This window comes from Anarhichas minor, unplaced genomic scaffold, assembly GCF_050575085.1.
Source record: "Anarhichas minor isolate MPS153535 unplaced genomic scaffold, ASM5057508v1 ptg000040l, whole genome shotgun sequence".
Classification (NCBI taxonomy): Eukaryota; Metazoa; Chordata; class Actinopteri; order Perciformes; family Anarhichadidae; genus Anarhichas; species Anarhichas minor.
This window is the reverse complement of record NW_027466486.1, coordinates 6,440,858-6,512,946: the sequence shown is the minus strand read 5'-3', so window position 1 is coordinate 6,512,946 and position 72,089 is coordinate 6,440,858. Positions and strand designations below refer to the sequence as shown.

The 72,089-nt window shown below is 43.7% G+C and overlaps 2 protein-coding genes across 2 annotated transcripts; both read right to left on the bottom strand.

Moving 5' to 3' along the window:
* Positions 1 to 13,567: 13,567 nt before the first annotated feature.
* msrab (methionine sulfoxide reductase Ab) lies at positions 13,568 to 40,982 on the bottom strand. The gene is given in 7 exon segments (XM_076108492.1): positions 13,568 to 14,795; positions 23,488 to 23,594; positions 34,144 to 34,248; positions 37,428 to 37,547; positions 37,713 to 37,781; positions 40,378 to 40,408; positions 40,410 to 40,982. Coding segments are annotated over 7 exon segments (645 nt in total). The 5' UTR covers positions 40,449 to 40,982; the 3' UTR covers positions 13,568 to 14,621.
* Positions 40,983 to 61,257: 20,275 nt separating this feature from the next.
* ythdf2 (YTH N6-methyladenosine RNA binding protein F2) lies at positions 61,258 to 68,728 on the bottom strand. The gene is made up of 6 exons (XM_076107655.1): positions 68,531 to 68,728; positions 68,280 to 68,304; positions 67,056 to 67,135; positions 64,327 to 66,012; positions 62,606 to 62,671; positions 61,258 to 62,316 (listed from the first exon to the last, which is right to left on the bottom strand). The coding sequence occupies exons 1-6, from the start codon at positions 68,555 to 68,557 to the stop codon at positions 62,293 to 62,295; spliced, it is 1,908 nt and encodes a 635-aa protein (XP_075963770.1). The 5' UTR covers positions 68,558 to 68,728; the 3' UTR covers positions 61,258 to 62,292.
* Between the last annotated feature and the right edge of the window lie 3,361 nt (positions 68,729 to 72,089).

Here is a 72,089-nt window from a genome sequence, read left to right as displayed (position 1 = left end):
CACCCCCACCTCCCAAACACGAGCATAAACCCTCTTCCTCTGAAGTGGCTTTGTAATCATGCCGGTGTGACGGTTCACGGCAACATGTGATGGTCATAAGGCCTCAGGGAAAACGGACACTCTGCCAGCTTGTCAGCTATGCTTTGCCATATACAGCTGGGCTTTATGGAGCGACTCTAAATCGGGTTTTGTGTGTGAAACCACATTTTTTTGTGTGTGAAAACACATCACGTTACTAATGTTGTAATGATCCAGTGTGGTTGTCTTTCGCAGTGGGAGTTTTTAAAACGTATTGCTCTTCTTGTTGTGTCCGTGAACCCTTTTAGGCCACGACCCAGAGTTTAAGAGACCATCAACCTTCTATGTGACCCATTGCACCTTAGTCATCGCTGTTGTTGCTGCTTATGAGGAGCTCTATGCAAAAAAATAATAAAAAATGCTTGAAAATGTATGTATTGTTGGTGAGAATAAAAGCTGAAGTAACATAATCATGAGTCACTCCTAAAGAGAGTAACACTACCAGGAAATGCCTATATCTGTTTATCCATGTCTGGTCTGTGTGTATTGTTTTTTGGACACTTCCTGCTAACATTCTCTGGCTACTCTGTAATTTGCTGAAAATATCCTCCCACCACTAAGTTAAGAGTCTGGCCAAAGTGGAGGGTCAAAGCCACTCAAGATTTCTAAAAATGTTTCTTCCTCTAATTCCCCAGAATGGCCAAAAGAGGGATATGGTCTGTAGAGGCCAGTTCTGACAAACTGAAAGCACTTAGGTTTACTGTTATTTGTATGGCAGGACAGAAAAAAAGAGTAAAGGAGTAAAAGCAATTCAAACAAAACTAATACATATATGAAAAGATATGTTAAAAGGTTGGTTCACCCAAATGATTAAAGAAAATAACCCATAAACAAAACTCTATCCTCTGGTGCATTGGGTTGGATGCAGTAATCATAGAGAGGGTGTCCTGGTAGTTGAGTTGGTCCAACCGACATTAGCACTGCGTTACAGAAATGAATGTGCCTAATTCAAAGTTCACAAGGTGAACCTGGTTCAACACTGTTGTTTCAACACTATGCAACCACATCCATCGAAGCGTTGCTTTAGTCAATCAAAGACCAAAGTGCACATTTCTGTTAGTATTTTTAACCTAAACACTGGGCAGTGTGTTGGCTTCTGATACGCTATTAAACTCGTAGATGTATTACTCAATCTAGCAGTCCTGGATCATATTTTACTTTCTCACTTCTTTTTCAATTTGTTTTTTTAATCGCAGTGCTTTTTTTGGTCGAAACACCCGCTTAGACACCTGCAACGTTCCTAGTTTGAGGCAGGAAACTTCGCCATATGTCATCACCCTCTCTCTTTGCTTACCGTTTCTGTACGTACACTGTCATACTATCAAATTAAAGTCAAGATAACTGTAATTAAACTTTAAAAAGTCTCGTAAAATCTCTCAAAACGTACTTCAAATGTTTCTGCAAGGCAGATAGATAGAGACCACTGGGTCAGGCTGATGACCTCAGCACAGTGAGCGCAGATAAAGACGAGCACTTCAAACACCGCTGATAAGCTTCACAGTGAAGGACGCAGAGCAGCTCCTTTGGCCAAAACAAGAGATATGTCCTGACAAAGCCCAGTTTATGAGAGGTGAGAATTTGTGTTAAACTGATAGAAATCACTGCGTCTCTGCATTGTATTCACAAAGGGCACAAGTGAAAAGATATTTCCACTTGTGGATTTTATGTTGAGTGTCAGCAGAGGATAAGAGTGTGGAGGATTCGGTCAAATGGGACACCCCCTTTATCTAATCAGTATAAATACAGTCAACAGTGGCATTTTGTAACTGAATAGGCTTCAGCCTAACGTGACAGACAAGCTATGACATTGTTAGTGGTCAATCAAATGTGTGTGTGTGTGTTCATTCACATCACAGCAGCCCTATAATGACTGTTTAACAACCCGAGTAGTGCTCACCTGTGTCAACGCGAAGAGTGACTGAGTTAATTATTGTCCTCCAGTCGTCTGTAAGGCCTCGGAGAGACAGAGAGATTACAGAGGACAAACGGAAGATCAGATAAACAGAGGAGCTACCTTACTTCTCAGCTGCAAAACTGATCGATCTCAAGATTTTAAGTTAAACTCTGCTGTTTAAATATCACAGATAAGCAAAAGCACCAGTGCTCACGCTCGTTTTTAGGTAATGCTCATAAATGACTTTTCTGTTTTGAGCCAGATGTGTGCCCCCCTCTTGTTAGGGAGGCAGATGATTCCACCCTCCCCGACCAACAACAACACTCCAATGTTAGGCTAACCTCCTGGTGACTTTATCGCAGCATCTGGCAAACGTTAGGCTTCACCTGAACCCACCGTTTATGCTGTAATCTGAGCGGCGTTCTTACAGATGCGGCTTCAGTAGGCAAAGCTGTGTGTGTGTGTGTGTGCGATCATGTATGTACTCTTGCATCTGTGTGCTCTCTGGGCTCAGCTCCCCTCGCACGGGTTTAAAAAGACAATTGCTCGGTTCAGGATGGGAACCAAATAAGCCGGTGCAGGCACAGCAGGGGAGCCCTTTTCACAGGCCGCACAATAACCACCCAGCCCCAGAGAACACATTGCCTGGCTTGCCTTATGAACGCACAGCAGTGACAGTGTGCCGCGCACGTGGTCGAGACGGGTCTATGTGTCCTTTTGTTAACAGCGACTGATAAGTGAAAAAAAAAAAAAACAGACAAGACCTATAAGACAATAATACCACACTCCCTGCACAGCTGGCATATTTTCTGAGAAGCTATTTCCTGTAAAAATTCTGACACGGGAATAATGATGGCTTTGATTGGGCCCCAGTTAACGGGAGGCACTTCCTGTTCCTTTGTATTGGTTTCATTGTGAGGCGATGGGGTGGGAGGGGGAGGAGGGGGCGAGGCAGGGTTTGAGGGAAACAGCTGCTGGAGATGACACAGTCAAGAACATCCCTGTGACCCCCACCCCTACACACACATAGGCACTCACGCACACACACTATCACACTATCACCTCTTGCATTGTTTGGTTTCAACCTGATTTCCTAACTGTTGACCCAGTTAAATCTTCTCTTAACTATCAGTGTGAGTAGAGCCAGTTGAGACATCGTTTTCACAAAGGCAGGAAGTGACCGTAAAACATTTGCTCTAAATTGTCAAGACAAATGTGACTCAGAGAGCATCTTTACGGGCAACCATGGCATCTTAAAGTTCAAAAACACGAGACTTAAATCAGTCACTGATTACTGAGCTAATCATCTCTGGTCTAGAGTCCTGACCAACGAGAATATCTGGATTAGTGTGGCTCTGTTCAGACAACATAGGGGTAATACCTAGTGCACCCAATTACAAGAAACCAGGGTAAGACTGAATTTCCATATAAGATCAGAGAATTCTTTTACCTGCAATGAAGACCAGATGAATGGGGGAGAATTAGTCAAACACCAATTTGCCACCAAATGCGCAAATATTTGAGAGCACAAAATAACCCAGGGTTGAATTAATTACTGCCACAACAAAACTGAGAACAAGTGAGCTGTGAATGAGGATTCAACAGCAATGATGATAAAAATCTTATATAAAAATCAGCAGTTAAACCAAATATAGCTTTCTGGTTTATACAATCTGTTACGAAATGCCATGAAAAGGTTAGGGGGTTGTCTCGTCTGTTTTGTTTGCACATTTCTAAAGGGAAGTCTCACTTGTTATCTCGAAAGGAAAGTCTGTGGTTCTCGAGTTAATTGCTGCAAAATGCAGGTGTACGTTGCATTTGCTCATCTGTAAGAAAACCTAGCACATACCGTAGTTATTTGATTGCACGCACATTAACACACTCTTGTGCCTTTATGCATACACACGCCCACATTTACTATCTGAGTGAGATTTTCCATTAGTGTTTTTGCAGAGATCACAAGTTGTTCTGTTTCCTGCCACACAGTGTTTCGCCACAGAAGCTAACCAGTGTTCATGCTCTCTCTGCTCTGCATTAAAGATGATCACTGGCAAATCATCAGCACATCACACCGCCTACCACAAACACAGATGCATGAACACAAACACAGTTACTGTTCAGCTCTATTTTGCAATGATTATTGTCCTCTTTTTTTTCCTCTCCTCAATTTATTTGTTTATCTTATCTTTTTACTTTTCTAGTCTCATGTATTAGCTTTTCCTCTATACCATTCTTCTCAGTATAGCAGTGCCAGTCTCTGAGGAGGGCTGATGTGAGCTCCAGATGTTGAAGTAGACTGGCTGGAGACAGAGAGGGCAGAGGGCTCCCCCATAAACCCTTCTTCTCTCCTCTACTCAAGCTTATAAAGCTGATATTTGTTGTGTTTTGCTGGATCTCTTAGGCGTCTGTGCTTTCACACACTCACACGCTTGCTTTTGCCTAAAAATAAGAATTTAAGTCCACCTCTGTTTTTTGAGGATACATATGTGTTTAAATACCAATCAACTAGCAAAACTACGTCTTTATTTGTGTTCATATTAAATGCATAATCTAGTTGTCCCAGAGCGACCTTACTACAGAATGCCAATTATCATTTTCTATTGAAAGATATGTGCTCCATGTAGTATTTGTTTATCTATTTGGATCCCCATTAGCCATCACCAGCACAACAGCTCCTCTTCCTGTGGTTCATAGAAAAACATTACTACAACCACATCACATGATTGTGTAAATTAAAGTTTGGTAAAGTCTACAAATACAACACACTTCACCACTATATGCTTGTCAAAACTGTCAGTCAGACAATAAATATACTGGATACAGCAATATAAATTCACATATTAAGAATGTCTTTCTTTAGTTGTTGTTGTCTACACATCTCTGCCTCATGGCCTCTCTCTCTCTCTCTCTGTGTCCATTTCAAAACAAATGTAGACGTTGTTGTCTTCTCATAAGGCCTCATGGGTTAGGTCAGGGGTCGTCTAGCCTCTAAAGACACTATCTCTCTGTATGTGAACATCCATCCATCATTGTGGATACAATGTCACCTTCCTCACCTCTTGTCCCACACTGCATCTCTCCCCCTCCTCACCCCCACTCACTGTCATTCGTTTGTGTCCTGCGTTCACTCACCCGGTTCCCTCCCTCGACGGCCTCACTGCTTCTTCCCTTCAAAGCAAGCGTTGATCACCGGCGGACACAGATCGACATTTAAGAGAGTTGTAATCTGTGTCTGTGCAGCAGCAGGGGTCACACTGTGAAATTAGGCTGCATGCCGGGGCTAATTGAACTCAGGGGCTACTAGCGCGCATCGTTGACCAGGCACGTTACTTAGCATATCTTAATGTGCTGATAAGATCCAGTGTGTGTGTGTGTGTGTGTGTTACAGGTAATTTGAAGTAAAAAATAATAAACAAGGTAGCCTTTAGATAAGTGGAGGAAAGTGTGAGTTTAGTGGTTTCAAGTGTTATTGCTTTACGTTACGGGAAAAGAGTCCAGCTTTCAGTTTGCTGCCATAAAAAAACAACTGAAACATGTTGATTCTATTTAATTAGGCCAAAGCGTGATTGCCTGGCTGTTGTTTGTGAGAGAACAGGAGGTTTGGAAATGGATCCAGTTTTCCATTAAACAAACCCTGGCTTACACAAGTACAGTACACGCACCCACATACAAATATATAAAAAGGAGCTGGCAAGTGTTAGTAAGTCCTTGTCACATAGGAATAAACATAGAAGCTATAGGAAACCCACATTAAAATGCACACAGATCTCTCAGGCAACTGTTTTCCTCATATAAGAGACCACAACTCCTCTGTAACTCAATTTCATACTTGTCACTCTCAAAGTAGACGGTCCACAAGAACACAAATACAATCCACACAAATTCTAGTGTATTCAAAGGTCCCATTAGGAAGCAAATGGGTATTTTGAAATGGCTGCTTGTTCCACTTTGCTGTAAATTAGAGCACTTACCAGCAGACCGATGCGTAATGCATTAGTCCGGTCACTTCTAGGAAATTAAGACTTTCATTTCACCTGCTGTGACCCGACGTCTCCTGAATATTATTAAGAAGAAGCTATTCTGGATTTCCTGTGAGAATTAGGAAACACAGAATCGGGCCACAGTTAGAAGTTCACATAACTCTTCACAACTTACACACTTGAAGTTAAAATGAGACTATGGAGCTTTTTAACGGTACGTGTGTCCAGCTTATTACTTCAGACCGAATTGCCTCTACATGCAGACAGACAGGCATTCTCAGCCTCCTTTGCCCATCTGGGGCAAAGGCTCAGGAGTTGCAACAGTGTAGATGATGACTTTAATAAATGTGTGTGCATGGCGTGCTTGATGCCCCCGTGCTCCCCCTTTTCCTCTATTGCAGTTCTCTGTGGCTTGACTTTTGACCTGGTCATCTGACCTTTCCCGGCGCTTACTGCTCCTTGGTCGTCCAGCTGTGAAATAGACTCTGTTTGTATGAGCACATCTGTGCTGTCCCTACATACTGAAGGAGCTCTGTGCCCTTTGAATGAAAAATGCCTGATAGACACATTTGTCCGTCTCCTGATAGACTGGGTTCCTACGTCGAATCCTCTTGGCCTATTTACTCGCACTTAAATCGGCACTGTAAAAAGTATTTTTATCACTGCTCTTCCATTCTTTATTTCCCCCAGATTCCTTGCCCCCTCTGCAGAAGGACAGAGGAACTGCATACTCGTATGGACTAACACAATTTCCAGTTAGGTATTTGATACTCAGGATTGGTGGGAGGAGACAGGCCAGACAAACCAAAATAGTCCGAAATATGTAAATCAGTTGCAATCAAACCACAATAGAACGACTTTGGTTATCCTTAAAGCTTACCGTTTTCCGTGCACTTCATTTCCTTCCTCGTAAGAGATGAATATCAACGTTTGACACGGTCTTGTATAAGAATATTATATACACAGGGTTGATTTATTAGACTGACAGGGATGTTTAAGATTATTGTCAAACCTTTACCAGAGAAAGGAAACAGAGCACACTGATTTCCGTCACATGTGACTGATGCAGGAACTTTACCTCACAAATCTGTCTTTAACAGAATAACAGCTTTTTAAAGGGCAGTTCCTGCAACTTTGTGGATACGGTGTAAGCGCGTGGATGCTAAACTACTGTGCCTAGAAATCCTGTCCCTCTATTTCTCCCCACATCCTTCTTTCTATTTGAACTCGTCGGGTCCCCAGTACAGCACACAGGGCCCCCTTTTCGTCTCCTCCCATCCCTTGCTCTCCTTCCTCTATCTTTCTCTCTCTCTCTCTCCCCCCTGCTAGGATCCCCACAGCTGCGCGGACCAGGTGCGTTCCGCCCCAACACACGCACACTGAGACACACATACACATATATATGGAGCGACACACACACACACACACACACAAACACACACGCCAACGGACGCAGCAGGAAATGCCTAATACCAGTTTTAGAATGATGCCACTATGCCAGCTTGACAGGGAGGCAGGATCTGTCACCAGAGAAGGCAACAGAGAGAAAGAGTAGTATCTTGCAGCTGATTGGAGATAAAAAAAAGTAGAAACTGATGGAATGAAACAGTTACTTTATATCTGAACATTATGTTCTAGTTTTAACTCCAGACAGTTGACAAAACTCATAGTTTCTTAGCCCATAAACAGCATCTACACATGGCCTACTTCACTCTCCATGGAGGTCCATTTCCAGCACTGGATATCAACAAACTCAATCTCTCCTACAGTCGAAATATATCCAACTACACCTCTCTCCAGGGATCCTTAAGTAAAAGGGAACTCTGTCTGTGCAAGTGTGTATGAGTGACTTTGCACACATGTGTGAGTTTATGTGTGGGTGGCACATGTGTTCTTACAAAAAAAAAAAAAAAAAAAGTACCGGTTATTTTGGTCTGTGGCTCACCACAGCTCACACTCTCCCCTGTCTTGTACTCATCTCACACGGCCCCCAGAGAAGAGGGGGCAGAACAGTGTGACAGACGGAGAAGCAGGTGAGCAAGACAAAGACAGATAAGTAAAAGTAGAGGAGAAGAGGAGGAGGCTGACGAGGAAGAAGAGGTATTTGTCATCAAGAGTTATGGCAATATATGAGTTTCATTTGGTGAGTCAGTCAGTCATGAGGCCCTGGTCGCCAATGTTTCCTGTCAAACATAGATACACAAAATATACTGTACATCTCTTAAGCATCTCTCAAAATGAACTTTTATTCTCACATTTGAATATTGGGGAAGTTCAGAAGTACTTAATTCTATCTACCAACAGCAATAACACAGTGACAAAATAAAAAAATGAGTATTTAACTAGGGCTAATTATTATTATATTTATTAATCTGCCGATTAACTTCTTGTTTACTTAAAATGTAACTTGAAATGTATTTTACATTTATTTTTCAAACATAAAAGTACCTCTGGAACAGGGTTACCTTCAGACCCAAGAATTGCTAACAAAATGTGTGATTTGAGTCAAAAATCACCCAAAACATTTTGGAGCAAATCCTGTTCTGTATATCTGCCAGAAACTCTAATTCCCCTCAATAATAGCAATCCACTTTGAACAGTCTATCACGCAGTTTTGGGCTGAACATGTGCTGTTCCCCCCATCATTATGGAGCCTGAGGCAGATGTACTGTATCCTCCTTAGTACTCAGCACCAGCAGCACTCACATATGAAGGACAATACGAAGAACAATACAAAGAACAATAGACATCACAGTATCCCGATCCAATTTCATATCTCAAAAGTTGGGCAACATTTGATCAGTTGACATGCTGGCTATGGTCAACATATTTGGAAACGCTGTCACAGCTGAGCTGATGATGTAATCCTAATGGCAAATGTGTGTTTAGTTTAGTTCAATTCAATTTGTTGACTTTATGTTGATTTGACAGTGAAGCAAAGTCTCAGTTTGCCGTTGGCCTGTTAGCAGAAACTACATCACTGATAAAACAAATCCATTTTAAACTGGCTTTAATTTGTTATTTGTAAATATTATTACACTACATGAGCAAAATGTAATATCATTATCAATCCACAACTTTTTATTCTAAATGCATTTGCTCAACAATAGTCATGTTGTCGATATAAATCCATTATGCTACTGCTCATTTTTTAAATGGAAAGTATTTACTCTCAAGCATTTGAAATAGACGTTTTGAAACTGAAAGCTTGTACGTGACACTAATGGAAGTCAAGCTAAAGATGTAGTGGTGCTATCTGTGGAGGAGTTCATGTCAGAGGTCAACCTGACCAGATACAAAGGTGCACCAGAAGAAAAAGGCCTTTGCGTTTCATTGTAATGGAAACTCAAGATAGGCCGCAACATACGAACACAAAAATGCACACACACACACACACACACACACACACACACGCTTCAATGTAGACACGATGTCACCACAAACATTTCCATTCACTGACTGTCAGGCCAGTGTTTCCACCAGCGGATGTTTTTTGAGGCCAGTGTTTCTTTGAAAAGACACAGAGGGCCTAAGACAGGCAGGAGTAAGCTACATCAGCTATTTAAGAATGCGTCTCCTGTAGGATACTTGAAGTTCTACCTTTCTAGAACTCTTTTTGATCTAAGCCAGTTTTCTGTTTGATCGTAGATGCACGATTTAAAATGCGTTTTATGTTTCTTCAGAAATTACTTCAGAGAGAGAGAGAGAGAGAGAGAGAGAGGGAGAGAGAGAGCGAGAGAGAGAGAGAGACCACTTGCATAGTGGCCCAAACTTAAATATACATTCATTAAAATGAGTAGATCAGTGAAACGTAAATACAAAGGCACTAAATCTCTACACAAAAAGTAAACACACACCCCACACTCCAACAGGAAGTGTGGGTGTTTGGGAGCAGCTGCATGGAGAAGCATCAGACACAGCTTCCTCCTGGTGCAGCCAGCATCTCATCTCTGTTCTCCCCCTCTATTTACTCATTTCCTTCACATCGCTAACACAGACCGAAACCTATATCCAGACAGAAACAGACAACGCCACCATCACGTTCAAACTCGTGCCAAAAGAACTGAACACAACAAGATTCAATCTGTCCTGTTTCTGTCCTCCTTCTTCAGAAAAGTGACACACCATCACATCACCACCTGAAAGTCCAAATGTTGCGCAACACTTTCCCGCGTTGAGCTCTAATCTGGGGCTTGTTGATTCGCGTTAAAAACTTGACTCCACTCTCACACCTGTGCGAAGTGAGGCTCGGATGACTCAAGGTGCAGATGGACAGCAGATAAAGCCAGAAAATTGACATATGAAAGTGATGCTTTGGAAATGTAACTGTTACATCAGAGCCTCAGCTGTAGATTGTCTATCTTTCATGTTGCGCAATCATCTTGGTTGGGGCTTGATTATAAAAACGAGATGATAAACAGGATATGCTGCATCTGTCAGTGAATGTGAAAATGCACCATCTAGTTGAATATAGTGTCTGAATCAAGGGCAGTGGAGCCTTCCTCTAACAGGAGACTGCACAGGTGCAAGTGCCTTCACATCTTGTTGTTTCCCTTTCCAGTTTTCTATTCTTGCTTTCTATTCCACACCAGTGTGCTATCCCCGTGTCCCATTCCAACCAGTATTCCTCCGTCTTCCACTTTCCTTTAACTCCTCTCCTCAGCCCCGTTCTGTCAGCAGCACACCCCCAGTTAAGTGGTTACTGTGCTGCAGACACTAAGCAGTTATTTCTGTGTTTCCTGTGTGTCATGTGGTGGTAGCTCGAACTAGCTAGCATGGCTGACAACACACAGGCTCCCAGGTGCAGAGTGTCACAGTGTGGGCCATCAGCCAGAAAGCCAGTGGGCCAGTTAGCAAGCCAACTGGGCCCTGCAGCACATGCTGCCCTCCACCCCCACCCCCACCCTTAAGCCATTGCTATTCCCAGCGGAGAGGAGGAAACAGGCTTGTGACATTTTCTCTATGGGAAAGAACCCATGCCTGTGTTTGTTTGAGCTTGCCTTTTTAGTTTTTATTTATGTGGGCATTGGAAACAGTTGGTTTTTTACGTGTCATCAACCTGTCAAACTGATGACACTCTGGTTATGTGCAGTTCTACTGTATTTGGAATAAGCTTTCTCCCCCAGAGTTCAGGGGTCAGACTGCGCCAACGGAGAACACCTCGAGCGAAACCAGCATGCAGGGGCACCAGGGTTCGCCCTCTTCCCCCAGCTCGCCCCCAGGCTGCAGATGCATCGACCCAGACAAGGCTGCACTTCTCTGGGCAGCACAGAGGGACTGCTGTGCTCCGGTTTCTGGAGCCCCGATGCTCCGATTGAGACCCTGCGCCCATGCAGGAACCAGAGGGAGGGGAAAGGGAGAGCAAGGGAGGGGATGCAAACACATCTGGCATCCGCAAAAACCCTGCACACAACTTTCATATCATCATGAGAGAAATGTAAAGGCCGTATAGAAAAGCAAGCTCAGTTTTGCCTGCTGCTATCACACATGCAACAGAAGATGCACACACCCACACACAAATCCAATTGCGTGCCAACTACCTCTGCAATCTAGAAAAGTAATTATGTGAGGAACAGGACAAGAAGTCACAACAATTCTCCAGCTGGTAGGGCAGCACCAGAATACACCACTCTCTGCTATTGTTCTATTTATACAACTCACCAAATAATGCCGCGTTGGTGTCAAAAGAAACAAGTTATTTAGCGACATAGCAGCTATAGAGGAAAGGGTATTTAACAATGCTATTTCCAATGATGTTTACATACACGGTACTTTATATACATATGGCAAGATCTATTAAAGACGTCAAGGGGAAGATAAATGAAAAGCTGTGAAAGGAGGACACAATAGAGAGCGTATCAGAGTGCAAGAAATTTGTGTGGGTGCACGTCTCTGCAAGGTGTCTTTTTGCGTGGGCGATGCCTTTTGCATTAGGCGGCAGTACAGGACGGAGTTAGAGGTAGTGGTTGGGACGTGTGTGTGTGTATGTGGGGGGGGGGGGGGGGGGGGGGGGGTAAGAGTGCACAGTTCTTCTGATAAACAACCAACACCTCTTTCTCCATTTCAGCCGACTATTCCACAGTTCCAAGCGTTCTTCTCGCAAACCTATTCTCACATAGTTAGGCGAGAAAGGAAAACGCATGCTTGTAAGGGTATATGAGGTATCAAATGCATACACACAGTGGTGTTGGTGTGCCTGTGAGCTGCCTCCTCTCTTCAGGGTGACCGAGTATAGGCCAGTGAGAGGCATAGCAGCGAGCTGGAGCGGTATGCTCTTTGTGGCCAGCTGTGGGGCCATTAAAGGCCCATCTGCAGACAATAGGCTCTGTCTGAAGGGCACACACAGCCTGGTTCCTGTCCTGCCCTGCCTCACTGTGTTTGTGTATGGATGCGTATATGAGAGTACCATGCATTTCCATGCCCCATTTTAATCTATTACAAAGGAATACACAGAAAACATACACTTACTAGCCCATCTACTTAGTAGCTACTGCCAAATGTAAGTCTAATGGGTCTGCATTAAACATTGTAAAATGTCCACAGCAACTACATATAACAGACTCATAACCTTATAATTCTCTGCAATGTGTCAAAAACAAACAGAATCGTGCTGTGGTTCACTGAGGCTGGCGTCTCTTGCTGAAGTCAAGACATAAACATATTTCACCGTGCGAGTCAAGCTTTCATACCATCCTCTTTTCAAAGCAGAGGAAATGAAGATCACTTTATTAAAAGGTTATCTCCTGTCACACACTCGCCAAAACACAACAGCATGCAAAAATATAGGCGGGCGCTGGAAAACAGCTAGCTGGCCCAACCACATACCACTCAGAGCGGTTCGATCAAGTAAGCCACAGCTTCACATGCCCTGACACATACACGCACGCACACACACACACACACACACGAGGCTGCTGCATGCAGACACATGCAAAAAATATCCGTCCCAATACTAAAATAGGCCTCGAGAGGTTGCACCTGCACCTGTGCCCTGGTCCACACCTACACACAGGTGTCAGGATGTGACACATACACACAGACAGAGAAAGAAAGATAGCAGAGAGGGAGGGGGAAAAACAAGAGCTGGGTGAATCACACGGCTGCGGTCGACCAAAAAGCTTTTTCTAGATACCATCTCCGTATTTTGGAGTCTAATGATGAGTGTGATTTTCATTTTTAAATAGACGTTCAGGCGTTTGATAATTAAAAAAAAAAAGTACAGCACACAATACGGTAATTCCTCAGTTCTCTCTGATATGTAATTATATAATGTATGACAGGACTTCTATACATAATTATGGGTTTGCGGGGAGTGGAGTGAGGGTTTAAGCAAAGTGTGTATCATATTGAATACTTGAGTGCCTCAAGTGTCTCATTCTGCAATCTAGAATGAGTGGAGTCTCGAATGGATGCAACTGTGTGTCACACTGAGTCATACCCATTTGTCCCTCAGTGGTATGGTCCATTCTCAAATCGGTCAGAAAAGGGGCGAGAAATAATCTAAACAGTGGCTTATCTTTAAAATATATATAAAGCTGCATTGGGCAGAAACATGCATGTTGGAACACACCGTCACACACAAGCACATGCACGGTACATAAAGAAAAGGTTGAGATTGAATTTATTATTTCCAAAGTCAGACATTAACAAAATAAAGGCAGTATAAATTATTTTACATGGGCCAATCACTGTAAAATCTAAATAATAAGACTGCATTATTGTGCTTCACTTTTACTAAGCTACTGATTATAATAAGTAAGTAATAAGAAGTACTTTCACTCCGACAGTAAGTCTGGGCTCTGGCATAGTGTTCTGGTTTTAAACGGATGTGAAAAGGTTGCTGAATAGTAAAACCATTGGGGTTGGTTGATTTTCTGCCAGTCAACCAACTTTGGAAGACAAAAGTTTTTACATGATGAAAGAACACAATATACTACATGGAAGTGGATGCAACAAAAACATTCTACTGATGCTCTATGTTCTTTGAGAAACATTGCCACCTTGTGGCATCTGACTTTTGCTGCAGTCCAACAAGACACTGCAGCTCCAGCTGCACTACAACCTCAACTTTAATTTTCCTTCCTGTCTTTTACAAATGGTTTTAATGCATTTTATGTCTTATGCAAAGCACTTTGTATTGCCTTTGTGTTTCACAGGTTCTATACAGAGAAAGTTGTTTTATAGTCCAGATTATTGTCTTACGGTTTACAAATATTGTTTTTATAGATGTGTATTTTTTGAATATATGTACATATGTACATAGTAGTTATGTTCAGTCTTTGTCCAGGGGGTTGTCCTTGTTTTTAGCTGTATGTCTATTTGTATACACTGTTTATTTTCTATTTCATATGTACATACAGAGCAACGGCCGGAGTAAAATCCCTTTTATATGCACACACATACTTGGCCAATAAAGCTAATTCTGACACTATATTCATTCTCCATAGCTCACAGACAAATACACAGATTGAAGCTTTGATTATAAAAGTTTGCTGAAGCTTTGTAATGTATTTGCAATCTGACTAATATGTTATTGTGTCAGAAAATACTAATACACACCCCGAGTAATATAATTAACCAGTGTATCAAAAGGAAAAGATTAGGATTAATCAAGGCCCAAATAACAGCCTTCAAAAATCCTCATCCTTTTCTTTCTCACCCCACATCCCTCACAGTTCCTCCTTCCTGGCTCCAATGGGACAAGAGACTCCGGTTCCTTTGAGGTTACAATAGCCATTAGGGACCTTCTTCAGATACTGCTGGTGATCGTCCTCAGCGTAGTAAAACAGCTGCCCCTCCCGGATCTCTGTGGTGATGCTACCGTAGCCTTTCTTATCCAGCTCCTAGAGACAAAATACAAAACACATCGTTTTTAAACCCATTTTTCAATGCATTTCATACACAGTGAAATGACAAAAGGTTATGAGGTTAGATTTAAGGTGTGTTCACTTAAACTTGGAGATACAGAACTACTGGCCTCCTTAATCAACAGCAAAGCTGTTAAAGGTTGAAATCACTAAAACAGACCTATCTACGAGGAAAACATTCCACGTATGCAGCGTCTTCATATGCTCGGATGATTCTGCAGCCTGTCTCCGACCCCTCAGTCATGACACACATTCAGTACTACTTTCTCCGTTTTCTAAAACTTCCTAAAAAAGATACACGCCTCTTTAAACGGCTGTTTTATTCTGTAGTGTATTGGATGTGAACTTTCAACTCACTAATACAGTAAAGAGTTTTTTCGCTCCACAGCTAGAAAGCAGGGTGATTGAGTGACAGAAGAAAGGAACATATTTTTCTTTCAGTAGTGCAGCTTGCCTCTGTGGCTCTCTCTGTGGGACAAAGCATCAAAGAGTATCCGCTCTCTTTGAGAACTCTTTAAGACACTTTCATACTTACACTTTTCTGAAATTCTTTGAGAAAAGGCTTCAAACACACAAAAAAAAAGCACACTTGTACACATAGACACACACACACACACGCACGCACATACACACACATTAATACCTCTGACAGATATATCGAATACCTGCTGAGCCGAGTGGTTTTCTCTATCTAATAATACAAGCACTCCTCTAGATCAGTGCTCCTGAGAGCTGACAAAACAACAAGTCTGAGGTGCACTGGGAGTATCTGAGGGCAACAAGTAACTTGCATGCAGCACTACATCTCAGAACTGTGTGCAGCACTGAGGAGCTGTGCTTTATGCGGGCGTCAATTGACAGGGTTCAGCAAGCACCATGAAATGTATCCAACCTTGGCTCAACCCGTTCTTATCAGCTTCTGCATACGCACCCCGTCTCTCCGCGTGATACTGTCATGGATGCTGCTGTGGATTCTTCATTCTTCTTGGGGTGATAAAACCTCAAAATGTATGGAGGTTAGCTTGTATTCCTGGAGGTGATGATGGAGGTGATTCAACGTTTTCAAGGCAGCAAAAAAGTATCAGAACGTCTTATCAAAGCTACTCAAAAGACTGCAGCATCGTCTGCATTTGCATTGCTGAAGGGTAATGTTCTTCATGTTCAAAATAAGTCTCATTCTTGTAAAATGTAGTGAAAGACACAGTTTTTATTTAAATCCTCGGGCATGGCAATGTAGCACTTGTTCATGTTCCAATATGGAGTCACTTTAAAGCTACATTAATCAATATTTAATATATTAAATGACTCAACTGGTGTGTAATGTAAAATGTGTTGCGTGTAGTGACGGAGCCACAGAATTATAACCCAACTTTGCAATTCTTCCGAGCAGGTTTTAGCTCATAGTTTTGGTTTTATGGAATCTCAATGTCACCGCTTTGGTCTACTCTCACTGCTGCTCTCATTAACCCCGGTTCCAGCAGCAGCAGGCAGCTAATTTCATTGAATAAGCTCTGATAAACCCACGGTATGCTACCTGCCCAGCACCAGATGGAAGACAGACACATTTGGTGAACATAGTAGAACATTTAGCCATATACAGGATTGGATCAAGACCAGCCTCCAGGAAATCCCATTGGTGTTCACCTGGTAACTGGAAATACCAGAGTATATTATTCACACCATGTTCCTACTTAAACTATTCAGTGACGCCTTGTGACCTGTACGGATCGCATCTGTATCAGTTGTTATGATTTTCCACTTATTTAATCAAGTTTTAAAGTTTAATTTGTCGCCTACGTGTAACTATTAAATGTGAACCTTCCCATTCTTTAAATTTCAACTGTTGGTCAACCAGTCTCTAGCTGCAACCTACTTGATTACTTTTTTTAAATGTATTAATCTACCAGTCATTTTGAATGGATTAGAGTTGATTATTGTCATCCTATAAAAATGTCAGAAAATAGAGAGAACTGCTCATCATAACTTCGTCATATTTGAGATGCTGCAAGCTATTTTTGTATTATTTTTGTAAAGGCAGTGTATAATTCTGTCCACATGGAGGCAGTGTGGTACAAGCAGTGTGTGTTTGTGCGAGTGTGTTGGAGGTGATGCAGTGGAGTCAGTAAATCAAAGCTCCGCGCCCCACAGAGAGGCTGAGGCAGCGGCTGACCTCCAAGTCCTCAGTGGCTGCCCGCTACAATGCGAGGGCTCTCATCTCCCTGCAGGAAGGACTCAACGACCACTAACCAAACTACAGCCAGAACACCACCCTCACAAGCACGGACATATTTACCCCTTTCAAATGCACACTGTGTGCAGTCTGATACAGAAGAACCCATTTGTCCTGCCCACATCCAACAGCATTGTAGTGAACCAAGCGACACAAGCGTGGAATCTTTGTACATCGTGGCCTAATTAATCAGTCATCATCACAGAACCACTGTAGTAGCAAACCCTCCAGGGCAGAGGACGCTTCATGTGAGGAGAACACGACGTCCAAGAAAAGGTCTGCTATACCGAGCAAACGTACACCCCCGCCCTGACATCCCCGCACGGCTCCCTCGCTCTCCATCCAGCCCCTCTACAGCAGTCACAACACGGCGGCCATTTTAGATCTATAAATCAGAATGCATGGCGTCACACCACTGTGTATAACCTTATGTGGCTTCGCTCTCTCTCTCTCTCTCTCTCTCACACTGCAGCAGCAGCAGAGGAATGGAGGTAAGGATGTGGACTGTAAAAAATTCCAAAGATGGAGGAAAGAAAATTCTCGAGAGGAAGAGCAAACAGGATGTCCTCAAGTTGGGCATTTTGATGCTGGTGATGATGACGTTTAAATGACGGCTACATAGAGGGAGAGAAATGTGTTCCTCTGTGTTTGTGTATGCGTTTGTATGTATGAGTGAGTGTGTGTGAGGATTGAAATGAAGGGTCATGAATACAGAACACATAAGGTATAGTTCAGGGTGTGTGTGTGTGTGTGAATATTTGTGTAACTGTGGGGACACAAATCACGTCACGGAGTCACATTTTGGGGAGTCGCCTCCCATTTAGTGACAAAAAGTGGGACCGTAATACTTGGTTTTTGGTTACGGTTGGGATCAGTCATGAACTGCTTATGGTTAAATCGCCAGGGAATGAATGTAAGTCAATGCAATGTCCTCCTAAGTGACAAAAACGTGTTTGTGTGTGTGTGTGTGTGTGTGTGTGTGTTGTAAGGGCTGAGCTCACTCAGTCCAGTCAGCCCTTCCTTTCTTCACGCCTGTCGGAAAGACTCCCCTGTCAAAGGCATGGCTGAACGGGTGCATCTCTCTCTCTCTCTCCATCTCCCTCCATTGTTGACTCTCTTTCTTTCTTTCTCTCTCCCTCTCTCTCTCTGCCCCCCCATCTGAGCACAGACCAAGGCTTCGTGCTACAAAGTCCTCCCTGCTCTCCAGCCAAGCGAGAGAGACCCCTCTCGCCATCACCATCGCCAGAGAGACGGCCTCGGGACACAAATAGGACGTGACACCCCGAGAGAGGGTGGAGGTGGAGGAGCAAGAGGAGGAGGAGGAAGAAAATGTACTCTCTCCTCCTACCCCACTGTCTTGTCTCTCTGTTTTTTCCCCTCGGAAGGCCTACGGCTGCAGAGTGGTGGGGAAGAGGCGCACATTGACATCGAGTTTGTGACACCCAATGACTCATGGTGAAGACATTTGAAGAGGAATATGACCTCAATTCAGTGATTTATGTAATCATCCCATCGTCCATTCCTGTTACTGGTGTGTGTGTGTGTGGCTACCGCCTCATCTTCTATCTTTTTATTCATTTTTTTCTTGGATTGAGATTGTTTATTGCAAGCAAAATTGCAATGCGTCGATATAAAAATATTACATCACATGCATTAAAATCCTACATTTGTAATTTTACTAGACTAGAAGAACAAAATGACCCATGAGGGAATTGAATGCCTATAAAAGGTGTTATGTTACAGAATTATTGGTAAATACCATTGCTGATGTATTAGTGTGTAAACAGCATTTCATATTGTAGTTTGTGTAAATTAAGCTAATTGTAGCCACATTATATACCATTCTAATCTAGAATACTGCATAATATTTCATAAACTGATCACATGTATTGTATGTAAAATATTGATCCGACTACATCTGCCAAAGAAAGTAAAATTATGCAAAATATTCCCTGTGAAATGTATGAGAGTGTAAAGTAGAAATTAAATTAAATGCATTAAGATCAAGTACCTCAAACTTGTACTTAAATAAAGCACTCAGAACTTAAATGTACTTCATTTTCAGAATACAAAGACAACAAATGTGTGTAAATTACTACAAACTCTCAGTTGCACAGACCTAGAAACAATGTAACCTTCACTGCAGCTGCACACCTGAACGCTGGAGCACATGAAGCCCTTCAACATCTTAACAATTTAAATAGACTTTGAGTACTGCCAAAAGCAAAAGTTGCTCCGCGGAACAATGCCGGTAACAGATAAGACTGTGGCTCTGCCCGAACGCACGTGAAGTAGGCTGACATGATACTTATCGACGAGTCACCACGCTTGCCCTCGATGACCTCACAGAGAGAGACGGAGCGATAGTGATGGAGAGAAGACGAAGGAGCGGGACAGACGAGGAGAGAGGAAGAGACACAGAGATGGCGCAGAGACACGCAGGAAGAGATGAGGGAAGTAGAGGAGGGCAAGATAGATTATCCAGAGGCTGACGGAATGAAAACGGACCGTCGTGAGGCGATGAAAAAAAAAATAGTCTGAAATAGAGAGAAGATAACGCAGAGAAGTACATTGTGCTTCATGTTCCTGCAATGTTCTGTGAAATGCCATATATGTAAAACATCCACGTACAGCACTGCGTGTGTGTGTGAGCCAAAGGATGCGTATTCCCTCTGTGTGTGTTCCGTCTGCACAGAGGATGAAGAGTTTATTTTTTTTTTCCCGCCCTGCTCTGTTCATCTTTCTCTTTTTCAGTGCGGGTCAGGCATCCATTTTAGCTGGGCTCTAATCTTTAGTGAGCGCTCCTACATTTTGTGAGCGAGGAAGCCAACACTCCTACATTTTGAGAGGGTGAGCGTACGCGCGCACTTCGGTCTCCGAGCGATGCGGCGCGTGCTCCTACATCGTTATTTTTTTGTTTGTTTTATTTCAAGGGCAGACAACTAGTAGCTCAACATCTGAAGACTGTAAAAAATTAAATAAAATGCAGACTACATTCTCGTGAAAAGCGATCGCCTTCAAACATTTCAGCTGCACTGTACTCGATATCTCAATACCAGCATCTCACTCAGGGATGGGCATTTACTTTCTGGCAATTAAAAAGTCATTTGTGAACAATATACATTTTACAATCTTCTATTAACGGTTAAATCTTAGCCAATACTACCGTGTAGTTTCGTGAGAAAGATGTCGCATTGCGATCGATCGAAAAAGATTTCCGTGAAAAACACAGACAGACTTTAAAATGTGGGAGCTGGGGAAAAGCTGGACGGGTAAATCTGACGTTTGAAGACTTTTCAAAATGAAAGGACGTGAGCTTGTGTGACTTGAAGCCCGATTACAAAACCTGCTGATGCTGTGCCCCGTTTTAACAACCCCTGGGCTTCTCCTCAAGATTTGTAGCCCCAAACGACCCCCCCCTTCTTTTTTTTTCCAGCCATCACCCCTGTGCACCCCCCTGCTTCCCCCTTTCAAGCTCATTAAGTTAGGATGCCTTATCAGAGGGCACACTCACCCCTCCAAGGCCCTACACATATGCATCTGCACTCACACACACGCGATATTCAAGCTGGCTGGATAAAAACTATTGTTCATACATGCACACACACTCATCTCTCTCTCACACACACCCGTATATATATATATATATTTAAAAAAAAATATATATATATATATACAGTATATATAGAGCGAGAGAACCCCCGTTCCTCCATTTTTCTCTCCAAACCCTAACCCATCTCTAACCGACCCCCACCGCCTCCCTGCACTCTCCTCCTAATCAACTCTTCACATCCCTTCTCTCTCACCCTCCACTCACCGCCCCCCCCCCCCTTCCTCATCCAGCTCTGGGGAGACACATTTTAGCAGAGAAGGAAGGATGGAGAGAAAGAGAGAAGGGGAAAAAGAGGAAGAGAGAGACGGGGGAGACAGAGGGAGAGAAAGAGATGCACTCCTCCTCTCTGCTCTGCTGCCACAGCGGCTTGGCTACAGAAGCCTTTGATGTTCTGCAAATTTCAAATTTCATTATAGAGAACCCCCTTCTCCTCTCCCCCCCCTCCCTTTCCCCTCTCTCGCTCCTCCCCCTCTCTGCTCTCGCGCTTAAACAAGCTTTTCTGCCTGACTCTCCCACACCCCCACCCCCAATGCTGAAGTTAAGAAACTGAAAGCCCTGCAGAAGAGACTCTTCATATGGGTTAATTATTCATTGGGCTCTGCTTGTATGTGCCAAATGTATGTCTCCGTGTGTGTCTCTACGTACATGTGAGTGTGTGTGTGAGTCATGGGCTGGCAGGGGGGTGGAATCTGGATTTTGTGATGCCTGTCTTATCTGCGATCGTCTTGGATCGCCTCCACCCACGCTCTCTTGTCACTCTACCGAACATGCACTCACTTCTCCCGATAAGAGAGAACTGGCCTCTTAGGATAAAAACACACACAACCTCACGCGCACAGACGGACACACAGCAAGACCGTCCTCTGTAGAGATGCCATTTTCAAGCCCGGGCGTTCTTGAGACTCAGCATCAATGCGGCAAGGCAACCATTTCAGGGCAGGAAGCTGCCATTTTGGTTCAGAGCGTGTCAGCTGCTTTGAGAAGATATGTGTCCCAGTGGCCCTCAGATGAAACTGGGGTGCTACTGAAGTCCTTGACAGATCGGTGGTGTCAGCAGCGTTGGTGGGGAGAGCGAACGGGAGAACGAGGGAGAAGTCTGAGTGCTGTTTCGGCTTCGGATGTTCGTAAATGGGTGTGTTTTTTGAGTGTCTGCTGGAAACTGGGTTAAGATTCTCATTCTTTCTCTGGCATGGAGGTGAGAAGAAAATAATGCTTGATGAAAGACTTTTTTGGTGACATGAAGCCATTGAACCCGTGGCAGTTTATTCCGTATTCAGAGTTCAGCTATAGGGACGACGTGCATTGTTATTTTCAGAAAAGATTAGGCTACTAAATGAATACATGACATCAATTGTCAGTGAAACCATAAATATGAGAGGACAGTATTGTGATTCAAATGTTTTCAACACATGTATATGTATATCGATAGATATGTTTACCAGGGATTTAAGGGCATTGCACACTGTATTTCAGTTAAATATTCTAAGCTAATTAAATGATAATTGTAACATTCAATAATTAACAAATATTACATATCATATTATAATGGGTGTGTGTGTGTGTATGTGTCTGTGGTCAGTTGATAACCTGTCAATCTCTCTGATCTGATTGCCTCCCTCTTTTTTCCTTTTCTTTCCTCCATTCACCACCTTCCTGGTCTCAGCTGCCACTCCTCTTTCACCTCTGACCCCGGCCCAAGGCCAAGGTTGGGAGGTTGTCGCCATGGTAACACGAACAGCCCCGTGGCCCATGACTGCTGACCCCGGGATCCCCAAGTAACCGTGACGATCACAATTTGCTCCCCCTCTGCCCCCCCGCCAGCTCGTCCATGGATTCCATTCAGAGAGGGGAGAGATGAACAAACGAAAGTGATGCAGGGATCAACGGATAGATGGACTAATGGACGGACGGCCGGACAGATGGACGGACGAACAAAAGGGAGACGCGTGTGCCGCTGAAAGGACGAGCTTTGGAAATGAGTTTGGACGACCTATCGACCCTCTTCGTCTCATGCAGTTTAAGAAAGAGGGTGTCACCGATTGGATGGAGATGGAGATCAACTTAACAGAGGTGGCTTTGCTTCACTAAACAGCATCAAACTCTAAGAGGTCACCACTCCAGAGACTGCTCTTTTATCCTTATTCAAATAAACTGGGACAACTTCAAACTACAGCTTAGCCCTGCTTAACGGCAAAGAAAAAACTTTGGTTTTTGGCCGTCACAAACTTGTTTTTTTGGGGATTTTTTAGCAACCAAAAGTGACATGAGAGGGTGGAGAGGAGTACAACTGAATGCCGAAAAACATTTTCAAGCAACAAAACGGTTACAATTTACTTCCATGAACTGAAAACACACTGTGAAAGGGTTAAAGTAGTATAAACAAGGACGGACTGGACAACGTTGAGGCAGCGACCTGTCAATCATAAAGTAGCCACGCCCTAAAGGATATCCTTTACAGTCTATTTTACTCTAAATGGGATCATGATTTACTAAATGAACATCATACTGTATTGAACAAGACTTGTAACTAGCTACTTGCAATGCTTACTGAGGTAATAAAGTGAGAAGTAGGGTCATTTCTTCTCATAGACTTCTGTACAATCAGACTTCAGGAGTTGCTCCCTGATGGCTATCAGAAAGAATGCACTTTAAGGCACATGCGCATCGGCTTCACTTTTCAGAACCAGAGTTTGCCAACTGGTACCTCAACACTGAAGAGAATATTACGAAAAATGTTCCACTTGGTTTGGTTATATGCAACACCATGCTCGAGTAAGTGTCGTATTGAAACCTTCTGATGTGTATACTGTATGTGGGTATTATACCTGCTGGAAGGCTACTTTGCTCTTCAATGCAAGCTCCTGTTGAGTGGGGTTGGATGTGTAAATGGCTGAACGATACGGAGTACCACGGTCATTCTGCTGCCTCATTCCTGCGTAAACACACAAACATAAAGGGACAATCAGACACCACACAAATAAGCATAAGTACCACAACCACTACGGCAAAATGTGTCATTTGCATTTAAAAGGTTTTCACAATTAGGTCATCACCCTGCATCTTAAATTCATGAAGCCGAATGAATGTAAAGATCACAGCAGATTTGGGCTTTCATTAGGAAGGCCTGCGGTGTGTAGGTGTATGGGCTCATGTAGGTGGGTGTATTTTCTTCTTCTACGCATCCATGTGGCACTGTCAGAATTTTCATCAGCTTTACATCAGTGTGTTTGGAGGAGGCCCAGGCCCAGTGTACCTTGATTAGAAGGCCAAACAGCTGCCATTACTCCTGTGCTTTTCAGAGTCTACAATCCTGAGTGTTTTTTGGCATCCATGGACTCCTGTCTGTCTCTTACTCTCTCTCTCCCACTCAGCCTTTGTTTCTTCTCTTTACTGAAGACAAATCCTTGTCCTTCCTTGTCCAATCTTTGGCCTCCTGTTATGGGCTGGGGAGAGTGTCGTGGTGTGTGTGTGTTCTTCGATTTTTACAGCTTTGTCTTTCAGCCTGCAGGCAGCGACAGTGGCTTAGTTAATTTGAACAACAGACCCCTCAAACTTTGCTTATTGGTCAGTGATTGCTAAAGATCAGTGGTTTATATCAAAGGCTCCGAAGTTAGCAACTGGTTGAAAACAGCTGTCTGCTGCAACTGGAAAAGGGTTCCGAATACCGGTGAGAGTGAACCACAATATGTTGATAACTGTAAAATAAAACCAAAACATTGGGCTGAACGATGCTAAAATGCTTCACAGAGCTGTGGGGTAAAGCTGGGACTCCCTAAATTGCAATGTGCGGTTAGGGTGTTTGTGTGATGAAATGCTCTAACAGGAAAGGGAATTATGTCAAGCCTAACTATAAGAAGCTCAGATGACATGATGACAGATGATGAACAAAAACAACACTATTAACCAATCTGATGTGGCCACTGCCATGCCACAGTTTACCCTCGCCACATCTCTAGTGCTCAACCCCAAAGGATTTCCTCATGAGATAAGGTCTGTTGCCCATATAAGCATTAATGTTTTACATTAACCACATAATGTGAGTGACACCTGTTAATATCTCTCTCGATGTTGTTTTCTATTTATATTGTGGGAGTAAACAGATTTTCACTGAACGTGCTGACAAGCTGAGGGCCACAATATTCTTGCATCTCCCTGACACAGCATATCTTTAGATTAAATGTTACCTTACATCATTGAGTGTCACAATCCGTGACAGTCTGTTCAAATATAACGGCTATAAGTATTCATCTGGTCTTCATTCAAATCAGTGTAGACAAGCAGACGTCGCCCGCTCTCCGACACACACTGAATGCCTCAGAGAATTTGCTCCACTGAAAGTGATAAAACAGTGTGTTGTGGAGATTACCCTGTTAAACGATATGTGTGCATATTAGTCTTTGTTCTGTGTAGAGCTTATTCTCTATCAAAAATACAATGTATTTTACATTTTAAATATTTCATATTTTGGTCTCACAGCATCGTGCCCTTGTTTGACAAACAGAAATACAGATTATAAAGACAACAAACATAAAGGCAACATCTGGGGAAGTATAGTTGTGATGGTGAGTAGCCGATAAAAGAGGGGTAAACATACTTTGTGGACAAGGTAAGGCATAGAGAACCATTCATTTCCAAGTGCATTAGCTTACATTATGCTATGAACATTATACGTGTTAGTAAATATATGAAGTCTTTGTGAAAGGTACACTATAAAACCTGAGCATATATTATAAGAGATGGCATCAATTAGGCCCATTATGATTATTTTTAGCAGCATATGAGCGCACTTTGCTTGAGACATCCACGAGCCCTGGTATTATAAGGTGACCATTATTACCTGACCATTAGGACTTGCATTGAAGGCCATGTATCACATATGATAAACACAGATAGTCTCTGTTCACTCATAAATGATGAAAACCAGTGCAATGAAGGTCATCGTAAACACTCGTTACAATAATACGCTTCCTTGGTGCCACCCATAGGACATGCAACCACAACTCAACTCACACAACCGCCTCCAAGTGTGGCTTGTGTGAGTTGAGTATGGGTCTATTATAGTAAAAACAAAAAACCACAACGATGATCGTGTGACCGGTGGAATGCACGGAACGTGAATATTCGTGACGGCATGGTGGGAAAGGTTTGAACACGAAAAAAAAATCATCAATGAATTTTCCCCTTTTCCACGAGTTGAAAAAGCCTTTAGAGAAAAAACCCAAAAAGAGAACATGTACCTTCCTCTTTGCAGATTTTAAACTGTTTACAGCCGAACAACTTTTTCTCTCAAGGGGTCAGACATCAAATTTCACCAGTCACCATGACACAATCATTTTCTATTTAGCACTAATCAAAGAGTGGAAGCTGGTGGGAATGTCAATAGTTTTGCAGGTATTTGGTCACGAAAGTATTGAACAAAATGGAGATTGAGTGAGCCCGCTCGATGAGGAGTTGGTACTGCCAAAATGATTACAACTCATCACGAACGTCTGTACACAATTTCACGAGGATCTATCCAATGGCTATTGAGATATTACAGTCTGAACCAAAGCGGTGGACTGACCAACAATGCCATCCATAGTGCCATGTCGCTTGTGTGGCTAAAAACACCCCCGATATTCTACCATTTCGTAAACATACATTTTCCAATGTAAATTATTTCCATAAATGTTATCTTTATTGTGTCATTCACAAATCAACCCACTCTCTCATTAGTCTCCCTCTGCATCCATCTCTACCCTCACCCTCTTTCTCTCCATCTCTGCAGTGTTGGATGTCGGCCATCTTGCCCCCAGCGCTGTTGTTCGGTGACGAAGCTAATGGTGGCCCCTCCATCAAAGGCCACCGTGCCACTCTGCCATTGGCTTTCCACCAGAGCCTTTACTCCGATTGGCTGTCTGGCAGGGGTCTTGTAGCTTTGCTGCTCCCAATGACCTTCCATGCTGACCCAGAGGTTCTGACCATCTCAAACACACACAGACACACTAACTATGCTTGTGTATACCTGTGCAAGACGATGTATGGATAAAACATGCATTCATCTTGGGGGGGGGAAATGTATATGACACAAACAATTGACTGCTGTAATTTGATTGACGCTATTTTACAGCAGAACAGAATAGAATTGATTTTTTTACCTGGCAGGAAAGGTAGATATATAGACAGTAAAGACGATAAAGGCTTTTCATCACAATGAAACGCTTAATGATATGGAATATCAAAGAAAAGTCAAGAGACAAACACCCTTGAGTGGTAGTAGCTGCTTCCCACACAAAGACAATTAACATTCATCACATCTTCAGAGATCCCTCCTCCATCGGACGAGGAGTTACTCCCCAATCAAAATATTAACACTATCCAAAATATCAGCCTAGGTTTTGACTGTAGTAAGTCCAAATTCATCCCCATAAGCATAGAGTCCTCAAAGAACTACAACGGCAACAAATACCACCCAAAGAAATCCCCCCCACCTGCCTTCAACGTCTCTCTCTTGCTCTCTCCATTTTTAACAGCCCCCTCCGTTATTTTCTCCATCCATCAAAGACGGCAGTAATTATTAATGAGAGCCTCCCTGTTCTTTCTGCATTATGCATGAGAGCCGTGCGTCTGAAAGCAGAGGGTAAAGGGGGGGGTTGACAGAAGGGGAGGGTTTTGGGTCACACACGTGCACACACACATACATACACACACACCACCTCTCAGGGTCACTGACCTACGCCCACGAAGCCAAAACTATTAATTATACTATATACCCCCCCCTAAATAAGAACATTTAAAAGTAGTCCCTTTAATACAAAAGCCAAAATCCGACAAAATGGGAGGGTTGTGGGTTATTTCAAGTTTAAGAGGGAGTAGCTGGTCTTTCCAACAGACATTCACGTACAAACCTGTGCACACAAACGTACATGCATACACTTTTTGGGCTCGCTGTGTTTAAATCCACTGAGATTTCTGGCAACTCTGTAAAATCTCTTCCAGTGTTTACCCTTGCATGCAAAAACAAAAATGGCACCGCTCAGCTTGTCCCTGCTGGCTCTTGAGGATAAAAGCCTGCGATTTCTCCACTTCACCTTCACTCCTTCCTTCTGCAAATTGTGCTCATTCACCTTTTGTCTTCGACTCTTTCCTTATTCCCCCCCTCACTCATTTCCCTCCACCTTCCATTCCCTTTTCTCTTTAACCAGGTTCAACCCAAGTTCATATAGCTTGTGTGCATACGTGTGGTCGAGGGCTGGTAAGAAGGTACGATAATCAGATTAAAGGGATGCTGGTGAAGAAGTGTTACGGAGGGAGGAGAAGATGACAGCGGTAGACATTACTGTAACAATGCGTGTAACTACGGAACCGGTGGCCTGACCCCGGCTTATTCTCCTGGTGTCTTTTTACACAACGATGCTTCATCCTTTAACCATTGTACGAGCTGAGATTAGCCTCACCTCTCCACCTCCTTATGTACCGTCCCTCCTTTCCCTCTATAGTCTTTCAGCTTTCTCACTCCCTCTGTATTTCAGGATTACTCAAATAGATGTAAAACAAGAAAAGAAACCTTTTAATTAGAGAGACGAAAGAATAAACATTTCATCAGTCAAGCTATTGTCAGTGTCCGCAATTAAGAAATGTTTCTGCGTAATTGGTGACTTTTTGCATCCTTCTGAGCAAGGAGTAAAAACATTTGAAGTTCATTTCGGAATTATTGCACTTGGCAGTGCGTGCTAATTAGACCGCAGCAGAGTGAGCACTAATGAACAATCTGATGTTTCTTCTCCTTCTTTTACTTCTTCATGGCTACCCCCCTACCTGCATCTCCCCACACGGTCACACAATGTTATACTTGTCCACCCCCTTCAGGTCTAGAGAGAGAATCCTATCACTGCCCCTGTGCCCAAGCTGAAACATCAAGGATTATTTGGGGGTTTTGTTCCACGCTGATAGAGTCTAATCAGCTAACGCTATTTCTACTATTCTGTCAAAAAAGAAAATGTACACAGCAAATTAAAAAAAGAACAACTACAGTCTTCCCTGTGTGTGTGTGTATGTGTGTGCGTGATAGTACTCAGAGCTGTGCTGTACCCCGCGGTCCCGTTACGACTGTGTGCGTGCCAGCAGAGCCCTCTCCTCCTCTCCTCCTCTCCCCTCTCAGCTGCTATTTTTGCCCTGTTCTTATGTAAGCCGCTCCTGACGCGCTGGAGACAGAGGCAGAGTACGGAGTTGGGATGGTGAGAGCATCCCCAGCGGACACACATATACACTCGCCTGCACGTGCAAATCCACACACACACACACACACACACACACACACACACACACACACACACACACACACACACACACACACACACACACACACACACACACACACACACACACACACACACACACACACACACACACACACACACACACACACACACACACACACACACACACTAAGGGGACTGAATATGTGACACATGCAAACATACAGAGCAAAACCTAAAGTGAAGCTCTGCTGGCTGTCAGATGGGGGCACTACACATTCAGAGGGAAACTTAAACCAATAGTGGAACTGTGTTTGCCTTGGCAATGGTACCGTGTATATGCGTGTATATATGGCTGTAAGGCGCACATCATGTAGATTACTGCAGTAACTTTCGTCATGCCTTTTAAAAATCTGTTATATCTCTTCCTCCGTTTTTTCCTCTCTCGACTGGAGCGGTGCTCTCTAACGTGATCACTTCATGGTTCTGGGCATGTTGTCAGAGCACTGTGACTCTGGCCCTCGCGCTGTTTATTTTTAGCTACATCTAAATCGAACAAGTAGAACTTGTTCTACTGTTGTACTCAAATCAGTCCAGAGATGAGAGAATAAATTACATTCCCCTTATTTAAATCTGTGATATCACATGTTAAAGTACTCTATGCATGTATGTTTCTATCATAATGTGCTGTCACTTCATCAAATACAATTTAAAAATATTCAAATTGAAATAAACTTAAATATTATCCAATGAGCATTGCTGCAAATACATTTTCACTTCCCTGCATGCAATATATTTGTAGGACGGTACTGATTTTTCAAATGCTGCACATCTTATTTCAGAGCAAAAAAATTATTTAGATTACAGTTAATATGATTTTGCTCAATTTTCCAACACTTAAGTTAACGCAAATATTTAGGCTCCGTGTGCATTTGTCTGTGTTATTTGGTGTCATTATCAAGCAGAACACTGATGCTGAGGTCTTCGTCTCTAATAAACAATTACAGCTCAGGTTGGGATCTGATGTTTTTTAAGTTGTAACCATCTTTGTATTTTGCTCTTTCTTCCTCATCACTATCCCCGCCCCTCCTTTTTAGTTTTATTTCTCCCATATTGTTTCAATTACGCTCTTATCTGTGGGAGTATTTCTATTTCCATGAAAGGTGAACAAGTACACAACAAATGCGGAGCGATTTTATTTATCAAAACCAAACAGACTTATGAAACAAGACAATACGAACAACCAATACGTATGTCTTCAGCCTACTCAAATGGACACACATAACTCAACCCCCACAGCGTGCACACACGTGCCGCAATCTCCATAAATTAGGACTGTCAGCGTGTGTGAGGGTGTAATAACTGACACCCGGTAATGAGCACGCCATTTTCAGCCAACCAGTGCAGAGGGAAGGGGTTGGGTGAGAAGTGTGGGGGTGGCAAAGGTCACAGGTCAGGGGTCACGGTCACCTCCTGCAGGGTTTTGGCTTTAGATGGCTGTGGCAACCCTAAATTGAGGGATGTGGTGACACAGGGGGACACGGGGGTACCCCAACAGGGAATTGGCGTGTGTCGCAGCCAGCTGGGGTGAAGATATTATATAAGGGAATATTCATGCTCATTTTAATTGTCAGAAAGTAACTGCCACCAGCGTGACTTGGCAGATGGAAGACAGCTTGATCTATGTCCATGTTTGACCCTATGTGTGCCTGTGTGTTTGCGTGATAAGCCATATTGTACTCTTTTTGATAAGCTATTTTTATATAAAGTATATACCCTATACAGCGATTAGACAACGCAGCTCCCAAAATAAAAAAGGGAAAAGCTCAAGTGGATGTAAATGGCCACCATCATAGATTTTTTAAACTGCACTTGTTTATTTAAAAAAAACTTTAATACATCTCTTTGTTACCATGTGGCACGGGTGAGTGTGCATGTACGTGAAGACGTTATCAAATGAGGACAGACGGCTCGGCCATCTTAGCTGTGCGTTCGTGTTTTTGAGTCTATCGCTGTTCACTGACGCAGCATCAGCAGTCCACTCCATAAATACTGCATGGCTTCAAAAAATAGAGAGGATGGAAGGAACGAGGTAAGAGGAAAGAAAGGAGAGGAAAAGAGATGAGGAGGAAACAAAGAAGAGGGGAAAAGCCTCGGCTGTTAAGAAGAAGGGCGGCGGGGAGGGGAACGGATGGAGAGATGGGAGAACGGGGAAAGTGTGGGGGGGGGGGGGGGGAGGAGAGAGTGACTAAGAGATAAAAGTGGAGTGAGTGGATGCGAGTGTGTTTGTGTGATGAGCGGATGGCCTCGGGGAGCGGTCGACTCACTGCGCTGCTCTGCGGATGTGCCGACGGGCTCCAGGCCGTTTGCTCACTCGCCCCTTCACTCTGCTCGCTGCAAAGAGGACAGGGGTGGGGTGGGGGGGTGTAGGTGAGACAGTGAGTCGGGGGGGGTGGGGGGTTATGAGAGAGGATGAGAGCGGGAAACTGGGAAAGAATGTGCAAAATGGATGGGGGAAAGAACTGAAAGGCGGAAGAGAAAAGAGGCATAAGAAATCCCAGAAAAAGAGAGAAGAGTAGCGGAGGTGACCTTATGTTTGAATAGGTTAAGGAGCAAAAAAGGATGGCAATGCAACTATGAGAGTAGCAGTAGAGTAACAAAGAGGGATGAGTTGAGAGGTTGACAGGGTAAAGTACTGGCCAAATAAGATGCTTCTTTCCTCCGCTGGGATATAACGGGACAGGGGATACAGGGAGCGAAACAGGGCCTATGTTCCGTAACAAGGAAGTATCCAATAAACCAACTGACATGACATGTGAAGCTATGTGCACTCTCTTCAATGCATTCACAGTGTGTGTGTGTGTGTGTTTGCCTATCCGCATGTACGCACAAATGGAGAAAAGCTGTCTGTGAGTAGGCATAATGAGCACTTGTGCACAATGTGAAGTGAACAGTATGCTCGAGTATGGAAATGTGTGCGCAATTGATCTGCGGTGTGTGAAAGAACAGCAAGATGTGTTTGCGTCTCACCAGTGATCATTCTAAATACATCAAATCAAGTGTTCAAGTCCCTCGAGCCTCTGTTGCTCTCCGACATGAAGGTGTGACTTTGACTGTTTGGAGTTCATTTGTGCTCGAGTGTTTCCATGCACACACGTGTGAAGGTATGTTACTAAAGAGTTGCAGACATAAGAAACTTATAATATGGGAGCGTGTTGAATGGGGGGGGGGGGGATCTTTATGCAACATCCCAGGGAAGCCAGCAGATTGAGACTAGTGTTGCTGAATATGGAAAGAGGGCACACAGCAAAGGCTGCTGGGAGTTTCTGATTGGCTGCTAATGTTGCTATCCAGGCTGGGATTGGTGGAGTTTACGCAGCCCGACATCACGTTGTTGGGACTAAACCCTTTTGAACTGAGGCAAAGCAGAGAGGCACAGATCTCAAAACACATACACACACACACACACACACACGTATGTGCATACACACTTTCAGCTACACACCCACGCATTAAAAGGAAGTATTGCATGCAAGTGAATATGCATCTGTACATGATAATTCCGCAAGGACTCCGACATAGAGTGCATCTATAAACCAGGATGGGCTGTGTTGATCGTGTTAGGAAAAAACAGAATTGGTAATGTTCCTGGGCTCGTCTCCTTCTATGATGATCTCTAGTGAATCTGTGCAGTTGAAAGCAAAAAGGGCGAACTTCCTTAATTTCTCCATTCTCTTTTAAGCCAGACTCGAAGGTGGACAGAATAAATTGGAGCTTAAGCATGCGTGAAGGCACAGCCAGCGGGCCCCTTTCCACCACTCCACGCCACATTTGTCAAATCTGAGGAATTTCTGCTACACGTGAACCCAGACTCGGAAAAAGATGGACACGGAGGGGATTTACATTGAAGTCACGCACAAGGACTAACACTCCTAGAAAAAGAAAAAGTATACTCGTATACCACTATACTTGTGGTTATTATGTCGCCTGGTCTTAACTGTAACAAAAAAAATAAAAATTGTTCATAGTCAGTAAGCTGCATGCTATTAAATAAAACATGAGATGAGACAAGGGAGTGAGTCAGGGGAAATGCATGACTACTCTTCTGGCCTCACTGCCTTCGCCCCGTGGCGTGTTGCCTCGACCTGTACCTGTGCCTGTAGTAAGACGTGTCTCTGCCTTTGGCTACAGTGAAAAGGAGAATCTCCTCTGATCGGGATGATGTGGTTCATGGTTGAACCCCAATAGTTACTTCCGCTGCTGCCTCTTTTTTGTCTAGTTGATCAGGTGAAGTGGAATGTGAAGAACATATGAAAACATGCAACTTTATGTGGTAGATGCACATACATGGCCGGTGTCTGAGAAAACAACCATGACGGATGCAAAAGAACACGTTACCGAGTGTGCACGTGTGTGCCTGTATGAGCTTGTTTTAAGGCTGAAGGTCGGGCTTATGAATCCTTGATCCATCTCTTCCCAACTTGTCATGCTCCTCCCTACATTCAATATGAGTGAACAGAGTACCTCTTTGCCTGTCCTTTCTCTCTCTCGCTCTCACACACACACACACAGACACACACACCATCCCTGTGCCCTCCTGGTGCATTAATGTTCTTACATCACCTCCTCCAGTGAGCAGAGAAAACAAGAGAGCAAGACATTCGAAGAGATGAAGTGATGGGGGATGGGGTTCTTGTCGCCGCTGGAAGGAAAGGTTGGGGGGGGGTTGAGAGACGGGTGGGGAAGAGACGTGTGTCATTAAAGAGGAGAGAGGTGAGGAGTCCAGTGTTCAAATGACTATTTGCAAAGATTCACCAGTTTCCATTAAGGATTGTCAAGGGATTAAAGCCGCTCAAGAAACGCATGCACAATAAGACAAAAATTCACAATATTCGAGCTAGAAAGGAACAAATTTAGTATCATAATCAGTCGGAAGCCCTTATGTGATGTGGATGACAAAAGGCTGGTTTACGTTCGATAAAGTACATGCCATGCACACAGACAGGTTTTTTTTTGCAGTTAGGGTTTGAACATGCCCCACACTGGTGTGCCTCTCCATGGATGGCTGGATCTCAGACACATTAACACTGTCTGGCATTGACTTACACCCATGAGACCTCCCCCCCATCACACGCAGACACACGTCTGGGCATCATCCTTCTGCTCTAATACACCCTGTGACCCTCGGGATGGGTCTTACTTGAGGGCGAAGTTGTGGGTTTGTGTGCACGTGCATGTTGCTACCTTGTGTAGGATCATGGCTTTCCCAAAAGCGCTTGAGCAGCTCCTCGAGGCCAACGTCTTCAGGGGAGAAGACCACCCTCACCACCTCGGCGTGACCCGTCAGGCCTAAACACAAAACCTTCGTCATTAAAAATTGAAGTTGAATGAAATGTACACTCATTGCTTCCTCCTCAAAATGTTGAACATAACAATTGACTATCACCAAAATCTTTATGTCTGCATGTCTTGTCAAACCGGAAAAAATTGCATGTTGAAGATTGCAAAGCCGATATTTTCAGTAGCATTCGTTTGTGGTGTAGGTGACATTGAGTGCATGTGCCCGGGTAGGTTGAATCCGCACTTATGGCACAATGGGATAGTAATAGATAAGAAAGATAAAGAGAGGTGCAGATAGAGAAAGAGAGAGAGAGAAAGAGAAGGCACAGTATAGGTTAAGGCTTATGGTGAAAGTAGCCAAAAGCACACAGACACTCGCTCCTGTGTGCAGCTGCCAGGACCCCAAAGCTTCAACAAGCTGCCTGCAGGAATTCTCTAACTGGGGAAGGCTTTAGGTCTCACATGCAGGCGTATGGGCACAGACACACACACACAGCAGAAAAGGTATACTCACACACCTCAACGACAATATATACCTTTGCTGAATGTAAATACAGAAGCGTTAGGATTGTATCAATAGCCATTCCCCACTCTCACACATTACACAGACACAGGCGTACACACACAGAGTATAACACACACAAAGACATGCCCACACAGATAGATGCATCAGGTTCATTGCAGACAATAGGAGAAAGGCTGCCAAATTCATGCATCTGGCCTGAGACCCACTTTCTGTCACGAAATGAACAAAGGATCATCTCATGCCAAATGAATATGGAAGACTTCACCTCTTTTAACAGTTGCCTAATGCACACTTTTTAGTGGATGCTAGCAGTCTGTCACGAGTATTTGACAATGAATAAGTCAGTGTTTGCCGGAGCCGTTCATCTTTTTTAATAATAAAAATGCCGACATGTAAAAAAAAGTCTACCTTTTTTACCAGGTACATTATGTCACAAACTGGCTCAAAGAATGTGGCGAGAAGGTTATCCACAAATGATCCAAAAGGAATTTATTACAACTAAGGTTAACACATATGAACAATAGGGGAGTGGAAGTCAGCGATGTTAGCCATAAAGTAATGCATGGATGCACGTGGACTGTGGAGGTGTTGAATGTGCAAAAACAAAGAGAGGAGGCTGTAGGGTGGACCTCAGCTGCAGGAAGGGAGAGGCAAGAGGAAGTGATGTGCCACGTATATATATAGCCAAAGGCCCAGGTGAGCTGTCAACCAATTGTCTACTGAGGTTGGCAAGGACAGCCTTCACAATACACAGGCTCACCATATGCATACATTCTGCTGTGGTTAAAGCCAACATTGAGTTCGGTTGTAGGCTAGCAGTCATGCTGAAGGACAGTCGAGACCTGCTGGAAAAGAAAATAACACGCACTGTGATTTTCCACGCTTGTCCCATCTGAAGGGGGTGAAAGGCATGAAGAAGTGATGCCACTAAAGCTGCTAGAGATCCAATGTTTTGCTGAAGGACACTTCAGCAGGGTGAACAGCCTGCTGGGTCAGAATGGCCTCCCAAATCACCATGACATCCTGTTGCCCTTTTTTGTTTAATTATTCTCTGTTGTTGGATACGGTAGAACTGGATTTCATCAAAAGAATGAAATTTACCAGAAAAACGACAGCACTTGCCGCTTGTTTTAACATTTAAAATGACCTATGTTTAAGTTTTGCTGACAAAGCTCTTGTGGTTGTGAGAGTAGTTGCTGTTCTCTCTAAGTAGGAGAGACAGAAGTAGCATGGTGTTGTTATGTCTGTCTGTGGGGTCAACGAAACAGGTGACATTGACAAAAGGGTCTGCAGTTCACCGCAGTGGAAGAGTCCTCAGCAACCTATTTTGTCCATTAGGCATGATGATTGTTGGATATGCCACACTGACGAGCTTAAGCACAACAGGTAACAAAATCAACTCTTGATTCTATATTGCAGAAGCTGTGAATTAGTCGAGATAAAATATGCTGATTGGTAATAACATCTCCTTCAATCCGTCTCTCAGCCGTCTGTGTTGTCTGTCCTCCCGAGACAAATTTGACTGCAACTCAACCTCTCCCATTTGTGTCCGTCAGACCATCCACCTATCTATCTGCCTGTCCTTCCATCCTTCCCTGGCTCTGCTGACAGTTCCATCAGCCCCTTCTTTCTGTCCGGCTGTCTGTCCGTCCAGCTGTCTGTCCTGCCCCGGCTGTGTTGACAGCTCCTCGGTCTCATGCCGTCGCAGTGTTCTGCTCCGTCATGGCCACTGGAGCGACGCCTGCACTCTCTCAGCCGATGGACAGGCAACCATTCTCTCTTCCGCTTCTTTCTCACATTTTCTTTCCCCTCAAAAGTTTATTTTACCCGTTTCCTCACTTGCTGCAGCTCTCAGTCGCTCTCTTTTTCTGTCATCCGCCTCCATCTCCATCCACGGTAGACTGAGAGAGACAGACAGATAGGAAGCCCAAAGCGTCTCACCCCTCCTCCCCATGTCCCCCATGCTGCACCTGCACCTAGACTCCATGCCTACATGTAATAATGCGCCCTCGGAAATGGAGGATCCCCAAACTAACAGTTCACGACTCCCGATACACAAGACGGTCACGCAGAATAAGAGCGAGCTAGACATCTTCCTCTGAATTATATATCGCCCTGTATGAATCTATTTGAATCTCACAATGATGGAAAGCGAACAGAAACTAATTTGGACGTAGAGCCAAATATTTTCAAGGGCTTTTGATCGCAAATTCACCGAATTCAAGCTTGTTTCTCCAACATCGTGTTCGCCATGGAAAAGAAGCCCGTTTATGGCGCTTCACACACAGTAACCTCTGTTGGCAAAAAACGCCGCAGTACAGCACAGTACAGAGCCCAATCCTTACAAGTAGGTCATGGGGGGGGTGGGGATGGGTGCAGCCCATCTGGAGCAGTGCATTCTGAGTAGTTGACTGCAGATGAAGGGGAAGGCGGCGAGAGGATGAGAGCGCTGTACTTAAAACGCGACTCTGTATCTTTTTCCTTTTCCCTTTGCAATTTTTGGTCTCTTGAACCTTGACTGATTTCACAGAGAAATGTCCTGCCAACCCACTTCCCCTCCTCACAGGGATGGAGCACGATCAGGTAACATATATCAAAGTGTTGAAGGGCGTGCGTATGTGAAAATGTGCACATTCGCACACGAGGTGCCCGAGTGTATCACCTGAGCAGACCTCGTGGTAATTGGGGTTGGGTGTAAAGCCGCCGGCAAAGCCCACCTGTGTGGTGTAGACACCTGGAAGCCGCCAGAAAAGTCTCTCCGCTCCCCAGAAACAGCCTAAGCCTGGACATAAAGACAGCATGCAAACACACACCAACAGCATTAGTGCTTCTTGTCTACCATACCATCCACACATTTGATCAAAATGTGTCAATGACTACAAATTGGTGACAGGATTCCATATTGGGTTCATTGTGATTACACAAATTGGGGATTATGCAGTCTTACCAAGCATGATGGTCTCCATGCCTTCTGGAAAAGGCTCCACAGTGGGATTCCCATTGGCTGCATGTTTGTCTGTAAAGTGAAACCGTGTGCAAACGTGAAATCAAATCTCGACACCGTATTTGAACAGCACAAATGTGTGTGCGGGGAATGTGTGTGCGGGGGCCCACTGGCGGCCTCGGCTAGGCCTCATAGGTCTGCACTTATAGGCTAACCCAGGCCAGCGGATCAGAGGCAGAGGCTTCTGTGCTGGAAGACAGTTAAGAGATTACACGGCTTTGACCGCCATTCTACCCCTGCTGTCCTCTCCTCAACGCCCACAATTAAGCACTATCACACAGTTATTTCCTGATATCTCTCTTACTCTACTATATGCCTTCAAATGCGAGTGTATTAAGTGCTAGGCTTGGCACCATTGGGTGTCCACAAAGCAAACCAAAGACGACGCTTCAGGGGCACGTGCCTGCATGACCTCACGAGCAGGGGACGGCCTCGCGTGTAGACCCATTGCCCTCCTAATCTTCACCACGTTAAAAATACCCGATAAGTAAAACAAACTGGAGTGCTGAGAGATGGCAGAGGGGGGGGGGGGGGGGCACTCTACTGCCAACTATGGTGCATGGAATTAAAGCGCTAAAAAGGAAGTGAGCGCGTGTGTGTGTGCGTGTAGCCCACAGATGTGTGAGGAGGATTAGGGTTTAAGAAGACTGAGTTGACTTAGCGTGCAAATCTCCACTAAGCAAGGCTGGTTTGTACTGCAACTACTAATATTAGTCTCCAGATAAACAGGCCACAGGGTGCACTAAGAGCTTAGGCACATACTTACAATGGATGCTTGCTCCGAGTTCAATGTGTGAGTGCTCTCTGGCCGATGAGAGATGTGATGTGTGACATTGACCTGAATACCAACAATCTCTAATCTGTCATAATAGTTAATTTCCTAGAGAGGCCCGGGATGATCTATAACTGTTAAAACAGGCCAAAGACCAGATACCTGCAGTTTATTTCAGACTGAGTGATTACTGTGAAGCCAGATAGCACAGAAGCACTGAAACGAGTGCAACGCCTTGACCTTAAAGATTAACAAGCATTTTGAAGAATACAGGAAGCAAAAGAAGCAGCAGAGCACTTCAGCTGATAACACCTATGTGCCATCTTAAGGACACTTTTGGATATTAGACTAAACTCTTTGGTTTTCCCGTGCAGTACCAGATTGCAGAAGCATGAATGACTTCTAAAATGTCACAGAGGCCTGGGCTGCCTTCAGGCAGTCACTTCCTGCTCTCCTGTTGAGCGACAGTTCTGTCTTTCAGCAGCAGGTTGTTTGACGCTGCCAGGTCATGTTCACAGGCACAGTCGGCTGCAATCAAAGTATATCTGTGTCAGTGAGTGTAGTGGCTACATATTCTCAGTCCACAAGGGTGACTTTAAGGTGGTAGGCGGACAGGAGAAATCTGCATCCTTCTTCTGTGAATTTGTTTAGTCTTCATCCTCTGCTCACTCACACCCTCTTGTCCGGCATATTTTGGCCACAGAGACAAAAAGTACTGAAGTTGCCAAATGACGGAGAGAGAAAATGTGAGAGTGAGAGAGAGACAAGTGTGCGATAGAGGAGGAGGAGGAGTGGGAGGACGAGAGATCAGCCTGCCAAGACAATAAAAGGAGTAAATAGCCAGTGAGAAGCAACAGATGAGGGTAGCGGAGAGGCAGCGAAGCATTCTTTTGGCTCTCAGACCACCATGCCTTTGGGCGCTATATAAAAAGACCAAGCACTTCATCCAAGAGAGAACACAGAGAAAACAAACAAATAAACAAACAAAAAAAAAGAGGAGGTGAAAATGAAGACGGCCAAGAACACGCCGACACAGCACTGACCAGAGGAGCCAACTCCGATTGCCTGCCCCCCCCCTCCCCCGCCCTCCCGTCTATCTCAGCCGCTCCTCATCTTCGCTTCACACCCTCACAACACCTTCCCATCATCCCTCACTCTCCACTTACAAACACGTGCACACTCTCCTGCACGCACGCACGCAATCAGCCGCACAATCCCTCGCACGCCGACCTCTGCTGTGGGTATTTCTCCCATGGAGCAGCTGGCAGAGGTCCAGGTGGTGCCAGGCTGGCTCCTTTCACTCTGCTTAGCCCAGCATTCCCCCCTGCCCGCCCAGCGCCCACACCCCATTCTGCCAGAATTACCCCACCTAACAGAGAAAGAACTGGCTGAATACCCTCACTACGCTGCCTCACTACGCCAGCAAAAGAAAGAACAGAGGACGACAAAAAAAACAAGCGGGGAGGGTGACTGACTGAGTTTACAAAAGAAGAAAAACAGGCTGAATATGGGGGAAGGATTCAGGAAAAGGATTTTTTTTTTCCCCAACTTGGATGAGATATGGGCGTAATTTCTTTTGTGCGCCTTTGTTTTTGAGGATATCTGGAAAGCGCAGTGCAGGCTATACAGTACAGCGGGACTGAAGCGGAATACTTTGGTCAGCTTTTGATGCTTTTAGCTTGGTGGTTGTAGGCGGCAGGACCCGAACCAAAACATCGGACCCGACCGCTCTGCTTGTATCATGGTTACCATCAGTCAAGGGCACAACAATCTGTTGCTTAGCGGATAACAACGTCCAGTTTGAACTGTTTCGGATTGGTATTTAGTCTTTGTTACCCTTCGACTCTACCCCTGGTTCTGTGTTTCTCACCCGCAAAACTGAAGTCCAAGCGCTGCTGCCCCCTCATGCAGAGACACGGGAGAGGTACTATCGCTGGATGCCAAAACTGGTGACGGGGAGGTCGATTTCCAGGCTGCTCTGTTTATTTCCTTCCAAAAATCCATTCTCTCCCTTTCCCTTTCCTCTCCTCTCTCTCTCTTCCCTCCCTCTCGCTATTCCTCTTTCTAGCTTCACACAGGTTGGCAGAGAGTCAGGCACGAGTTGTCGGAGGAGGCTGAAGCTTTATACTGGTGCCAACTACCCTCTGCTGTATGGGAGCATGGGTAGGGGCGAGACAGAGTGGGGGCAAATGAGGGGAGTGGGGTGGGGGGAAGGAAAGAGGCAAGGCTGGTTAGAGGTGGTCGCTTTTTAAGAACAGTAAAAAGGTGAGTAAAACAAACGATTTAGCTGTGGCCTAAAAACAACCCAACTGTAATAAGAATTTACATACACTGATAGCTGTTCAGGGGGGTAAAACGGTCTCTGAGGAGCACAACTTTGAAGCCATCCATGCATTCCATACATACTGTATCCTAGCAACGGAAACAGTTGCTATGGAGAAGACTACCTACTATACCGCTGGCTCCATTATCCCCTGCAAGCAAGATGGAGGCACATCCTGTTGGTGCCTGCACGGATATCTTTACTCAAACATCGATCTGACGAGGAAAGACAAGGATGGCATCCACCTGGTCAGCGCGAATGAATAAATGAATCTCGCTTTTTAACTGCTTAAAAGTAAAAGGGACATCATACTAAAAACAACCTTTTACGTGTCTGTTTGCAGAGATACCAGAGCAACATTTTCTATACCACTTATACTTTCCAGTGTCGCAGGGGGCCAGAGTCAATCCCAGCATGCAATGGGCAAGATCGCAACGGATACACTATTCAGGGTCTTCAATTTACCTTACTGACTGCGGTATGGAAGCGAAGCTGCTGAAGGAAACCAATGCAGACATGGGGTGAACATGCACAATCCCAAAACAATCCACATTTTAGGTTGGGTAACAACGCAGGATGTTTTTGCACTAAACAGTACTTATCATTTAGCAACAGCGCTGTGCCAGCAGAGCACATCTCTATCTATTTATCTACTGATTGTATGCATAAGTAGCACGCTTTCCAAATTTCCACATAGTTTTCTTCCCCTCTGAGCTTATTGCAAAAGCCCAAAAAACAAGGGCATCTTGAGACAGCAGAGATGGGAAAACAACAGAGAGATAATGCCAGAAATATATCTTCACCATGAACCTGCTTTGAAGAGTTATAGTGAAGCACGTTACAGAGATTGATTTTGGTCAACTGACCTCCCCCATCCTGTTTGGAAGAAATATTGGCAGTCTATCCTGCACTGACTCAAAATAATAGCCACTGTGCCCCTACCATGGAGCAATCTGCCACTGGATCATTCTCGCCAAGGTCATAGAGTGCATTATACAGCGTGCAGCGAGCGCAAGGCATCGGGGAGTCTGAACAAGGAACAAGGAGCTTCTTTAAAGAGGCTGGAGGGGTAGAGGCAACTTTCAAAATGAGTGATCTTCATGTAGAGAGAGGACAAATGTGTGCACTCACACACAAGGCTGGGACCGCACAGGGCATATGTGGAGACAGTCCTTGCAATCCCTAAATTACTCATGCTTACTCCAACACACACACACACACACACACACACACACACACGAACAAGCCCACCTAAGCTGCCCCCCACGGTGTAAGGAGAGGAACAGATTTCTGCCATGCGGTGTCTCCGAGCTGCTTCGACAGACGGAGCAGGAACTTACGACGGGGCGGAGCCTTCATGCGCATAATGCCCAGATGGGCCCCTGGACGCTGCGGCACTGCTTCCTCCTATGCAATCACACCCAGCTCCCACAATGCACTTTGTGGACGTCCTCAGTCCGAGTAGGTGAAAACAGGGGCCAAGGTTCGAATCGCACCATGCTTCGCCACGGCCCGGCTGACCCTAACTAGGCCGATGAAAAGCAGAAATGACTCGGTGCTACAGCGCAAGTACGGATCAAATTTGAAATGGCAATCCAAAAAAAAAGGTGCACGTGTCCACGTGCACCGAAAAACCAAGAAAATGGCAATCCAATCTTTCTTAAGACAACACTTTATAAACATTGAGCACCAGTGTGTTTCTAACAGTGCTGAGAACTGCTTTGGGCATACTTGAAAAGGTTAAGTATGCAGCTCTATTAAGTTCACATACCCATAACTTAACGGGAGAAATCGCTGTTCATAAAGGAAGTAAACTTTGTTCATCACTCTGCCACTAAAGCTACAGTGTATATTCGCTACTTGATCCAACGTCAGGTAATAACAGTACAGCACAACGAACATATTGACCGCAAACCCAAATATGTGCAGGCGGAGAGTTATAGCCCCTTTATGCTACACACACATTCAACATAGATACAAATATTAAAATTGAATGAAACATACTTCGTAATGTTATTCCCAATATAAATGAATAACATAGGCCTACACATACACACACAGACATTATGTAGGTTATGTGCAATGCTCAGTGTAATGAGTATAGCCTCTTTCAAATACCTCCGTCTTAAATTAATAATCACAACTGAACATATTAACACCACTTAATGCAATTATTATACCCCTGAATATAACAGGAGGCAATTTCCCCTGCCATTATCTTTTTACGTTAAGCCTTCTGAGGTCACTCGGCTGCGTTTATGACACGTGGACAGTTTACCAGCTGTCTGCTCGGGACAACTCCATCATTTTGGATACAACTTGTCACCGCGCGTTATTTACCTGCCACGACCATTTTCTCCTCCCTTCCTTTCAGAGCGCGGTCTCTGCTCGGCAGCTGAGTCTGATCTGCCATTGAGTCAGCGGCAGCGAGCGACACAGACACGAGAAGGAACCAAACAGTTTGTGTTTGTGGGAACAACTGTGAAAATGTCTTCCAGGATGCCGCCATCGGTTTTACGGCGGGGGGACGGGGGAGAGAGAGAGAGAGAGAGGGAGGGGTGGAGAGACGGCGGCGAAAGCGCCAGTGATATGAATATTCATCGTGCGTGGGCAACGTCGTGCGCTGCATATTAACTAATCAAGGGGTTAATATGACTTTGGCACAAAAGCCTACAGTGCACTGTGTGCGGGAACGAAATTAAATTGAAATAAATATCCACGCCGTTCCGCATGCAAATGAGCTCGCGCCAATTATGAGCTCTCGTTCGGTGGGAGGTGCTCCTGGTAGATGGGGTTGGAGTATGGCTGGATGTATGGATGGATGGATGGGTGGGTCTCGCTTTGTGGTTCATTTTGCTTCAAGGAATGTGTGTAGGGTTAATCCCGAAGGGTAACCGCTGCATGAGTCCTCTGTTAATAGCCTACAAAATGGCTTAAGAGCCCTGTATGTGTTAAATTGTGAAAAAAATAGAGAGTGCTCAGTCTGCCTGTATATGATAGCTGCCACTCACTACTGACCATGCTTTTTTAAGAGCATCCCTTTGATGTATTATCCGTTAAACTATACCATAAGTTATTTAAGCACATCTTAAAATATTATTTTGGCTATATATACACCATTCAATGTAGCCTGCATTTGTTTTTTGTAACTTAAACCTGAACCGTAAGATAGTATTTATTGTGATATGATATGTAGCTACACCTGTATGGTGTGGTATGATGAAAGAGCGTAAAAGGCACATTCATTATGTTTGTAGAGATGTTCTGCTCTTTACTAATCCTTTTCAGGTTGGTGGGGTCGTATCCGTTGACAAATGCAAAAGTCATACAACTTTAATAACATGATATGTTTCCCTTTGAGTTACCTGGTCAGTCAATATGTTCAATTACAGTAAGGCATACCAACCGCATTGAGGTAAAAAAAAAACAAATCACAACACTTCATGCTATGTCATCTTTGCTGTAAAAGTGTAAAAAAAAGTCCAAAGTCTTCAAGCAAGTCGGAATGTTGATGATGTGCCTCAGTCATCAAAAGCAAGATATGCTCCACATTCTGTTATAGATGGAACCAGACCAGTAATGTGAACGTCATGAGGGCAATTATTTACGTGTGGGAACATCTTGTGCATGCTTTGAACCCGCCAATTTACCAGTAACAAAGAATCCAGGGCATTGTTCCTATATATCCTGCAAGCCAGAATAAAAATCACACCCTGCTGCAATACCCCCTTTCCCCCTCTCTCTTCCTCTCTCTTCCCCTTTCTCGCTCACTTATCTGCTGGGGAAATGAAGCTCAATCACCTGCGGAGGAGCTGAGGGCGGCACAGGGGACTTTGCAATGCAAATGCCAGGTAATTACCCGAAAGCTAGGAGAGTGGAAGCACACAGATGAAAATAGAGCAGGCACAGAGAGAGAGAGAGAGAGAGAGAGATGAACCGAACACTGGGTTCACATGCCTGTTGATGCAGGATGATTGGGGTGTTTTGGGGATGTGTGGGGATGTAGGAAGTGGAAAGGGGAAAGGGGAGGAGGGGACAAAAAGGTGATGAGAGACACAGGGATGGATGGGAACCACGGTGTGCGTAATAATTTCCTCCCTGTGCGTACATCTGTGAATGCATATGTGAGTTCCTTTAAGAAATCAATACATTTAGTATTTCCCCCATGTCTCTGCGCCATGCTGTGATTAAGGACTTTTAATTCAGAAGAATATCTGCACTGAATAAAGTCGTTTTTTTGCATGAGTGCGGTAGCAGTTTGAGTAGAAGTGTGTGTGTGTGTGTGTGTGTACACTCGCATGCATAAGTGATTGCGTCTGGGTGATCGTGCGCATGTAGGCATGTGAGTATATGAGCATGTGGGCACCATTGTCTGCGTGCTTTCTAATGGGCCCTGGTGTATGTGTGTGTATGTGGTGGGTGATTGCATATGTTTGTGTGTATGTGTGTGTGTGTGTGTGTGTGTGTGGTTTGTGTGCTGTATCAGAGGATTTAGTGAGTATGCCAGCTTGCAGCTGTTTGATTGTCAGTGAGTGAGAGCGAAGAGATGTGCAGATGTGAGTGAGTATCAAAGAGATTATGAAATGACCTGGAATTAAACACCGCAGTGGATTTTAACCGGGTATCGTGGCACGTTAAGCCCTCTGTGTGATTGAGGGATGGTCGGAAAGCTGTATGTTCACGTTGGTTTAGACAGTTAACTGCAATTTCATTTAATAAGCCCAAATGATTGTTTGCAATTCAATACAGGACTCGAGCGTTTGTTTGTTTGTGGAAGATATTACCAAGCAATAGTGTGACTCAGATGCGGTTTGCACCGTGACTCAATAGCTGCCTCTGATTAACATCTGAACAAAACAGGAGCCAGCCAACCAGAAAACTGTTTTGGCGATTTAGTGTAATTGTGGCTTTGCTAAAGTCTCACTTCGCCTAATTAGAATAATAAATCATGCCGCCTCGTTGTTTTCAAAGGGCCCTCCATCGTCTCGCCGAAGCAGGTGGGATTGTGGGATGGTGTGAAAAAAACAAAGGGTTTGATTGCTCGGCTGAAGCTCCAGTCAGTTACAAGCAACGCGGCGCTCTCTGGGGATTCATATTCAAAACTGAGCCGTATCAATTCATAGACCTGAGTAGGAAAAGCCAACTTGACAAATTTTGATTCATATGCTGGCCCATGCTTGACTTCACTTGACATAAATCACTTGGCTCATTGGAAAATGGAGAGAGGAGATGGGGGGGGGGGGGGGGGTTGTTTGGCATGGAAGGCTGAGAGGGGATTGCATGGTGGTGCCGCTCCAAGATGGTTGTTGTGTCTCTCAGTTGCTTTCCACAAGGGAAGGAAATGCACATTCTGTGTAGGCCATCAGGATGAGCTTCAATGGCCAAGTGTGAACGCATACGAGGAATTTGACTCAGGTATGTTGTTGCTGTCAAGGTACATACATACTGTATATTAAACAACACCACAGTGACATTTGTAAACAGTAATACAGATAGTGGTTCTGAGAACGTATGTGACAGTGTATATGATAGTGTGTACAGCGATGCAGGGTATGTTATACCAGGGGACATGCAATATAACATTCTCTCTCTAATTTCAATGAACTTTGTTTATGCAAAGTATAAAATGAATGGCAATAACCTTGATTGTCCCTCCTAAGACCAAAGAAATCGTCAAATATTCACTCACATCTTAGAAGCTACTGATCGGCCTTTTTGCTTCAAAACCGACTTCTAGACCAAGTGATTATTTAAATAGTGGCAGATTTATTTTCCGTCGATCAGGTAATCGATTAATCCTTTAAGCTCTAGAAGCCTCAATTTCTTTCTTATCTTATAATCACAGAAGCTTATAGTGGTAGCAAAACAGAAAATATTGCATTTATTCATAGATATTCTCAGCCATGACAGTTTACTATATATTGTGTTCTTTCAACCAACGAAGTGCATCTGTTTCTCAACCATTTCCTGTTCAGCAGTGATTACAAACATTAGGCACTCCTGTTTCGGTGGCCATTTCTTTTTGTGTCTTCCTCTCATTTGACGAGTAGATACTCGGGTGGGATGCACTTCCACTTCTGAAGAGACAGTCTGCTAATTGTCAGTGTAGCAGCACATTGTTTTCTGTAAGTATTGGATTTGCTATTTCAGTGGTTCAAATAATTAGTGATTTTTGTTCATTGTACAATGTTTGCAGTGTGAGGGGTGCTTAGGTTGTACATCTGGAGAGCTCCTGCTTTAAACAGTATTGCAGGTTGTTAAGGACTAGATTTGAAGTTTAATAGAAGCTCTGCTAGGCATGGATTGTTTGGGACTCTTTCTCACGAACCCTCGCCTGCACTCTTCCGACTGTATTATATTGGATCTCTGTTTGATGTTTGTCCCTTCAATAAAATTTAATAAACTTGTTGAGTCGTGCTCTTCAGCTCAATATACAGTTGCGTTGTTGGGAAAATGACACAATTTTTGTATTACCCAGTTTTGTCTAATTTAGTCAAATATCAGACGCATTTTCTTCAGAACTATTTGCTTTCATACCAATCATTTTCTACAGAAGTTCTGAAGACGTTGTAAACATAAATACCAGGCAGAGGAAGAATAATTTAACAGCTTTATATACTGTTGGGTATAGTTTACCTACTGCGGTATGTGATTAAATGTGATTGTTTTCCGTGTAAAATCTCTCTGACTCTTCTCTATTGTCCTTCAAAATCATCATCATGACTCATTTGCACATTAGTTGTTGCATTTATATCATAGGTTGCCCGATGCAGGTACAAGTAGCGGGAGAGGAAAGATACAGATGAACACAAAGAAAACAAGAGGTGATTAGAGCGAGCTAAGTGCAGCTATGTAACACCAGTCCACTTCCTCTCCCTCTCGCTCTGCCGCTCCAGCCGTGCTAAGAGTGGCTGGGCTAAGCCACTCTTGCCCTACATACAGCCTAAACAGCAGATTACTGACTGTCCCTCTAATCCCATGCACCAGGGCATGTGCCACTGTCACCATGCACCAACCACCCAATCACCCTGCAGCCACCGTCACAGTGCCGGCTGTTCTGCTATAGCTGTGCAATGCCCCCACCCCGATTCCCTAACATTGTCCCTGTTTCTGATTCTTTGGTCGGTCACTTTGGATTTGGGGTTTTATTTCTATCCGAATAAAGCACGCTGAAAGCCGAGTTACCGAAATACTTCTTTCGTCTCGCATCTCTTTCTCCCTCTGTCTCTCTCTCTCTGTCTTCCCTAGTGACACCCTGTCCTGTCCTCATCCTACCAGTGACCCCCACCCTCTCACAGTTTCAACCTCCTCATGACCACCTGGCATGGGACAGCTTCCTCAGTCCCTCAGCCTCACCTAAACCACCAGGCCTGAGATTAGGGTTAATCTGGACCTTGTGTCATCCTGTATCTATCCACCGCCCCCACAGCCCCATTCTTTCCTCCCTCCCTCCCTCCTCTTTACCAAAGAGGCTTTGGTTTAAAATCCTTTATTGTGAACCCCCCGCTCCCCTTGCAGTGTCTTTCTGCCTGCTGCCAACTGCAACTTTTCCTCCCGCACCACATCCTCAGCCAATCCTTAAACAGATACTGGTAGAACCTGTCCCCAAGCTATGTTGGTTAAGAGATGTGAGAAAAGGATTTCTGCATTGTCTTTCTCTTTAGAATAAATTTGGAATTAGGCAGGCACGGGCACTATGCTAAAATGAAATGCTTGCTTGTCTGTGTGTGCACATGAGCATGCTGTAATACATGACGATACTTACAAAGTGTTCATACTGTATGAGGACTTGCCATAATGGTGTGCATGCAATGGTGTGATGTGTGCATTTTCATGCAAGTTTTTAAAAATCAACCTCGACTCCGCTGTCCCAATCACCCAACCACCCCGAGAGCATATAGCCGGCTCTCCCGCTCGTTTCACCCTGAGGGCAGACTAAAGGCACGGAGGCACGAGTTGGATGAAGAGACTCCACAATGGTGCGGAGAGCAAAGATGCATAGAGAATGAAGACAAAAAGGGGAAAAGACAGAGTGCCGAAGTCCCTTTTCATTTTTTTTGTCTCCAGAAATAAATGGCAGATTCTCCCTCAAGCAAAGTCTCCTTTCTTGAGTTGAAAAGCCAACAAAAAGCACTTGGCAGACAGAAACTGGTAGAATGGAGAGAGTGAGAGGTAGAGAGGCACAAGAGATGTAGGCCAGCAATAAAGTGTCTTATCGTAAGGGGCAGAGAGAGAGAGAGAGAGAGAGAGAGAGAGAGAGAGACCCTTGAGCGTAAGAACCTGCATGAGTTGCGTGCTTTAATGAGAAAACGGCATGGAGGATCCGTTGAAATGATCACAAGATGCTGAGCTTATGATGTTAATGTTAAACTCCTCGCACAATCATAGTCAGCCAATTTGTTGAGCACTATTTCATTTGTTCCGATTACACAGATAGTCTGTTCGCTTATTAAAAAGTCGAGTACATGTAACATAATGATTATTTATAGGGTTCACTCATATAAATCCCAGCCAGCCGAAGGTTCCTCATGCCTTCTACACACACACACACACACACACACACACACACACACACACACACACACACACACACACACACACACCACATGAACACAAACAAAAATGCTGGTAATATGAACTTGATGACATTATCGTTTATGTGGCAGACCTTAATGCACAGAGGTAGGACGGGATGCTAAAGATCTTTCTTACTGGATTAGGAATATGGAATCCCAGAAGCAAAAAGAACAGCGAGATGCAGGGATGACTGGTAGAGCGAGAGTGACTGATTAAAGGCGGGAAAGCGACAGAACATGCTGAGAAAGGAAAAAAGTCAGAGAGTCAGGGGAGAAACAAAGGATGTTCAACGTGATTGTGCAAGAGTGCGAAATGTCCACAGAGAGCAAGAAAGAGAGAGCGAGCGATGTAGTTAATGGATGTAAATTAATTGCTGTCATGTGGATTCTGATCCCAATAAATCAGGGTCAGTGTGGTCTCCGGTGCCATCACATGCATGGTTGTGAAAAGGCAGGAGGGAGCCTCGATCTGCCCGACACACACTCACACACATATGTGTGTAAGTATACACACATACTGTTATTCCAATGTGAATGTCATACAGTAAATATGAGAACTGGGACGATCCTTGTGCCTTTTTTGATATCGGATGGAACTTTGTGCATGAATATGTGCAAATGTAATGTATCTGCTACATTCTGAAATCAAATCAAATCTTTTGAACCCCAAAAAAAGTTGTGTCATACATGAAATGATGTAAATAAAAATAAATGAAACAGCAATATAAAACAAATTCACCGCGGCACTCCACTAACACCGCCGTACAATCTGCCCACATGTGATGTTTTGGATGCAGCGTGCCGCGCCATAACATCGCCTTCATCATGAGGAGCTTTTTAAAAATGCACCTCAAGTCCAAACAGAACAGTGGATGCCAACTAGTGCAGAGCTAACTTGGTTATAAATGCAATGTGGTCCAATGAATTAGTCATGCTTGTTTCTGAAAATTACCACTGCTCTTTCTGCTTAACTAGGCTGCAAAATTGATTTACCTTATTTCCCCAGTCTATGACCATCACAAAGATATCCTGTTATTACGAGGGCCGTAAGTCTTGTTGTATGTGTTAATCTGAAAATATGTGAAGCATGTATTTTAATTACAAATCATACAAGGGCAATTAAAAAAAACAAAAGGCTTTAAAAAAAAAATGAGTTGCCCACAGATTAAAAGAAGCTGCCACGCTGCAACACCAAATCGTATGTTCGGGGTAAAAGAAACAGTCAATTCTGATGTGAACGTTTTTCATATTTTTTGAAGCACATTTAAGTCATTACACTTTACAGTATAGTATGCCCCATATTATATACACAGTGTTTTCTTTGATACTGTTTGCCCCAAAGCAAATCACTCATGTTTAAACAATAATATCTGAACATGACAGAAATGGTGCAAAATGGGAAGTAGGTCACATAGCAATTTATTTGACAAAAAGGGATGGGGGTGGGGAACTGGGGCATGGTGTATGCAGCGGCAGCAGCAAAGGGAAGGTTTTTGGGAACGCAGATCAGATAGTGCGTGTGTGTGTGCGTGTGTGTGTGTGTGTGTGTGTGAGAGAGAGAGTGGGTGCTTAGATTCGACCTGAAAGTAAAGTTACAAGCTCATTCAAGAACTGCTTGGTCAGTGAGGAATTACAAAAAAACAACGTATTTTTGCTGACACATGATCATATAAGCTACACCTATATTTTTGGGGTATTTAGTAAATATTACAAACTATACACAGAGACACACACTCATCAGAGGCTCCATTGCTCACTTTAATGAAATTGAAACTGATATTGCAGTCACTGTGGACTGGATCAGCACATCTGACACAGAGAGCATAACAGCATTGATCAGCTGTCAATGAACTGCCCAGCTGGCCCCAACCTCTGACACCACTAGACACACACACACAGACACACACACAGTTGAGCTGTGTGTATCACCGCTGATATTTACAGAGTAAATACCCAACATCCACATAACCATTACTGTAAATACACGTATTCCCCTGCACACTCGTAAGCTCTCTGGCTTCCTCCTGATCCTGTTTAAATCCCGCCATCACTGAACATCACAGCTGTATGATATGCAAGTGCACGAAGGCCACGCATCTCTGTATTCTCCACTGAGCTACGGCGCTAAATGCTATATTTTATCTGGCTATACCGTTATACACACAGTGCTGATGCAGAGACGCCTTCATTTGTCTTCAGGTTCACCTACCGCGAGGCCAGAATGTGTGTGTCATTGCTGAGAACTCTGGTAATGTTATTTTTGGGGTAAAAACAACAACAACAAAAAAACTTTCAATAAAAAAATGCTAAGTAGTATTTTACATATAAAATAATCTGATATGTTGTGAATGGCAAATTCTAAGAACAAAAAAAAGCACCTCTCCCAGGAAAAAACATGAAGTTGAGATTTGACTGATGCAAAAATAAAATTTATACTGACTAGTTTCACTGACATATAGGGGACATCTCTGTGTGTGACACTTATTAATTCTGCTATAAACACGTCTGCAACATTTTAATGTGGAAGTTCCTCAAACAAAGAAGGAAAAACAAATTTACTTTCCTTGTTTTATTTGAAAATAATTAAAATAATAATAATTTAAAAAAATAGAACACCGGTCATAAACATTTGTGTATTTCATAAGCCACCCAAATAATTACTGTATACACGAAAACAAATCACTGCATGGGGCATTAGGTTTATGTGGCCCTATTTACATATTGAAAGACTATACTGTATATACTTTCATCACAATCTCGACAATCTGCGCAGACTGCACTGAGGATCTGTAAAGCCACATTAACACATGAGAGAGGCTCTGGAGCACCAGTCTTTTCTAATGACTCGCTAATCCGACCCAAATGCTGCCTGCTTGCTAATCTCTCCACCAGATTACCGAACTAGGGACGAGCACTGTCTATTTGTCTCGTCCTGTCTCTCTGCCTGTCTGTCTCTCCCGGCTTGTGTCTTTGTATGCTTGCGTCTTTCCCTTGTTTTTCTCTGTACGATAAAAAGAAAAAAAAATCTTTGCTTGCCTCTCTGTGATCGTCCGAGCTGTCTGCTAGGAGGGTTGCATCCCCGTTCGCCCCCTCTCATCCTCGCATGTACGCGCTTTTTAAAATGGAGAACGGGGTAGCAGGACATCAAAACGCAGTAACAACTCTCCTTCCTCTTTTCATGCCAACATGTGCGAGGACTAAACATAACTAAACCTGAACATATAAACACATACAGGATAAAATGCACACAATTTACGCCATGTAATTTATGCCCATAAATAATAAGTGTTCAGTCTTTTCCAAGAAATAGACAAAAAAAATTGAAAGAGTGGACAAGTGTATTCCTCAAGAACAGATGAAGGAAAAGGGAATTAACTGTCTTTCCATTCAAACTGCCTTCACTCACATTCTCTCTTAAAATCCATCTCTCTATCCCTCAGAAAAGGAAGGCCACGCTGTCTTTATTGTTCCACCCCTGAGCGCTGCTGCAATGTTATTGTGCATTTCATGTAAACAGATCTAAACTAATGTCATATTTGTCACACATCAACCATGTCCGATTCTATATATTTACTATAAAACACTGCCGCTGTTTTTTTGCCTGCGAGGCCGAACAAAATGTCTCTTTGATTTAACAGAAATCACTCTATGTCTGCCTCTGTGTGTGTGTGTGTGTGTGTGTGTGTGTGTGTGTGTGTGTGTGTGTGTGTGTGTGTGTGTGCATCTGTGGCATCTTGGCATGTATGCATGATTTTGTGTTTGTGTGTGTTTGGAATAAGCCGCATCTCTGTCGTATATACTGTAGCTCAAACTGCTGTTGACAGTCTGCAAAAACTTTTGACATTTAGCTTTTCACAAAATAACACTTGACGCAACTAATACTAAGTGAAAGTGTCTCTGAATTATCCTGCTGTACCTGTGCAGTTTTGGCAGATTCGGTGAGAGATGAGAGACAGATCGTATATATATTCACCCAAAAATAATATATCAAATTCTAGGACATTTTATCCCATCGAGGTATGTAATTCTGCATGATATTGAAATAGATATTTTACACTTTTTTACTAAAATGGAGATCAAAGGGTGTGAAGTAAACGTGTGTCAAATTGCTACTGGGCAGACATGCAGCCGTTACGCCTGCATGGTTTTGGTAAAGACAGAAAAAATATCACACAACCAGCAGCGTCTGAACCACACGACTCAAACTTCCAACATCGATGCACTATTACAGATCAACTGAACATAATAAAATGATCACAATCAGTCTGTTCAGAACACGCAAAAAAACCAGAGCGATACTAGATTATTTGACATTACTGAAAAAAATAGTAATCACCTCAACAGCTGGTTTGTTTGCTAAAATATGCTTTGAGTGTTCATGTTCATAAAACCATTGCTGCACTAATTTTCAAGCACATAAATGTATTCGAAATATTCATTTGTGAAACGTCATTGCCCCAACTCCTACATGGAGGAGTGAAGATGTAATATGGAAGCACTGTGGCATACGGTAGGTCGAAACAGTTCTAGAAACAAATGGTAAAACTAAGACTGACGGGCAATATTAGCAAAAGAAATCTGGAATACAGTGGGATCAGTCAAAGCATGAACACATAAGAAATACCCTCATACAGAATGGATCTCTTCCTGCATAGATATGACAGTTGGAGATGTCGACACATTTCAAAATAATGAGAAAGGTTAGGAGCGGGGATATAGGGACGAGCTAAGTGGTGAAGTGAGGCATGAGACGGGAAAGAGCAATGGAGGGCTAGAGGGAGCGAGAGAGAGAGAAAAGGATTGGTGAAAAAATAAAAAAAGGTGATTTGGGCCCCAGTGGACTCAGCGCCGTTTGTGAACGAGAGTGTGTGCATGTGTGTGTTTGAGTGTGTATAAGAGAAGAAGAGGAGGGGGTGTTTCTGCGGCTGTCCATTTCCCGGGATCAGCTGATGGCCGCGGATGATGGAGCGGAGAGGGGTCAAGGGTCAAAGCCTTGCATTGTCAGCCTGGCCCCGCTCTCCCGTGGGTCTCCCTCCCTATCTCGACTCCCTCCTCCCCCCCCCCCCCCCACGCTGCCTCCTGCACATTTACATACATTTATCAACACCGTGCGTCGCCGTGGCTCGCCGAGCGAGAGGATGCGCCGCATGCATTACTGCCCGGCTACCCCTGCAATCTGCGCCGCTGCAGCTCGTGCGTTCACTGCAAAGCCATATTTGTAAGCATTTCATATGGCGGAACCGGTGCATGACACATATGTGCATCTAAATAAAATGTGTCACACATGCGAACAAATTTGTGTGTCTACATGCACATCTGTGTGTGTGTGTGTGTGTGTGTGTGTGTGTGTGTGTGTGTGTGCAGGACAAGACAGGGCCTCCCATCCCCCCCCCCAGTTTTAGGCCTACCCTCCTCACCCCTTATCCCCCTTCCCATTCCCACCACCCCCCACACTCACCTCCCCCACTTTGCCTGTGTAATCCCTGCCAGCTGGCCCCGTTGGCTAATCCCTCTGCACTGATCAGCTGGGCCACGCATCCAGTACGGGACAGGACGGGGACAGGGGCAGATAGGGGCGGGACGCTCCGTGTGTGTGTGTGTGTGTGTGTGTGTGTGTCTCTGCATGTGCATGTGCGTGCGAGGTGGGGGGTGGTGTCGACCAGAAAGCATAAATTGAAGCCCGAGCCTTCGCCTCGGCGCAGTGTGTCTGTGTGTGAGCCAGTTGCCTGTTCCTCCTCTTCCGTCTATCCCTTATCTCCTGTCCTTCTCCTCCTTCTCCCTTGGATCCTTATACATATATACCTTCATGGCTTATATATGTATATTTTACATCATGGGCTTTTTTTTGTCTTCCTTTTTGGTTTTGTCTTGTGCAGATCCAAATGGATTTTTCGAATGGTGGTGACTGGGTAGAATTTAGCTGAGTTTTTATTTTTCCTGCTACCCTCTCTCCTCTTTCCCCTGACTGCATGCGTTGACACCTGCCTGCTTCCCATCCCTTCAGCCCCCTTGTCCGCCATCCCACCAACCCCTGCGTGCCTGCTCCCCTACTCTTCCCATCCACCAAGGACCTTCACAGGATGGAGCTGCGCAGCAGTCACAGCTACAACTACAGCAACAATAACAACAAAACCAGGACCAAGGACCCGAAGGAGGAAATACTCTGCAGCTCCTCTGCTATTTTTTGCCTCGTCTTTAGAGAGGAAGGATGTCTTTGATCTGAGAAAACCCTATTCTGTCTGTGCTACATAGTCTTAATTCTATAGGCAAATATAGACAGGAATTGAGCACAGTGGTCAAGAGTTTAAAAAGAAAGGGATTTTGAATGTAACATGCAGTTTTTTTCTGGATGTAAGAGTCTTGTGTAGTGGAAAAGAAGCTAAATTCCTCATTTTTTTGCTTTTTGCTATACATCAATATTTACTCTTTGCTTAATTATTATATAGTATAGTTATTAATCAGAGGAGGAAGACTGTTGTTATTTAGATCTTGTTTTCCAGTCCGTACATAGTTACATGCGCAGAGTGCACATAGAGAGAGCGAGAGAGAGAGAGAGAGAGAAGAGATGGAGAGTAGGAGGGAGGGAGAGAGGGAGGGCAAGGGGGGAGATAACGACACAGCTTTACCAACTGTAATGAAGAACTGCTTGGTCTTATTAAACCGTACCAAGCTCTTAACCAGGAACAGCGGAGGCAGTGCAATGGTGAGGATAAAGCATAGCGACGCATCGCAGTGTGTGCTCATAAGAATATGGTCGTCATCCTTTGTTTTGCTCTGAGGGGAAGATGGTCTGCAGGAATGGTAGCAATCAGGTAGCTGGGCTGCTGCTCTCTGTATGGTGCAACAAAGGTAGCTTTGCACTCTCGCTGTCTCACTCCCTGTCTCTCTGTGCTTCTCCCTCTCTCTGTGGTGCTTTTTTTAATGATGTTGTGTATGTATACAGAAAATGCCTTAATGGTGCGAATGCTGCTTTGATGATCACTAGATGTATATATTTTTTTTGTATTTCGTTGCTGGGAATCCTTTCTTGCACATCCACAAGCGCATGCATGCATTTACACACTCCGGGCTGTTCAGTCTGAGGAATCACAATGTCATTGGTTTGTATCATATGTGTTTTTTTTTCTACTGTATTGTCTGTATAGAAAACCTGTTTTCATTGCTAAGGGAGAAAGCATGCTGGTGTGGGATTAGCATGCAATGTACTTTGACGTGTGAAAGGACCGCATAGCCGCCTTTTGGCTCACAGGGAGGAGAGATCACAGGTGAGGCGAGAGGAACAAGAAAGTCAAACAGGGATGGACCGACAAAGTACAACGTCGGGATGTACTTTTTAAGATTGAGAAAGTGACAGCGTTCGGCAAATAGCGTTCACGTTGAAAATTGCTGTAGAAGGTGAACGCAAAGGAGGGAAGGTGCTGCTAAAAGCGCGGTAAGTCACAGAGGAGAACAGGATATGAGGAGGAACTGAGAACCTTTTGGGAAGTTTGGGCTTGAGCTCTTTGTGTTCACAGTGGACCTTGATTTAATTTCAATACAATTAAGGCACGCGGTGAATGCCAAGAGAGAAGCCACAGTCTTCGCTCACCTGCGAAACCAGCACACGGCCGCTGCAGGACAGGAGAGCGGCTCTGATAACGACACAGATGGATGTCCGCTACAATGCTACGAGACTACCAAGCAGCGACATTAAACAGTCACAGAGAAGCAAGGAGGCAAAGAGGTTACAGAGCCGTGACCTAAGGCATGTGAATAGATCAGTTAATGCAAAGCCAGAGAAATCTGAAGAGACAAACAAAAAAGCATAAAGAGAAATACAGCAGAATCACTGGGCACCAATCAAAGTAATGTACTGGTTTCCATAATGACAGAACAGCCTACCAGTGTCGGTCCTGTGGCCAAATGGACAGAGGGATCACACCGGGGGGATTTGCCATGTGGTGACAGAGGGCCACTTCAAAGGTCTCTTTACGCATGAGAGTACACTTGCCCTGTTTGAGAGGAAGATGAGAATGCTATAATGGCATGAATTCTTTTTTTATCATAAAAGGCAGTAACCTCCTCTATCATTCTCATGCACGCTACTTTATTTCACAATACTTCCATGACCATCCACAGTCTGAAAATACGGCTTTGCACTTTATTTTAAATTATGAAATACATTACGTTTCTTGTTTGTCGGTTTCAATATTATGCCTTTGTTTGTGTTTTTATTCTGCAAAAAGTCGAAATAAAGAAGTAATTTCATGGACTAAATTCTCTATTTGTACTGTTTAGTGTCTCTTTTCAAAGTACAAAGGCCCAAAGCACTTCATGTGATTTAAATAATGAGCTTCATTCCTACTCCTATAATCACAGCGCTGCATCAAATGCTTCAAGCTGTAAACCGCTGTAGGCGATAGAGATGTGAGTTGACCTACATTTCAGATGTTGGAGCGGGATATGCAAAAATAAAAAAAAATAAAAAAACAGAAGAAAGAAAGAAATCGTGGATTTTTGGTCAGATTTCATTTGATGTATTTAACTTATCGTTGTAGCTTTAATTCTGCATTTTGGGGTTTAAGGTGATAGGCTATTCAAAAATAGCATCATAGTAAGTACAAAATTTAGAAAGCAAAAATGAAAGAGAGATTTTTAAGATAAACGCAAAAGGCATGTATAGCTGCATCACTATGAGGCCTGTATGCTTCTTTATGTTGTGTTGTACCTGCGGATGACATTTCTTTATTGCCTGTCGTCTCACACAATGAGAGTGCGCAGAGGGCAAGTGTGCCACATATGTTGAGACAGAGGTCATCAACTCTTTTCAGGCCCCTTCGCCTGTCTACACATTATGCATTTACAAAACTCTCAATAGAATTGGCCCACTAGGAGAAATGAGGGGGTAATACTCAATACGTCAACAGTGCAGGACCCCCCCCCCCCCCCCCCCCCCCCCCCCATATGTGCTAAAATCACTCATCATGCCATATTCTGATTTCTCAATCGGTTAGTTTTTTGTTGCAAAAATAATGCTGATCAATTGGTGACAGCTGTGGAATTATATTCCTACAATTTGGGGAGGCTATTTATGTCCATGTTGAAAAGTAAATTCAAAAAAGTACAAAACAAACATAAAAAAACGTTGTGATATACAGCGAACTTGTAATAGCTGTTTGTAGTAAAATGTAAAATACAAGTAAAATATTCTGAAGGGACACTTTTTTATTATTCAAAATAAAGCAGTCAAAAGCTATTGTCCTGTACGTCTGCGTTATTTTCATCTTCCCTGTGTTCTTCTTTTAGAGGCAGTCTCTCCGAAAACAAAACGGTCGAAAAGAGAGAAGAAATCTAATTTAGTCATGTAAATAGAGGTCGGGTTGGCGACATGGTGAAGCGTCACTAATGGAAGAAAGAGATGGATGCCTTATGATAATGAGGGGGAAATAAAGCAGAACCATGACCTTGCAGTGTGATATCAGCCCACAGACACAACGCACCTAATGTGTAGCTCTCTGACTGAACAATAGTTCCTACACAGGACAAAATACAATAGAGAAATATTTCATTTTGTTTCCTTATGTAATTGAAGGAATGCAAGGTCGCATAGTGTAATATTAGAAATGCTAAACAATTTCTATATCTCTTGAATTAGTCAAGAATAAAATAGTCTGTCCAGTGAATATAGCCACTTTATGTTGCTTATATAATTTCTATTTATGTCAGAATTACAGCCTGACTGCACACGATAAAGAAACAAGTCCTCACTACACACAGACACACGCGCGCGCGTGCATACACAGTCATGCTAACAGGGAGGAATGTCTCCTGTCACCACTGCAGGGCAACTTATTTTGTTTCTCCATCTCCTCTTTAGCTTGATGTGCGCTCCGAGATGTGAGTGCTGACCTGCTCCCTCCTCTTCCTCGCCTTGAACCCCCCCTCCACCACTTTCTCCCCATGGTCCCATTTCCCTTTCTTCTCCTCCATCGTCTCGGTGGCTGTATCTGCCTCTCTTTTATGGCCGTTCATTTGCATCCCAGGAGGGGCTAAAAGGCGTCCCCAGAGACGCGCAGATAAGGGTCACAGGAGATCCCCTCGAGGCAGCGTGTTTGCCACGCAGCCTCAACGCACACGCGACACGTGCCGTCCACCCCCCTCTCGACACCCGCACAATGCAAGAAACACACACACACACATTCTCTTCCCGAGACCTGCACGTCTTCAGCCTCAAAAAGCTGAGTGATGCTTACCCGCTATACCATCACCAGTTGAAGCTGAGCGGCTATAGACCCGTATACCTTAAAACATTTTTTTTTTTCTTTTTAAACAGTCTATTATTATATTACGGTCATCGGTGTGCAGGCTCTGGTTGACTGCAGGCCTACAACTCCATCAGTGTCGTATAGCGGGCTGCATCAGGCAGAGGGCAACAAAAAGAACAAGTGCATGTTCGGAGTGCGATGCTCTGTGTAACCTTTAACAGTCATTATTATAGTAAGTCATTATTTTTTGATAATAGAGATTCACAGATGCGTTAGGGTAGCGCTTAATCCCCAAACCTTTGACATGTCGATTAAAAGCATGGGATGGATTTGCATTCATTTAAATGTACAGCCTAGGCTATATAATATGATCTTTAATGTTTGCAAATTGTAAATAAACCCATAACCTACTTAATTTTTTTGTCAATAACTAAAATGATTGATGATTTCGCTGGTTTACACGTTTATTTATGGGATACGATTGCATGGCTCAGGTAAATCCGAATGTTAGCAAACTGAATCCGCGTGTATTAATAGCTCCTGCACTTAAAGGCCACACAGACCCAAGAAACCTCAAGAATGTAAAACCACATAATTTAAAGTCTTTATACTAAAACAGTTGTGACTGTTAAGAGGCAGCGGTTATGGGATTTGAAAACAAAACAATAAAACATACAGCCGTACTACTCGCCGCATGTACAGAAGGCCTCGATGTCGACCCCCGGCTGAGGAGCGCGTCCTGCAGTCTGGATGGGAAACGATCAGCAGTAACTGATGCTGCGACTCCCTCTTGTGGCCGCTAAGGTTAGTACAACGTAACGCACTGACGACAGAAAATGGCGGATTGCAGATCATTTCTCCCAACTCATTAGTCGGCCAACACACGCAGGTATACATGACTGGGAAGACATTTAAAACATTTTCTCTGGACATCACATTTTCACCAGCGGGGATATTACCGTAAAACACATAGTCCCTCTTGCAAAAATAAGTCAAATTTCACAGAGGTGGTGTACTGCCACGAAACAAATGAAGTGCAGCATGGTTAAGAGAGATTTTACTCATTTGGGACATCCAGACAGGTGTTACTTCAAGGCCTGCTGTAAGGAAAAGGACACATCTAGAGTAGACTGGTACAACAGGCCACCCATGTGACTACAGAAACACCCACACACCACTTTGTGGAGCATCTTTATTATGCCACAAATAAAAGCCAGTAGTTCTGAAAGAGGACCTTGCATTTTTTTTTTTTTTTTTTTTTTTTTTCTTTTTTTAAACTCACCAACAATGACATTCTGAAAATGGTGGAAGCTGATTGTGATATCATAGTACGTAAAGTTGGCTTAGCAGTCAGAAATGGAAGTGTGGAGGACAAGGTGGGTTAGGAGAATAGAGGGAAGAAATGCAAAGGGGAAAAGTCAGGATGGGGGAGTGGACGGTTAGCAGAGAAACAAAAAACAAAAACATTCATTCATATACCCATCAGGGAAAAGAACAACAGATGAAAAGAATGCACAGACACGCTGCATGACAAAATTGCTTTACACAGTCAAACAAGGGGAATGCACACCAGTTCTGCTGAATATACCACATTTATTACTTTTGAACTGATTAATAGAAAGAGTGGGGCAAAGCCACTCGCATCACTGTCTTTAGAAAACGGAGGCAGGAGAAAAAAACAAAAAATAAGAAAGCAGGCCATAGCAACGATGAATAAACGTGTCCAAGAGAAAGAAAAAGAGGTTAAACAAAGTCCACTTTAGACTGTTAACAGAGGGACCCCAATTTTTTTTTTTTTTAGACCATAAAATTATACACTGAGCAAGGCTCAACTTAACATTTCTTCTGCTTTCAAACTCTTGACTCCCCCTTCCCCCTACTCTCCAGATCCTCCACACCCGACCTTCCCCACACACTCCATCCAACACATGCGAAAAACAAAATAGAGGGTCGTTCTGAATCTGCAGTCCTCTCAAACAAGACGGGGCAAGCGTGTACAAAATAGGTTGTGAGCGCAGTCGACACCCGTCTACGATGAAAATCCACTGAGGAGGAAACTCCAGCGGGGGTCCTGGTTGAAGGTGCGAGCATCCTCAGAAGACAAGGGTGTGAGTTGGGGGTGGGGTTACAAAGAAAATGAGACAAACGACCCATTCTTGACTTTGGGACACTATTACAAGCCAACACTACAATTTCTATTGGATGCGTGTGTTCGTTTTGAGAATTACAGACTTGCTCTTGGACCATAAAAACAGGAGATGATCCTTTCATTTAAAAAAAGGAAAAAGCAGCATACAAAGGAAAAGCATATGTAGTGGAATGGGGTGGGGCAAAAAAAAAAGAAAAAGAAAAAAAAAAAGATTTCACCTAAGGATGCTATGCATTTAGTTGTAGTCCTATGAATAATCGTTTCCTTTTCTTTTTACTACAAGTTCGAAGTAAGTCTTTAAAGTCAAAAGAAATCAAGAAAGTCTTCATTTAGTTTTTTTGTCCTCGGTTAATTCTTCACCCCTATTAGAATTTCTTAGAGATCTGGATGTAATGATGTAATGGGGTGGACAGGGCTTTAGGGGGGGCCATTGCAGTCTTTTGACCAAAGCACCAGCTGTTACTTGACTCGTCCTTGGCGCTCCTAGAACACAAAGAGAGAAAAGTTACAAATACAACATTTTCAAACTACAGTTGACACGCATCCCTTTTTTTCTGGTTCATTCTTTGAAGCCACATGCGCACATCCCCTCCTCGCTTCCATTTACTCATTATGAATGAAACTACGATGTAGAACAGTTCAGATATAGTTATATAGGATATGGACGCTTGATTTAACATTTATGAACTCCCAAAAACTCGATATGAACCGAGAAGATTTGGAGCAGCATCCATAAAGTGCTTCTGCATGTAGTGACAGATGAACAAGTTACCTGAAGCCTGTAATGACTCCTGTTGCTTGGGTTGCTGGGATATGGCTCGCTGCCTTGGACCTCCACCTGTCACAGAGAGGAGTGGAAACTGAGCTTAACTGGAACAGACAAGGCACTTTACATACATTACATCTTCGTCACAAAATAAATAAAAGATCTTGACGTCTGTAAATCCTCTGGAACTCTAGTTCAATACAATATCAATTACGCCTACAGACGTCACACAGGCATTGATTTAGGTACAAATGCCAAATCTAAAACATAACTTTTTACATTAACCAATTATTAATCTAAAACAACCACGTATGACTTAAAACAACAATGTGTGCTCTGAAGAGTTATTGCAAGTTTCATATATTGCCAAAGCTCATCTCGTGTCCACCACTATGCCGTCAACAACATGGTCACTTGGGTGTCGATAATAAAACTCCTAAAATACATTATTCACTGCTGGTCCTCGCTTATTAAGATTTCTTTACATTACATACATAAGCCTCAGTTTCGGACACATTTCTGGAATGAATACCTGAAAAGAACAAAGAGCTGTACAACTATAATAACAGAAATACGTAATAGCTGTATAACTCAGTTGCTACATTATGTACAGATGTCGTTCTTGCCTATAACGGTGAGAAAGCAAGGAGCAAGTCAAGTGTTTCTAACAGAATCTGCAAAGTCAACTCAAATATTATAAAAACTCTGATTATAAATCTCATGTGTGCTTTTTAGCATCAACCTTTAAGCAACACAGTGATGCGGCCTTAACAGGCTGTACATTACATATTTCAAGCATACAAAGATACAGAGGAGGAAATATAAAGATGCAACTAAACCCTCCTAGCGTTTATACATCTACAGAATAAACAGGCGTTTCTACAGCAAATTGAAAATGGTTTAAATTCTGTTATTAGACTGTTTTATGAAGGAAGGTAAAACATGTTGTCTTGGCAAACATTGCCCTTAATTTGCCCCTTCGTCCGGTAAAAAGATGATAGAATGTGTAATACAGATGTGCATCACACCAAAGCCAGAGTATTAAACAGGAACCGAGATATGCAAACAAGTATTATGTCATTAAATGAGCTGCAATACACATTTGGTCTATTTTTTGTTCCCCATGTTGATATTAACAGTTCAACACAAAATAAGCCAAACAGGTTTCATTCAACACCAAACTGTGTTCAGACACAAGGCATGAAAAGACATTTGACGAATCATCAGGAGGCTGCACAACCGAGTGCGTGTTGATGTTCGGAACAGATACCGAATCAACCAAACCACAATACAAACACTCATTTCCATTTGCAGATATGTTCTCATGCAATCTACTGCATATCATTACATTAGCTTCAAGCTTCAGCAGGTAAAATTATTGCTGGTGTTCATTCTTCTGTTTGTTATTCCTTTTTGAAGCAGAGCGATTAACCAGGTAAAACACCACAGTGAAGAACTGAAGAGAAAGAAAACTCAAAATATCCTAATGTGTATAATACCGCCGACTTCTGACAAAGATCTTAATCCAGCTGTGAATCATCGAGTTGTTCCTGAATTCCTTTGTACTGCAAAAGGAAAGGTTGCACATGCACACGGAGCGATAGAAACAAATGCACACGCACATCCAAACCATATATTGTACCTAATTGAACATAAGGTGAAGCAGAGCACTCTTTTTTTCATTCATCCGTTTTATCATTCACATTATTCAACAGTAACGTCGTTACCTTTTTCACACACTCTTCCTCCTCCTGACGCTTCTCGTAGTGAGAAAAGTCATCGAAGATGGACGTGGTGTGTTTATATCCAGCGATGATCTTAAGCACCTGCCTGGCCTTGTCCAGCGGTACCTCCTGTGTGTCCCGAGAGTTGGTCACCGGCTTGTTTTCGTTGTTCTCCAGTCGAATGTGCCGTAGCTGACTGTTGGGAACGTCCTTAACAAAGATCCAGCGCACATCAAACCGACCCTTCCACTTGTCCTGTGACCACACGCCAGCAGACGTGTTGTAGTCCACGGGTGAGCGCATCTCTGCTACGCCACAGAAGTGACCACTCCCGTTGACACTGAACAGAAGATAGAGCGGCCCTTTGCCACCCAACGAACGGTAAGCCGCATCAAGCCTCTTGTTGCCGTGCTCCGTGCTGCACCAGATGTTATACTTGATGGAGCGGTGGATGTCATCCTCGGAGTAGCTCTTGATGATAAACACCCTGCCCTGCTTGGGATTCCAGTCAAAGTCCTTGGGGTTATAATTGTTGACCATGCGCAACTTCTCTAAGACCGGGTGGGGCTCGGAGGGGACTCCAGGAACCACACCCACACCAGACGAAGTTGGAGGTGACTGGCCTGTACCACTCCCATCCCCAAATCCATTAGCCCGGTTCCGTGGAGGGACCCAACGAGTAGGTTGAGAAGGTTGCTGTTGTTGGTTAGGAGGACCACCCTGGGAGAGAGGAGGCTGGGGCATCTGAGCCATACCTGGTTGCCCACCAGGTGGAAGCTGATGCTGCCCCATCTGGGAAACCTGGGGTACCATCTGTCCATTGCTGAGGGGCATTTGTGGGTTCCCTACAGCAGTAGCTCCGGGCTGTGGGGAAGCCTGATTGGGCGGCTGCCCGTTGCTGGGAATAGCGGGCACCTGCTGAGGGGTGGCAGCTTTAGGCATGTTGCCCTTGTTATCCCAAGTGCCGATGTCCATGTTGTGTTTAATGGGCGGAGGAGGCAAATTGGCACCGGCCATGCCACCCTTGGTTTTCAGCTTGGGTTGAGGCTTGGCTGGCTTGCTGGCAATATCGGCCCAGGAGGCGGGCTTGGCAGGGGCAATCGAGACAGGAGGCATGCTTGGAGGTCCTACAGATGATACAGGGCCAAGGGGACCCCCACCAGGTAAGCCAGAGCCAACCACCTTAGGAGCCATGTCCCCATTACCACCAGGAGCGGCACCACCAATCTTAAGCCCCGCCATGCCCTGGTCAAGGCTGTTCATACCAGGTGCCTTGTTCAGGGGCTCGTTTGCAGCAGGTGCAAACGGGGACTGTCCATCGATCATGGCACCCCCAAGTGAGCTGGGAGCGTAGGCATAGCTGCTGCTGTAGCCAGAGCTCTGCGGTGTCGCTGACTGTCCCTGAGAGCTATTATTGCCCCATGCAGAGAAGTCGATGCCACTGGGAAAGAAGTTGAAACCGTGCTGGCCCAGGAACGGATTGCTGCCCAGGGGGCCTGGCTGGCCAAACATAGCGTCCGGGAGGTAGTGGGGCTCCCCATTGCTCAACTGTCCATAGGAGGCCAGGTAAGGCATAGGAGGGTCCCCACCTGTGGACCATGCTGCCTCGTTCAAGGAGTAGGAAAATCCTATCGAGGGGCTGTAGTAGCTGGGCATGTACGAGTCCGACATGGCCGTATAGGCATTGCTCTACATAGAAGGAAAAGACAATTGGTTTTAGTGACAAGGGCAAAAATAAATTACATTTTTTTGCACCAACATACTCAAACTTAACATAAATTTTTAACTTAGCGTTTAAAAAAAAAAAATATGTTTATACCTCGGTCTTGTAGATCCAAAAAGTCAGATCAAGATAAAAGATGAGGAAATATATTGAATTATCATTTTATTACTATTACAAACCAAGGCTTCATGACACAATAATAATATTGCTTTCTTAGTATCCCTCCTCAGGCCCGATGTGTAAATGCAGAGCACTGAACTATGTATTAAGAAAAGAAGTCTCTTTAAAAAAAGGGTGGCGCATTCTTCTCTACAGCCCACTCCCCAGACAGCGTCTGTTACTACACAGGGGAAATTCATCAACCAATATAAATTCCAAAGCCACTGAAAAGTTGATAATCAACAAAAGCGCCAATTCCTGCTGTTCATCCTCTGAGTCTTTCTGTTTTGCTCAGTAATGCAAAAAAGCACAGCTGTGCGCGCACACATAAAAAGATGCCTTAAGGCTACTGATAAAAAGTGTGCGTGTGTGTTTATCTTCTGGTAGAGAAATGTGGTGAAGTTGTAACCAACCAGTCACACCGATAAAACTCTTCTCTCTTAACTTCCAAGGCTTCTGTTTAATAATCGTATTAACGCATGTAGCAGTAGCATGTAACAAGTCAATATTAGGGATGTTCTGACCCAAACTAAGAGGCCAGTATTGGGATCAATCAAGGCATTTAGACATTGACCCAGGAGAAGGCCATCATTACCGTTGACCCGAGATTCTTGACAACTAATTTCATGGTTTAAGCTTCATTTTTACTTCGATACACTTAAATCAACACTCTTACAATAAAAAGCCAACCATGGAAGTTCAGGTTGAAGTCACAACCTGCTGATTTTATCTCTGAATTCCTCTTCAATCGCTTCATAACTCGAGGGCACACACGTTTTTTGATAATAAAAAAGGGGGTTCAACTGAAAAAGCAGCACCTGTTAGCAAACACTGGTCAATAAAAGCTTACCTGTCTGGCCTGAGTATTCAGGTAAGGCTCAAACTCATCGTCATTCAAAGTATCCTTTTGGGTCACAGCTCCGTTTTGCACTGAAAAGAACAACAACACCGATGTAAACAGAGAGTACACGAGTCGTGAGAAGTCTTATCTGGTATTTTCACATCAGAATCACCACCACTTGTTACATAATCAAACCACTCCTTGTCATTATTGATCAGTGACACAGGAAATGCCACCAAGACATCACATGCTGTAGTAATCCGATTACACAGAATAATGTTGCACATCATATAAACCAGCTCCAGAGAAGAAGCGAATGCTCTTTAGCACTGATTAGGCTACATTTTTGGGCACAAATCACTTAAAACAATCAAAATATCTCTTCAAAATAGACACATTAAAACTCAAAAACACTAGAGCAGATTAACCTATTTGTAATGCAAGTGGACCAGTGTTCTCTGGTTTGTTTTCATAAGTTTCAAAGTTTTCTGTTGATGTCACGGTGATGGGCGACATTGGACTCTTAGCGAGCTTTTCAGCACATGGAAAAGTACAATTATAAACACAAACAGGTTAATAAATGGGACGCGCGAGGCCCATTTGGACACTGGAAAAAGCATGTCGGAAGACGTGTCATTTTTGGGTTAACTTAGCAACTCAGCTAACAGTTAGCACGCTATCTGTGTGGTTAGCTGAATGGAGTGCGCAGCGTCTCCATGTTAACGAGCGCCAAGAGTCCCTTTCAACATGACGGACTTGGCTAACATTAGCCAGCGTGATAGGATGGCACCTGTAGCTTTACGCTGCGAAAACGGTGTGCAGACAGCAACGTAAAGAGAGTCTGCGTGTTACGAGTGCACTCTCGCACCTGTCAGTGCAATAAAAAGCGTTGCAAGTGCAACCAGGAAAAGGATGCTGATGTGTATCATGTTGCCATTTAACGTTAGCTAGCCGAGGCTAATGCTAACTGTGGGAACGTTACAATCTCACTTCAGGGATGTTAACGGCTAGTTTAGGGCCAACAACAGTCAGGAAACACAACGTAGTTCTGCGTTACATTTAACCGGCAAATCTAACGCAATAAATATTTACAGTTGAAACAGACAGGCCTGTTTGTAGGTAGCTAGGCGGAAAGCTATCGCATCCGCGCAACGTAAGATTTTCACCGCACGTAAAAAGATCCGCATTCACTCAACCCCCGAGTCGATAATGTGGGACAATATTTGTGCTTACCTTTATTAGCTTGGCCTTTCGGTCTCTGGATTGGGTCCAGGTGATTCATGAAGGTTTGATTTATGAGAAGAGAGGAAGGGGAAAAATAGATGAAGAGATATATTTTCAGCAGTCAGTTCCTTTTAGCAGGTGGTCAGGCCTACTGCATTACTGAGCCACAGCCGCTGCCTCGGAGCTAAGCTATCCTCGCTAGCCGTCGCGATGCTGAGAAATTTGGCCCTCGTAAATGTTCAGAAAATACCTATCTTTACCTGTTCAAGAAGGCTGCTGGCTGACATGTCTTTCCCCCCCGGAGCCTGTATTGCTATATTTACTCCTAAATAAAAGCGGCAGGGTGCGGAATTTGTCTAACTAGTGAAGAGTTTCACCCAAGCGCCCCTATCTCTCTATAGAGCCTGGTTTCTACACAATGGCGGGCTGCAGTTTGCTTGACAGACTCCTCAACATGGCTGGGCGGCCCTCGTCAACCCACGATGATATTTATTTGCAGCGGACACGCGCCCCCCAATGGCGCGGAGGAGCAAGGCCTTAACCCCACGACCTGTCAACCACACTAATACAAGTATTTAATATCATATATCAAATAAATAAATGCGTAAATACGGTCATTGATCAAATAGATCTAAATAAATAAACAACTTAGTGAAACTTAACTCACTGTTATATTATATTTCATAATATATATTCATTTTATTGGAGAAATTATGTACAAACGGTTTCACATTTCATTGCCTCTTCAGATGTTATGGCGTGTTATAGTGCAGATGTCATGTACATAATGACAATATGATTTACGTCATACAACTCGTACATAAACAATTCATCCCGTAGTAAGCAAAATATTAAATAACCAATAGGCGCTTTACCATATAGCCAAAGGTTTCTGATGATATTTTGTTGGATTTAGCATGGTAAAAGAGACCTGCTGTTGTAACACAGTAGTGATACAAATAGGTGGAATCACAAGGTAATTTATTGGGGTTGAAAAATACATATTTCTCAAACGAAAAACAATTTTCTTTTTTTAAAGTTGTTCCAATTTTTAACATGACATGGAGCCAGATGGGCCTCACTTATCTTTAAAGGACTAAGCACTCTAGACCAGAACCTTTTAAATTAGTTCTTAAATTGGCAGGTATTCCCTTTCAATTTTAAGTCAACATCTTTTCACTTAAATTGGGCTTGTTTATTACAGATTATGTTTATTTATGGTTATGTTTGTCTTTTTTCAAAGGAGAAAAGATTTCTACTCAATTTGATTCAGAAAAGCTGTTTAAAAAAGAGGTCAATGTTTGCGATTTTGTTAAACTTTCTTCTTAATTGGGTACCGAGAGTGTATATATGGTTTTACCCAAAAATCTACAGTCTGCTTCACAGCCTGAATGTATTGACTGGTGTTAAATTATTATTGTGAAAATATTACTGTTAACAGTACAAGAAAAGGTAATTATGTTTTTGTTACATCAGTGAGGGATCACAAAGAACAAACTCTTTTGGAAAAAAACATTTTTCACAGTTTTTATAATTAAGATCTTAAGGTATGTAAAACAATATTGATTACCACAATATGAATGTATTCCTAAAAAAACAAAACAGCGTTTTGTCTGTGTTAACCATTGCCTTTAATTTCCAACCTTTAGCACCTACTAGCGTTGTTTCACAGAAAAAGCCTAATTTTCAGGAACTCTCTTAAAAAAGAGCTGTACTGGCAATAGCATGCCCTGCCACAAGGTGGCCTCCAAGTCACTGTCTTACATTTGTGATTAAAGCGAGGCACTAAGGTCAAAATAAGCTTCTGTGTGGTGTGCAATTATCAAACATGACCATTCAGGACTACTCCTCCATTTCTCTTCCTATGAATTACACTGAAATGTATTCGACTCACTCACGCATCCTTTCATGGGTGTTACATGGGTGTTACATTTTGGTTTACAGACCATTCATTTGTGAAGTGCTCTTGTTGCTGTCCATACAAGCTCAGGTGATTCTCACTCTAATTAGAAGTGTCTCTATACAGTGTGATACTGTCTCACTTTGTGAATCATCCTTTATAAATGCACAAAATCTATACTTGCTCATTAAAAACCCTTACAAATATCAAAATAGAATACATTAGACTCTCAGAGCCTCATTCATTTTTGATATTGAAACCTTTGTATGGTTCTGTAAGCAGGCAATAATGCTAGTATCTAGTATGAAACAGTCTTCTAATACCTTCTTTTTCAACACTTGACATTTTCATATATTTCAATGTGTTCTCTAATTTACACTGTCACGTCATGTATGTGTTTATACCTTTAGTATCAGTTTAAACCTCCCCTAACTTGCTCATACAGGGCAGTGGGGGCTGGTTATGTGATGCCCCCCTCTAGTGTACTTATCATTTTTCAGGGCCAAGGGTTGGTTAGAAGGCATGTGACTAAATTGCACCTCAGAACACACAACACAAGGACAGGAATAACCCCACCTTGGAGTCTCTCTCTCTCACACACACACACACACACACACACACACACACACACACACACACACACACACACACACACACACACACACACACACACAAGTCTAAAGCCTGCAGGGGAAAACAAGGGGCACAGAACATGTTGTAGATCACAAGGCCTCCTAAACAGAGGTATTTTATTTTAAATTCACATGCAAACCCCAAAAGAATGTATGTGGGAAACCAAAATATACATTAGGCCGACACTGGATAACTGTTTGTATGAGAGTTTAATTAGGAAACTCAGTACGGGATAGCATTGACTTGTGAAACATGCCTAGGACAGTAGCATGGCATGCATGTATCATGTTCCGCCTTTCAACTCTCAATCATTTTTGGGTGCTTGACTTTTTTCTCCCAGGGGCTTGTTGACTGGTGCGGATTGGACAGGTGGCATAGCATGGAGAAGAGCTGGCCATTTACCAGCCAATAAAAATAGCTGTGGTCTCCATGATGTCACCGGTGAGTAAATCATAGCTCCTGACGGCAGAGAGCGAAAGAAAATGAGAGAAAGCAAACAAGGCAGTATTTATTTTTTTCCATTTTGAACAGTTTCATGTTTCAACTAATTTCACAATACACAGTTTCTTTGGCTTCTTGCTTTCACTCCAAATCCATATCAGTTTTCTGCATGTGCAGGTGCTCCCGCCTATTTCTCTATACGTCTAATCTGTACAACCAGGAAGATGTAAAAGAGCAGACAGCGAGAGAGCACATTCCTCATGCCAAACCCCAATAACACTGCCGTCGTCAGCCAGTCACACTGGCTGCAGTTGCCAGAAAGGGTGTACAGTCTAAAGCCGGAGTCTGATCTCACTCCCATACCTGGCATTCTGAAGCCACAACACCACGCTGCCGATGTGGAACCTGATCAGTGGCAAATCTTCTCTGTTTGACCATGTGACATGCCAAATTTGTGATTCTGCCCTCTCGTCCATCCTCCACACCTCTTTCCTTCCACCCCTAGTGCCCTTCTAACTCCAGCCCCCTCTGGCCCAATGGAATGTCAAGCAGGAAGGTGACAATCCCACATGCCCAGATCGGTGTTTCTGTGTGCATCTTTTTATGTGTTTGTACGTGTTCCTTTGGCTTCATATCTGTGTGTGAATATGTGATTGTGTGTGCATAACTCCAGTGACCCAGTGGCAGCAGGGCACTCTCGGTAATAAGATGTTAGGAATGTAGCACTTGTCAGCCTCTCCGAGGATGCTGTTAATTCACATTCTGTCAGTTTCAGAGGGTTAGCCCGTAATAGACAGTCAACATTCAGGGTATTTACCTGCGCACAAGCTCTCTCTCTCTCTCCC

Bases quoted from the DNA above. Each gene is read 5' to 3' on its own strand.
- ythdf2 (XM_076107655.1), bottom strand. From the start codon at position 68,557: ATGTCAGCCAGCAGCCTTCTTGAACAG. The intron at 66,013-67,055 runs GTAAGCTTTTAT...CCTTCTATGTAG, and splicing joins TGAATACTCAGGCCAGACAG to AGCAATGCCTATACGGCCAT. The intron at 62,672-64,326 runs GTAACGACGTTA...TCTCTGTGACAG, and splicing joins AGGAAGAGTGTGTGAAAAAG to GTGGAGGTCCAAGGCAGCGA.